The sequence below is a fragment of the Oncorhynchus gorbuscha genome, linkage group LG18 (genome assembly GCF_021184085.1).
Source record: "Oncorhynchus gorbuscha isolate QuinsamMale2020 ecotype Even-year linkage group LG18, OgorEven_v1.0, whole genome shotgun sequence".
In the NCBI taxonomy this organism is placed as follows: Eukaryota; Metazoa; Chordata; class Actinopteri; order Salmoniformes; family Salmonidae; genus Oncorhynchus; species Oncorhynchus gorbuscha.
The window spans coordinates 48199995-48260942 of NC_060190.1; the positions used below are offsets into that span (position 1 = coordinate 48199995).

A 60948-nucleotide genomic window follows, 5' to 3' on the forward strand; every position below is an offset into this window, starting at 1 on the left:
TGGGGCTGCAATGTCTGTGATTAACTGTAAAGCTATGATGAAACCTCCCATGTCTAGTGAAACAGTCAAAACATTCGGGGCTTTGGGTCTCCCTTTCAGGGAACACGTTACCATGCCCTTGCCAGTCTCATTTTCTAAGGAGCAGTGCCAGCATCAATTTCTCTACTCTGACCACTGTCCTGTCAATCTGATGGGCAGAGACCTCATATGCAAATTGGGTGTTAACATAACGTGTGGACCCACTCGGCTCACAGTTATACATGCGGATGAAGAAGGGGAGCAATTGATGCTGATGTCTGAGTTTTGTGACTGGTATTATGCATGTGATGTTAACGATGAGGTGCCCAATATTGCTCGTGTTTTCTCAATGGCAAAAAGCTTTTGAGGCCACGAGTGCAGTTTCATGTCTGAGACAGGCTTACATTGCACTTCCCATTTCTCACCATTGACAAGGGATTTATGCTATGAGAAAGAATGGTTTTCACAGAGTGTAGATGAAGAGCCAGTGCAGTGTGAGGGGTTGTACTGTAGCAGTGATTTTTGTTCTTTAGAGGTTAATTTAACCCCTGCACAGAAAAAGCTCTACCTTTTTGAAGGCAGTACTCCTTATGTGTCCCTTGCTAAATCAAACAGAGTTGAGTGGGCGGATACTGGGGTATAGATGAAGGATCTGATGGGATCTATAGAAATGCATCCAGATGTGTCAGCATCTTCACCCAGCACACTGACATTTTGTTACCCGTTCAACTGGGATACTCCAGTTGAGAGGGGTGTACATGGACTTGAGCAACCTCCATCCGCCACATACATCATGCTTTTGAGTGAGGACTCACCCTTGTTGAGAGGGGTCCTGACTGCTTATGGCAGTGGACAAGTGTGATTTTGGGAAGCGGGTGGAACCTCTTGTGGTAGCACCTAAAGGAACTCACCGGCACACCAAAGCACAGTATCCACTCAATCAAAGGTATTCAATCAAGGGCATTCAATCAAGGGTATTCAATCAAGGGTATTACCCCTGTCCATGCTTAATTGGTAGAGAAGAGAGCCTTAGTCCTGTGTCCAGAGTCACCTTGCAATACCCCTATCTTGTGTGTCTGAGAGATCTACGTGGATCCACGCCAGACACTGAAGGAATGTGCCACATGATCCAGCTGAGGATGTACCAGAGGAGGAGCCACCACCAGGTGCAGTCTAGATGGTCATGGGAGGACCAGGACCAGACTCTACGCATCATGTTTGTTGCTTCCGTTTTCATCCTCCTCATTACAGCTGGAGTATGGGCGCTTGGAAGAGGCAAACAACAGAGAGCAGAAAAGCTGAACTCAACCAACTTGACCAACTTGACCGCAGTCCCATGGAGGACTAAAATATCAGCCACTCTCGCCCTCCCTGGGGTGAAGCCACAGGAAATGCGCTTTCTGCACCATCGCCATGATTGGCAGGACACTGGGTTATTTCACCTGAATCACACTGCTCTAGCTGTTAACCTGACAGACTGGTATGTGTGTGGGCATGTCCCCTTAGCTACCCGAGTAGGAGTTCCATTTAGGGGAGTAGAAGTACATGAGCCAACATTCAAGAGTGTGGGGTCGACCAGCCTCATTATTGCAGAGCTCTCAACAAATCACTTACGGGTGGTTCGTCGACCAGCTTCATTATTGCAATAATTTATTGATATCAAATATAGATGGATTGTTTGAAGAATGTTTCAAGTTTCTCTCGCTTGTTTAGAACTTCCAGGACGCCAGGTCTTACCACAGAGGAGGGTCTCTCAATCTGCGGAAAGGCATAACCTGAACACACACCCGCACACACCCACACACACACACCCGCACAGACCCGCACACACACACACACCCCTGGGGTGGGTAGATGAGAGCTGAGTGGACCAGGTCAGATCAGATTGTGTCTATTCCCTCTTCCCCCCCACCCCTCAGCATGCCTCTTTTCCGCTGTTCCTCTTTGATGACACGAAAATCCCCACTGGTGCTCCATCTGACCCCCTCCCTCAGGGCTTCATCAGAGTGACTGACATCTGTCAATCAAAGTCAAGCCCACAGCATTACGAGGGATGTAACGGCCATTGTTGGTGGAAGAAGGTGAGGACCAATGTGCAGCGTGGTATGTGTCCATCTTTTTAATAAAGTAAATGAACACTGAACAAAAACAACAAAGTGAACCGAAACAGTTCTGTCTGGTGCAGATACAAACACTCAACAGAAAACAATCAACCACAACTCAAGGGAGAAAACAGGCTGCCTAAGTACGGTTCTCAATCAGGGACAACGATCGACAGCTGCCTCTGATTGAGAACCATACCAGGCCAAACACAGAAATACCAAACACAGAAAAAGAACATAGACCGCCCACCCAACTCACACCCTGACCATACTAAAACAAAGACATAACAAAAGAACTAAAGTCAGAACGTGACAGTACCCCTCCCCCCAAAGCCAAAGGTGCGGACTCCGGCCGCAAAACGGGCGACTCTGGCAGTTCAGGACAGACGGGCGACTCTGGCAGCTCAGGACAGACGGGCGACTCTGGCAGCTCAGGACAGACGGGCGACTCTGGCAGCTCAGGACAGACGGGCGACTCTGGCAGCTCAGGACAGACGGGCGACTCTGGCAGCTCAGGACAGACGGGCGACTCTGGCAGCTCAGGACAGACGGGCGACTCTGGCAGCTCAGGACAGACGGGCGACTCTGGCAGCTCAGGACAGACGGGCGACTCTGGCAGCGCTGGACAGGAGGGAGACTCCGGCAGTGCTGGACAGGAGGGAGACTCCGGCAGCCTTGGACAGGATGGAGACTCTGGCAGCGCTGGACAGGAGGGAGCACCTGGAAGAAGGAGACGGAGAGACAGCCTGGTGCGTGGGGCTGCCACCGGAGGCCTGGTGCGTGAAGGAGGCACCGGATAGACCGGACCGTGGAGGCACACTGGAGGTCTCGACCACCGAGCCTGCACAACCTTTCCTGGCTGGATACCTCCCGTAGCCCGGCCAGTGAGGTGAGGTGGAACAGACCGCACTGGGCTGTGCTGTGCTGGCGAACCGGGGACACGTGAGTAGGGCTGGTGCCATGTACCCCGGGCCGAGGACACTCACTGGAGACCAGATGCGCTGAGCCGGCTTCATGGCACCTGGCTCGATGCCCACTCTAGCCCGGCCGATACGAGATGCTGCGAAGTAACACACCAGGCTATGCCTGCGCACCAGGGACACCGTGCGCTTCATTGCATAACCCGGTGTCTGCCCGGTCCACCTCTCTCCACCATAAGCACGGAGGGTTGGCTCAGGTCTTCTACCTGACTTAGCCACACTCCCCGTGTGCCCCCACTCAATACATTTTTGGGGCTGCCTCTCGTGCCTGTTGCACTGCCGTGTTCGTGTCACCAACTCCATTCTCCTGTAACCCTCCTCGCACTGCTCCAGAGAATCCCAGATGTGCTCCGGCACTCTCCCTGGGTCGACCGACCACCATTCTATTTCATCCCAAGCTGTCACATAGTCCAGATCTCGCTGCTGGCTGATACCACACTGCTTGGTCCTTGGTTGGTGGGTGATTCTGTAACGGCCGTTGGTGGTGGAAGAAGGTGAGGACCAATGCGCAGCGTGGTATGTGTCCATCTTCTAAATAAAGTAAATGAACACTGAACAAAAACAACAAAGTGAACGAACGAAACCGAAACAGTTCTGTCTGGTGCAGATACAAACACTCAACAGAAAACAATCACCCACAACTCAAGGGTGAAAACAGGCTGCCTAAGTATTATTCTCAATCAGGGACAACGATCGACAGCTGCCTCTGATACCAAACATAGAAATACCAAACATAGAAAAAGACCATAGACAGCCCACCCAACTCACGCCCTAACCATACTAAAACAAAGACATAACAAAAGAACAAAGGTCACAAAGTGAAAAGGGAAGAGTTGATGGACACCCTGAACCCCCCTCCTGGTGTTTCCCTGTCAGAACTGTTGTCATTGTCTCATTGTTCTTCTCTTGTTTATTGTAGGTGAACACTCATTCTACTGTGTGGCTCTGGTACATTTAAAAACATTAGGGTAATAAGGCAATCTACAGCATAGATTAAGAGTATGTTGTTAAGTCTGATGGAAATTATTTAAAGGATGACACAGTCACTTATTTAGTAGACATCTGTTTGGTAACAACATTTCCAAGCAACAGTAAAACATAGTGAAATAGTAGCTAGACAATTATTATTATTCAACTTTTCCCTCCTGAATTCAGTACTATTGCTATTTTAATCAGAATTACCAGCTAGCAAGCATAGATATTGAATAAAAATTGAACATGACATCAATCGAAGCCTGATTGTGTTACATGTTAGTGATACTCTCATTCTTCTCATGGCTGCCAATGAAATGTTTACTGCTAATGAACATCTCCATAAGCTTTGTAGGAAGTGTGTAATTAATTAGGCCTTAATTGGACTTGACTGCCGTTATCGTGCTGAGCGTGTTAACTGCCTGGTCATTAACTATGGGAAACTGTGATTGAGCTATTGTGGTCCGTGCTGGTGTGCGTGGGTGTGTGCGTGCGTGCAAGTGTGTGTGTAACGTCAGAAATGACACCAGGACCAGCTATGATCCATAGACTGGTTCTGCTTTGATCAGGGGGGGGGATTTGGTCCAGACCTCCTGCGGGTCCTGATGAAGATGAATAGGCTAACAAGACATTTCAGAATTCCTTTATAGAAGGGGGGTAAGTGCATTGTGAAAGTGGGATGGGGGATTTATTGTTTATTTATCGTTCTGACCAGTGGATAGCCGCTGCCGCCTCATCTTCCCTCCCCAGTTCCTCCCAGGACCCTTGTTCTTTAATTACAGTTCCAACCAAGTTCTTATTAGCATCGACATACCAACCACCGTGCATCATTGTACTGGGGAGTTGGGGTGTGATAGGGGTGTCTAAAAGGGGGTAAGGGAGGTGGGGGGACTAAAATGTCACAGGCATGTTGATTTTGCATTCCATTACGCCTACACTGCCTGGGAGGGGGGTGACAGCCAGGGAGGCAAAGATGAATAAGGGTGCGATTAAGCAGTGTAGATGATGGGAGCGAAGGATCAGGGATGACAAATGGAGAAATGGAGAGAGCCACAAAAAGAGAAGAAGGGGTGGGGGGGGGGGGGCATTAAATGGTGTGGGAGACCTAGAGGTGGGGTGGGGACCAGTGTTTAAACATGAGAGGAGAGGAGGAGAGGAGAGGAGAGGAGAGGAGAGGAGAGGAGAGGAGAGGAGAGGAGAGGAGAGGAGAGGAGAGGAGAGGAGAGGAGAGGAGAGGAGAGTGCAGAAGGAAAGCAGAGGAGAGGAGTGTAGAAGGACAGCAGAAGGAGAAGAGAACAGAAGAGAGGAGAGGATTTGAGAGGAGAGGAGTTGAGTTGAGAGGAGAGGAGAGAGGAGTGGAGAGGAGCAGAGAAGAGAGGAGTGCAGATGGAGAGGAGTGCAGAAGGAGAGGAGAGGAGAAGTATAGAAGAGCAGAATGAGAGCAGAGGAGAGGAGAGGATACAAGATGAGCTGAGATGAGATGAGAGGAGAGGAGAGGAGAGGAGAGGAGAGGAGAGGAGAGGAGAGGAGAGGAGAGAGAGAGGAGAGGAGAGGAGAGGAGAGGAGAGGAGAGGAGAGGAGAGGAGAGGAGAGGAGAGGAGAGGAGAGGAGAGGAGAGGAGAGGAGTGCAGGAGAGAGGAGAAGTATAGAAGAGCAGAATGAGAGCAGAGGAGAGGAGAGGAGAGGAGACAAGATGAGATGAGAGGAGAGGAGAGGAGAGGAGAGGAGAGGAGAGGAGAGGAGAGGAGAGGAGAGGAGAGGAGAGGAGAGCAGTCCAGGAGTGGAGATGAGAGGATAAGTATTCCCTCTCACTCCCCCCCCTTTAAGATTTAGATGCACTATTGTAAAGTGACTGTTCCACTGGATGTCATAAGGTGAATGCACCAATTTGTAAGTCGCTCTGGATAAGAGCGTCTGCTAAATGACTTAAATGTAAATGTAAATGTATAGAAGAGCAGAATGAGAGCAGAGGAGAGGATACAAGATGAGATGAGATGAGATGAGATGAGATGAGATCAGAGGAGAGGAGAGGAGAGGAGAGGAGAGGAGAGGAGAGGAGAGGAGAGGAGAGGAGAGGAGAGGAGAGGAGAGGAGAGGAGAGGAGAGGAGAGGAGAAGAGAGGAGTCCAGGAGTGGAGATGAGAGGAGAAATATAGAAGAGCAGAATGAGAGCAGAGGAGAGGATACAAGATGAGATGAGATGAGAGGAGAGGAGAGGAGAAGAGAAGAGAAGGAGAGCAGAGGAGAGGAGAGCAGAGGAGACGAGAAGAGACGAGGGGAGACGAGAGGAGAAAAGAGGAGAGCAGAAGGAGTGTAGAGGAGAGGAGTGTAGAAGGACAGCAGAAGGAGTGGAGTGCAGAAAGTGTGGAGAGTAGAGGAGACGAGAGGAGAATAGAGGAGAGGAGAGCAGAGGAGAGGAGAAGAGAGGGGAGGAGAGGAGAGGAGAAGAGAAAAGAGGAGAAGGGGAGGAGTGCAGAGGATAGGATAGGATAGGAGAGGAGATGGAGGGGATTGTTGAGGTGAGCAGAAGGAGAGTGGAAGAGAGTGTGAGAGAGGGATGACTGACTTATTCAAAACATATATTTGCCTGTTAACATTAAATACACAATGAAACCCCAGTCCAGGTACACACATTAACTCTGAACTCCCCTGTCTTGCTCTGCTGTGAGAGAAATGAATACAGAGAGAGGAGGGGTGGCCATACATCTCCAACACAATTTATCATCGCGTTGCCGTTCCCACTCTGAAATATCGGCCTATTAAAACATTCATTGAGTTGATTAAACTGCAATAAAATCTAACATCATTTGTACCGACAGTTTCAGGGTCTGATTTATTAGTCTGGGACTTTGTATCCTCTCATATCCCACCCAGACCTGCCACTGTCAGAGACTTTCCACACACAGGATAGCAGTGGGGAAACAGCAGATCTTACTGCCACCCATTGGTGGCTTTAGAGTGCTGCAGCTGCAAGCCCTGGAACCCAATAGTCTGTCTATTGCAAGCACAGACAGATCACACTGAGTGGACAAAACATTAAGGACACCTGCTCTTTCCATGACATAGACTGACCAGAATAGTCCACCACCCAAAGGACATCCAGCCAACGTGGCACAACTGTGGGAAGCATTGGATTAAACATGGGCCAGCATCCCTGCGGAACACTTTAAAGCTCCTTGTAAACCATGTCCCAACGAATTGAGGTCGTTCTGAGGCCAAAAGGGGGTGCAACTCAATATTAGGAAAGTGTTTCTAATGTTTTGTACACTCAGTGTCAATTGTGAAAATACTAATCTCTCGTTGGACAGATGCATGTACAATAACTGGTATCGTGTAGGATGCGACTACTGACAAGAAACGTTTTCTTCTGGTGAGCAGATTTCTTGTCACTGATTATTTGAACAAATCCTGTTTTCGAAGATGTTTGCATCGGAAGAATATTTTCTAACACGTCTTCATCCAGAATTGAATCGAGCGTCTGACACAATTATGCCTGATTTTAGTTTCTGTGATTATGAATATACTAGCTACTAGGATCTGTGTTGAAGAAAACCTCCTAAGCATATTTATTGTAGTATAGCCAATTTCATGACTAGAAATATAGTAATTTAGCCGACGACGTAACAGCTGAACAGCTTGTCTTTTGCACTTGTTGTCTCAATGAATAAAATAGCAAAAAATATGTTTTAGAGTGCAACCTCTCTACCAACAACTAGAAATGTAATCATGTGCTATGGTATTTCATGCTATAGAGCTTGTCACATTTATGGCCAGCCTAAGCCTAAATACTCACCAAGTCCATTACATTCATCCCACTTAGCCTTGTCTAAAAGGGCTCTAATACAACAACATACTGTATGTACAGCGCATTCGGAAAGTATTCAATACTTTTTTTTATGTCACATTTACATAAGTATTCAGAATCTTTATTCAGTACCTTCTTGAAACAGCTTTGGCAGCGATTACAGATTTGAGTCTTCTTGGGTATGATGCTACAAGTTTGGCACACCTGTATTTGGGGAGTTTCTCCCATTCTTCTCTGCAGATCCTCTCAATGTATGTCAGTTTGGATGGGGAGCATTGCTGCACACAGCTATTTTCAGGTCTGTCCAGAGATGTTCGATCGGGTTCAAGTCCGGGCTCTGGCTGGGCCACTTAAGGACATTCAGAGACTTGTCCCAAAGCCACTCCTGCGTTGTCTTGGCTCTCTGCTTAGGGTCATTGTCCTGTTGGAAGGTGAACCTTCACACCAGTCTGAGATCCTGAGCGCTCTGGAGCAGCTTTTCATCATGTATCTTTCTGCTCAGTTTATCCTACAGATGGCAACCGAAGTCAGCCTGCATGCACCCGGCGCGCCACTAGAGTGCAATGGGACAAGTGACTTCCCCGGCCAGCCAAACATTCCCATAACCCGGACGACTCTGGGCAAATTGTGCACCAAACTGCGACACAGCCTGGGATCGAACCTAGGTCTGTAGGGACGGTTTAGCACTGCGATGCAGTACCTAAGACCTCTGCGTAAATCGGGAGGACTGACCTCTATTTCGAGTCTCATAGCAAAGGGTCTGATAACTTATGTAAATAAGGTATCTCTGTTTTTTATGTTTAATACACGTGCAAAAATATTTAAAAACCTGTTTTGGCTTTGTGATGAGGGGGGAAAGTATTTAATCCATTTTAGAATAAGGCTGTAACATCACAAAATGTGGAAGAGTCTAGAGGTCTGAATACTTTCCGAATGCACTGTATATATTCAGATATGTATTCATTAACATATTTTTGAAGGAAGCAGGTTAAATTGTTAGGTGCTGTATACAGTTGAAGTGGGAAGTTTACATACACTTAGGTTGGAGTCATTAAAACTTGTTTTCAACCACTCCACAAATTTCTTGTTAACAAACTATAGTTTTGGAAAGTCGTTTAGGACATCTCCTTTGTGCATGAGACAAGTAATTTTTCCAACAATTGTTTACAGACAGATAATTTCACTTATAATTCACTGTGTCACAATTCCAGTGGGTCAGAAGTTTACATGCGCTAAGTTGACTGCGCCTTTAAACAGCTTGGAAAATTCCAGACAATTATGTCATGGCTTTAGAGGCTTCTGATAGGCTAATTGACATCTTTTGAGTCGATTAGAGGTGTACCTGTGGATGTATTTCAAGGCCTACCTTCAAACTCAGTGCCTCTTTGATTGACACCATGGGAAAATCTAAAGAAATCAGCCAAGACCTCAGAAAACAAATTGTAGACCTCCACAAGTCTGGTTCATCCTTGGGAGCTATTTCCAAATGCCTGAAGGTACCACGTTCATCAGTACAAGCGATAGTACAGAAGTATAAACACCATGGGACCACGCAGCTGTCATAACGCTCAGGATGGAGACGCACTCTGTCTCTTAGTACTGTGGTGCGAAAAGTGCAAATCAAACCTAAAACAACAGCAAAGGACCTTGTGAAGATGCTGGAGGAAACAGGTACAAAAGTATCTATATCCACAGTAAAACTAATCTTATATCGATATAACCTGAAAGGCCGCTCAGCAAGGAAGAAGCCACTGCTCCAAAACCGCCATAAAAAAGCCAGACTACGGTTTGCAACTGCATAATGGGGATAAGGATCGTACTTTATGGAGAAATGTCCTTTGGTCTGATGAAACAGAAATAGAACTGTTTGGCCATAATGACCATCGTTATGTTTGGAGGAGAAGGGGGAGGCTTGCAAGCCCAAGAACACCATCCCAACCGTGGAGCACGGGGGTGTCAGCATCATGTTGTGGGGGTGCTTTGCTGCAGGAGGGACTGGTGCACTTCACAAAATATATGGCATCATGAGGAGGGAAAATTATGTGGATAGATTGAATCAACATCTCAAGACATCAGTCAGGAAGTTAAAGCTTGGTCTCAAATGGGTCTTCCAAATGGACAATGACCCCAAGCATACTTCTAAAGTTGTGGCAAAATGGCTTAAGGACAACAACATCAAGGTACTGGAGTGGCCATCACAAAGCCCTGAACTCAATCTTATAGAAAATTTGTGGGCAGAACTGAAAAAGTGTGTGCGAGCAAAGACGCCACCCAACCTGACACCTGACTCAGTTACACCAGCTCTGTCAGGATGAATGGACCAAAATTCACCCAACTTACTGTGGGAAGCTTGTGGATGGCTACACGAAATGTTTGACCCAAGTTAAACAATTTAAAGGCAATGCTACCAAAAACTAATTGAGTGTATGTAAACTTCTGACCCACTGGGAATGTGATGAAAGAAATAAAAAGCTGAAATAAATCATTCTCTCTACTATTATTCTGACATTTCACATTCTTAAAATAAAGTGGTAATCCTAACTGACCTAAGACATGGCATTTGTACAAGGGTCAAATGTCAGGAATTGTGAAAAACTGAGTTTAAATGTATTTGGCTAAGGTGTATGTAAACTTCCGACTTCAACTGTATGTCATAGTAATTGCCCTCAAACAATAATGGGCTCTCTCTCTCTCTCTCTCTCTCTCTGTGTGTGTGTGTGTGTGTGTGTGTGTGTGTGTGTGTGTGTGTGTGTGTGTGTGTGTGTGTGTGTGTGTGTGTGTGTGTGTGTGTGTGTGTGTGTGTGTGTGTGTGTGTGTGTGTGTGTGTGTGTGTGTGTGTGTGTGTGTGTGTGTGTGCACGGGCAAGTGGGTGTGCACGGGCAAGTGGGTGTGCAGCCAGGTCAAATGTTCTATGGAGAGGACCTGAATTGACCCCAAAGCAAATAGGACATAGAGAGAGAGAGATACAGAGAGAGGGGGCAGGGAAACAGAAAAGTGAAATGTGAAAGTTTTAGCACACAATCATATTAAAATGCAACCAAGTGAGTTGTTACGGAATAAGTTATTTTAATTACTGTATATTTTTCAGGATGGTCTGATGAAAACTGTATAATTCCATATTTCCCAGCATTAGTTCCCTGTGGTTAGGAGTGGAAGTGTTGTGTACAGAGCTGGGGGGTCTATTGATCCACATGCTTTCTTACCCTACACTGGGAGTGTTAACACTGTCCAGGAAGATGGGAGGGGAGGATCACCTGGAAATGGTGCTATCGATCCCGGCTCACTGCCATGGGAAAGGCTTCTATGACGGAACATCCTCCAGGGATGTGGGATCGGGAAGATCTACCAACAGAGAACAGCGCTGCACAGGGACACAACACATCTGGCCTGTGTTGGGTTTTTGGGGTCCGAAGGGACATCTAGCATTTAGTCTATTTTATGTGGGGTTTTTGGGGGGGAAGAGTTTTGTGGTGTCTCAGCTAGCGTCCCATATGGTACCTTATTCCCTAAATAGTGTACTACTGTTGATCAGGGTCCATAGGGAATGGGGTGCCATTAGGGACGTAGCCTCATTTGTCATGTCTGCATCGTTGACCTACTCACTGTCCAGACACCATGATGTGACCTATTGGCTTATTAGTTGTCATAACAAGTGCCTCGGTGCAATTTACCGTAAGTCAAATGAAATTGCCTGTTTCATCATGGCCTGTCTTAACATATTGTCATTCATTTTGTAAATTAGTGCCTTTATATTGCACATGGTGAAGAAATGCTTGACAGCATCCAAAACAACTGGAACAAAAGAGCGTGCCATATAACACATCAAGACAGAACTTCACATATGTGAAACATGATCTCGCAAAATGGATTCTGTACATTGTCCAACTGCTGCAAATTCTGCAGTGTAAATATAAAGACCAGGCTGCACCTAGAATATAAATAGTATGTAACCCCCTGGAATCAAATTAGTATAATCATTTAATCACCATTTTATTCATCAATGTATGTGACTTCAAATCAAGAGACTTCTGGGTTTTTGCACGGGCTGCATCTCATTCCACTACATCTGCCGGTGTCGGCCATTCGGCGCTGTGGTGGAAAACGGCAGACTTACCAAGGTGTTTGTGAGACCAGGAGACATCCCGGAAACAGGTCTTCTAACTGAAACGTCTGTAAAGGCAGAACGGTTTGAGCTAAAAAAAACTCTGAACAGCTGAGACACTTATGAACACGTCATCCGTTTTGCTCTATGACGCCCACCAGCTTCACAGTACTGGTCCAAAGGTCATCTGGTGACTGTACAGTAAAAATGACATCATAGGTGGAGGGGTCATTCCACTACATAAAATGTAATAAAACAATTCCTTCGCTATCTCTCAGATATAAGAAGCATATTTCAAAACATACTTCCTTTTGATGTATTTTTTGACTATCGTTTTTTTTCTTCCATGCATGGATGTGTTGTTCAATGTGTTTCTGTGGGCTAATAGCAATAAATTCAATGTTTCATCAAATCCTTTTTTGAGATATATTTTTTTTATACTTACAAGGGTCCTAAAATTGTAAATCAAATAACTAAATGGTCCATGGTATGAGCATCGTAAAATAATTCCACATCTCTGATTGGTGTGGAACTTGTAGCGAGTCAGTGACAAGTGGGAAGAGGACGATGCCAGGAGCAACACATGGTAGACACCAGGGTCATAATCAATCAAATGGACTGAAACATTACTTGGACTTGTCCAAAAGAAAGCACTCGTATTCACTTTCCATTGCACTTTCTTTTTTAAAAACATTTTCCATTGTGTGCCCTGATGAATACAACCCCGTTCCTCTGGGGTCATGTGTGGAGGGTGTAAACCCTGGCAGACTGACAGCCTGGCTGGCTGGCTGACTGTTATACTGCAGTCATCCCCATACCTCACTCGACTCCAGGCCTCTGCTATGTCAGGCTGCTCAAGCAATCCACTGTCAGAGCGAGTTTGCCCTCTGCTGGGGTGAGTGGAATCAACAATGTCAATACTGTCTCAGTCTATTCCACAGATAAACAACAACCCAAATAGACACTTAAACACTGCTGTATCATGGTGCAATTGCTGTCATCTTGGACAGCCCATCTCCAGTTCAAGCAAACCCCTTTGGCAGGCCAGGCTTCACCTGAAGCATCTGAAATCCCCAGGATAATGACTCTGTGATGAAGTCAACTCCTATCAGTTGGGGGGACTCTGGGTTCTCTCATTTGGATTGGTGGCCTTCGTGGGGCTCTGGGTTCTCTCCTTTGGACTGGTGGCCTTCATGGGGCTCTGGGTTCTCTCCTTTGGACTGGTGGCCTTCGTGGGGCTCTGGGTTCTCTCCTTTGGACTGCTGGCCTTCATGGGGCTCTGGGTTCTCTCCTTTGGACTGGTGGCCTTCGTGGTCCGCTGGGTTCTCTCCTTTGGACTGGTGGCTTTTGTGGTCCGCTGGGTTCTCTCCTTTGGACTGGTGGCCTTCGTGGTCCTCCGAGTTCTCTCCTTTGGACTGGTGGCCTTCGTGGTCCTCCGAGTTCTCTCCTTTGGACTGGTGGCCTTCGTGGTCCTCCGAGTTCTCTCCTTTGGACTGGTGGCCTTCGTGGTCTGCTAGGTTCTCTCTTTTGGACTGGTGGCCTTAATGGAGCTCTGGGTTCTCTCTTTTGGACTGGTGGCCTTCGTGGGGCTCTGGGTTCTCTGATTTGGACTGGTGGCCTTCGTGGGGCTCTGGGTTCTCTGATTTGGACTGGTGGCCTTCGTGGGGCTCTGGGTTCTCTCCTTTGGACTGGTGGCCTTTGTGGTCCGCTGGGTTCTCTCCTTTGGACTGGTGGCCTTTGTGGTCCGCTGGGTTCTCTCCTTTGGACTGGTGGCCTTCGTGGTCCTCCGAGTTCTCTCCTTTGGACTGGTGGCCTTCGTGGTCCGCTGGGTTCTCTCCTTTGGACTGGTGGCCTTCGTGGGGCTCTGGGTTCTCTCTTTTGGACTGGTGGCCTTCATGGTGCTCTGGGTTCTCTCTTTTGGACTGGTGGCCTTCATGGGGCTCTGGGTTCTCTCCTTTGGACTGGTGGCCTTCGTGGTCCTCTGGGTTCTCTCCTTTGGACTGGTGACCTTTGTGGTCCGCTGAGTTCTCTCCTTTGGACTGGTGGCCTTCGTGGTCCGCTGGGTTCTCTGCTTTGGACTGGTGGCCTTCGTGGGGCTCTGGGTTCTCTCTTTTGGACTGGAGGCCTTCGTGGGGCTCTGGGTTCTCTCTTTTGGACTGGAGGCCTTCGTGGAGCTCTGGGTTCTCTCTTTTGGACTGGTGGCCTTCGTGGGGCTCTGGGTTCTCTCATTTGGACTGGTGGCCTTCGTGGGGCTCTGGGTTCTCTGATTTGGACTGGTGGCCTTTGTGGTCCGCTGGGTTCTCTCCTTTAGACTGGGGGCCTTCGTGGTCCGCTGGGTTCTCACCTTTGGACTGGTGGCCTTTGTGGTCCGCTGGGTTCTCTCCTTTGGACTGGTGGCCTTAGTGGTCCTCCGAGTTCTCTCCTTTGGACTGGTGGCCTTCGTGGGGCTCTGGGTTCTCTCCTTTGGACTGGTGGCCTTCGTGGTCCGCTGGGTTCTCACCTTTGGACTGGTGGCCTTTGTGGTCCGCTGGGTTCTCTCCTTTGGACTGGTGGCCTTAGTGGTCCTCCGAGTTCTCTCCTTTGGACTGGTGGCCTTCGTGGGGCTCTGGGTTCTCTCTTTTGGACTGGTGGCCTTCGTGGGGCTCTGAGTTCTCTCATTTGGACTGGTGGCCTTCGTGGGGCTCTGGGTTCTCTCATTTGGACTGGTGGCCTTCGTGGGGCTCTGGGTTCTCTCCTTTGGACTGGTGGCTTTCGTGGTCCGCTGGGTTCTCTCCATTGGACTGGTGGCTTTCGTGGTCCGCTGGGTTCTCTCCTTTGGACTGGTGGCCTTCGTGGGGCTCTGGGTCCTGAAGGCGGTCCGTCTACGTCCAAAGGCCACCTCAGTTAAAAGTAGGTATCATGATGTTAGTATGTGGTGGTGAAGCTTAGAATCTGTCTGTCTGTCTGCCGGGTTCATGAACAATGTGTACTAGAATGTAAAGTATGTGTATTTTTGAATTGGTAGGTCTATGGCTACGTATATCTGTGCATGTGTGTGGTTAGTGTGTACAACAGGAGGCTGCTGAGGGGAGAACGGCTCATAATAATGGCTGGAAGGGCGCAAACTGAATGGCATGTATTTGATATCGTTCCACCCATCCACTCCAGCCATTACCACAAGCCCGTTCTCCCCAATTAAGGTGCCACCAACCTCCTGTGGTGTGTACGTGTGGTGCTTGTACAGTATATGTACAGTACGTATCTCTATACTATACCATTTGTGTTGGGTGTCTGTGTTCTCCTGTTGGCAGGCCTTGGGATGACTAGGCAGTTTTAGAGTAATGACAGCAAGTGGTGAGGGAGTAAGGGTAGGGGAACTGCACTTCGTAGATAGCAGGCTTGTAATCCCAGTCAAGCTCAGACATCCTGTGTCTATTTAAAGATGACTAATAAATAGTCTAGGACAGATTTGTGATATGGACATTCTGATTTTACATTCAAGTATATTATACAATATGTTTGTATCAGCATATCAAAATATATTGAAGTAAACAATCTACAAGTACTTGCAATTGTCTCAAATTAGTACCTTTGTTTTTTTAGTTGTATTTTTGTTACATGTCTCTATTAGGACTTCTATTGCTATTTAATTCTTAGCTGAAAACAAAGACTGTCTTGTAGTACATGAGTAAGTACAGTTTATGGACTCCTGCATACACTGCAGTCCAAAGACAGGGGTGGTCCTCCTGAGTTACTCCTCCCTCATTGCTAGTTAACACAATAGACACACATCTCAGATCAGATCTGTTTCCCACCAACTGACCCACTGAGACCCTAACAGCACATGAATAATCAAACAGTTCTGAAACATTCTGGAGCGTGCACACAGACTCACAAATACATACACACACACACAGTGGGGTAATGTGTCTACTTTCTATGGTAACGAATGAGGTGGAGGGTGAGAACCACTGAGACTGGCTTGACACTCACAGATAGGGTGTGTGACGATATTAAACACATACACTGTCTTCAAAAACAAAGCAATGGTTTTAGAAAACTACTTTGGAAGTGGGAACAGTCAAAAGAAATGCCAGATAGATTTGTTGGCGGTAGAGAAGGCATATCGGGTGTATCGTGACTCAGGAAAAGAACCAGATGCAGACATAGGAGGCAGATAGTTCGAATTGCAGGCAAAAGGCAGATTGAGGGCAGGCAGAGGTTTGCAATCCAGGAGAGTCAGGCAGGTACATGACGACAGGCAGACTCAGAACTGGAAGTTTAAAAACAAAAAGTTGAGAAACAGAAAACGCAGGCATAAATACACAGGGAATAATAGGGGAAAAGGGGAGACACCTGGTGGGGGGTGAAGACAACCACAAGACAGGTGAGACATATCAGGGTGTGAAAGGGTGAGATACATGGTTGATTCTTCCAGTACATAGCAACATCTGATGTAATGCATTTGTCATGGCATTAGCAATCTGGTTAGTTAGCAATTAGGAAAATTAGAAGACTAAATTACGTCTATTGTGGGAGTATTGTATTTATGCACGCATTTAGAATCAATGAAAGATTTTATTTCTACCTGCTGGAATGTTTTTACGAAAAGTTATCAAAAGACAAACAGTACATTTATGCTTCAATTGATAGGAGTTTGATTTGAGGGTACCCATGCATTCTCTCATACACTCCCGCACACTCTCATTACAGTAACCTCTCAAGTTAATTCTCAACGAAGATCTCTATTCTAACAAACTCTCATCCATGCTGTGTATTGATAGGCTCGGTGTAGCCTTGGACAGCGTATTCGGTGATTGCTGCCGACCAAGCTTATTTATTTGTATGAAGGCATAGGCTGTGACGGTGGTTAGTTTTATAATTAGTTTAGAGTGAAGAGAGGTGTGTGTGCGCGTTTGCACACAAGTGTATGTGCGAGTGATAGGAGGTGTGTGTGTTCTCATCACGCGCATGCATCAGATTCCTGCCAAGCAGGGTGGTGGATAAACTGTGTCCCACTGTCCCATCCAGTCACTTTCCCAGTCAGCCAAGCAGGGAGAGTGAGGGGAGAGGAGAGAGAGACATTCTACTGCACTACCATACACAGCAGGGCTACCAGGATCAAGGCTAATTATTATCTGCTGTCTTTTCCTTCCTTCCCTTTTCTGGTCACAGGCAGTTCCAGGACCATGGCACACCCTAAAGACCACAGCAAGATGGGCATCGGCCGCTCCATCGCCGTGCTGACCTCTGGAGGCGATGCCCAGGGTGAGTGGGGCTGGGCGGACCAGGGTAGGTGGGTGCCAAGGGACTGTTCAGGGGAAGTACCAGTTACAGGGGCAGACAGTCCAAAGGGAGGGCAGACAGCCCAGAGGATTGTTGGTAAGCAGCAGGTGGCTGAGCCGGGCCAGAGTTATATAGGTCTGTGGGAACAGTTCCCATGTGGGGGCAGCAAACAATGAGATATTACTTTATGTCAACAATTCCCATAATTCCCATTCATGCTCAGAGCTTGTCAATGAATTTGGAGTAGGGAAACAGAGGAGTGTAGTGAGGTAAAGTAAGAAGTGATTTATAAACATAATTTGTGTTGTCTGAAGTTACGGCTGGACTTTAAGGGTGTTGCATAGACTGACTGGACTACAGAAATGCATACATTTTGGTTGAAAGTCAGATGGGTCACAGCACATAGAACTAATAGAAAACATGCCTCTTATTTGTGTGGTTTGAAATTCAACTGTGTTGACATTTTGTTTTCAGTCACAGTTCCAGTCACACAGTTTGCCACAGCCACCACCACGGCCGAATAAACTGTAATGATTATGGAGTTCTGACATTGAAAGTTCATATCGTGTTGGTGGTTGTGATATCACATTATTGAACATAGCTTCACATAGAGACCCCTTCTCTCGGTTGTCGCTGAGATATCTTATCACGCTCAAAAAGGGCAACGTGAAGTCTTCCATCCGAGGAGGTTGCCAGGGTCACCAGAGCATTTGCAGTGGGTGCCTCCCAATAATATCTCCTTCCTTTTGAAGTGTGCACTCTTTCACTACTCCCCCCAAATGTAAAATGATTGGATTGGTGTAGGCATGGGTAGAGGGAGTTTCCGTATACCAATCATTTCGATTGAAATCGAGGAAGGGAAGTGAACATGCACACACTTTTGGAGAAAGGAAAGATTATTGGGATGCACCCAACAGTCTTCCCTCTGACCTTTAACTGGATGATAAATACCTCCCCTTTGACCTTTTGGGATGTCTGCCACTGACCCCACATGACCTTCTGATTGGAGCCTGTGTCAGGGAGCTGTCTGCCTGTCTGAACTTTACATCATTATGGAGCCGTCTGCCAACAACTAAGTAGCTCTAGTTGGCTAGCTGCTTTTCAGGGTTCTCTCTCTGTTCTCTCTTTTATTTCATGTTTTTTTCTTTCTTGTTTTCTTCACATATTCTGTACATACACCCTGGCTACTCTGTCCTTTAAATATTCACCCATGTCTTTATGTTTCCCTCTATTTACCCCTCTTTCCCTCCCGCTGTCTCTCTTTCCCTCTCGTTCCTTCTCATCTTTCTATTTTTTGAAGTGGTGCTAATTTTAGAGGCGTGACCTTTGTCATATGACATGGAGAGGAGGAGGAGGAGGAGATAAGTGGGCCGATCTATCCCTCCCTCATATCCCTCCTCAATCCTCTTTCTCCTCTTCCACCTAAACCTTTTTCTCCCTCCATCATGTTGAAAGGGGAGACACTCTTGGCACGTCAATACTATCCACATGTGTTGCCCTTTAGAGTGGAGCTGGTGTGTTGAGACAGTGAGCTAGTTACATTTCCTGTCTTCCCTGTCTGCCCTACCCACCTGGTCTGCCCTACCCACCCACCCTGTCTGCCCTACCATACCTGTCGTCTCTGTCCACCCTACCCACCCTGTCTGCCCTACCCACCCACCCTGTCTGCCCTACCCACCCACCCTGTCTGCCCTACCCACCCACCCTGTCTGCCCATTTAAGACATTACATTACATTTAAGTCATTTAGCAGACGCTCTTATCCAGAGCGACTTACAAATTGGTGCGTTCACCTTATGACATCCAGTGGAGCAGCCACTTTACAATAGTGCATCTAAATCTTTTAAAGGGGGGGTGAGAAGGATAACTTTATCCTATCCTAGGTATTCCTTAAAGAGGTGGGGTTTCAGGTGTCTGCCCTACCATACCTGTCGTCTCTGTCTGCCCTACCCACTCTGTCTGCCCTACCCACCCACCCTGTCTGCCCTACCCACCCACCCTGTCTTCCCTACCCACCCACCCTGTCTGCCCTACCATACCTGTCATCTCTGTCTGCCCTACCCACTCTGTCTGCCCTACCCACCCACCCTGTCTGCCCTACCCACCCACCCACCCTGTCTGCCCTACCATACCTGTCGTCTCTGTCTGCCCTACCCACTCTGTCTGCCCTACCCACCAACCCTGTCTGCCCTACCCACCTGGTCTGCCCTACCCACCCACCCTGTCTGCCCTACCATACCTGTCGTCTCTGTCTGCCCTACCCACTCTGTCTGCCCTACCCACCCACCCGGTCTGCCCTACCTACCCACCCACCCTGTCTGCCCTTTCAGATCCCTGCTAGTTCACTGAAACAGGAGTGCTCTTCATTATTCCACTATGCTATGCTATGCTATGTTTCCCCATCAGCCATACATCCTGACCATGTGAACTCACAAGAAAGATATCTGGACCCTATTACATAATGATTATGATAAACTGGTTTATGTACACATTACAATTTTTTTGTTCTGGAAAATCACTAAAATGAGACAATGAATCTGTTGAAGGTCCAATGCAGCTGTTTTTTTTAAATCTCAATATCAAATCATTTCTGGGTAACAATTAAGTACCTTACTGTGAAAACAGACATTTCCCCAGCAAGAATTTTGCTAGTACTGTCTGGAAGTGGTCTGAGTGGGGAGAGGAAAACAGAAAATTAACTGTTATTGGGTGTGTTCATAAATCCACTCTGGCTATCTACTCCGATTTCCGAGCACACTTGTCTGAGTGTGCCAGAACGCAGAATAATAGATGAATTTACGAACGTGCAACACCCGTTGAATATGACTTGTGTCAGTAAACGTCGGTATAAAAATGAATGAAATTGTTGCCAGCTGCACAGTTACAGTCACTAACACTCTAGATAAAATTAAAACCGCCTAAACAGCTCTTTTAGGGTGATTTAAAATAGTCAGAGTTTTCTCTCATTTGTGTCTGGAAGTAGCTAGCAAGCTAACCAACTTTAGCCAGTTAGCTTGGGTGCTTGACTGCCGCTGTGAGATCAGAACATTTGGATCAACCCAACTCCTCCGGCCAGAGCGTCCAGTGTGCGCTCTGAACGCCCGAGAGCGAAATGCTCAGAATTTATGAACAGGCAATCTGACAACGCTCTGAATTTCTGAACGACCCAAATCACACTCTGACACACTGGAGGCAATTTACAAACGCACCCATTGGCTGAGATGTTTGGAATTCTCTTTCATATTGGTATATTAACTAATTCACTGCATGGTGATGTCACCATAGAAGGCCAAACTACATCCCACCAAAACATGCTGAAATTTCAGGTCTATTCAAACAGCTCTTACACTAAAAGGGCATTATCTTAATTTTCACAATTTCACAGTATTATTGCCAAATCATAAATATCTATAAAACACAGGAAAATCAAGTTTTTTAATGCACTGGGCCTGTAAGAATGAAGTGATACAGTGGAGAGATATACTATATTTACAAAAGTATGTGGATACCCCTTCAAATTAGTGGATTTGGCTATTTCAGCCACACCCGTTGCTGACAGGTGTATAAAATTGAACACACAGCAATGCAATCTCCATATACAAACATTGGCAGTAGAATGGCCTTACTGAAGAGCTCAGTGACTTTCAATATGGCACCGTCATAGGATGCCATCTTTCAGTTTGTCAAATGTCTGGCCTGCTAGAGCTGCCCCGTATGTGCTGTTATTGTGAAGTGGAAATGCCTAGGAGCAACAACGACATAGCCGCGAAGTGGTAGGGCACACAAGGTCACCCAGTGGGACCGCCGTGTGCTGAAGAATGTAGCTCGTAACATGTGTCTGTCCTCGGTTGCAACACTCACAACCCAGTTCTGCCTCTGGGGCAATGTCAGCACAAGAACTGTCAGTCGGGAGCTTCATGAAATGAGTTTCCATGGCCGAGCAGCCGCATACAAGCCTAAGATCGCAATGCCCAGTGTCGGCTGGAGTGGTGTAAAGCTCGCTGACATTGGACTTTGGAGCAGTGGAAACACGTTCTCCGGAGTGATGAATCACACTTCACCCTCTGCAGTCCAACGGACTAATCTGGGCTTGGCAGATGCCAAGAGAACGCTACTTTCCAACTGTAAAGTTTGGTGGAGAAGGATTAATTAGCTGGTGCTGTTTTTCATTGTTCAGGTTAGGTCCCTTAGTTCCAGTGAAAGGAAATCTTAATGCTACTGCATTCAATGACATTCTAGATGATTATGTGCTTCCAACTTTGTGTCAACAGTTTGGGGAAGGCACTTTCCTGTTTCAGCATGACACTTCCCCTGTGCATAAAACGAGTTCAACACACAAATGGTTTGTCAAGATCAGTGTGGAAGAACTTGATTGGCCTGCACAAAGCCCTGACCTCAACCTCATTGAACACCTTTGGGATGAATTGGAACACAGACTGAGTGCCAGGCCTAATTGCCCAACATCAGTGTCCTGCCTCACTAATGCTCTTGTGGCTGAATGGAAGCAAGTCCCTGCAGCAATGTTCCAACATCTAGTGGAAAGCCTTCCCAGAAGAGTGGAGGCTGTTATAGCAGCAAAGGGGAACCAACTTCATTATAATGCCCATGATTTTGGAATGAGATGTTCGCTGAGCACTTGTCCACATACTTTTGGTCATATATTGTAGTTTCTAACGGGCATACAAGCCATTGTGATGGTTTACCTTAACCTTCGTCTGGGGTTCTAACCTGTTATGATGAAGTGTAAGTACACTGAACAAATGTCTTTCAAATGTTGTGCACAAATGTGTTTACATCCCTGATAGGAAGCATTTCTCCTTTGCCAGATAATCCATCCACCTGACAGGTGTGGCACATCAAGAAGCTGATTAAACAGCATAATCATTACACTTATGAACCTTGTGCTTGAGACCATAAAAAAGCCACTTTAGGATGTGCAGTTGTGTCACACAACAATGCCACAGTTCCTCAAGTTGAGGGAGCGTGCAATTGGCATGCTGACTACACGAATGTCCACTACCATAAGCCACCTCCAATGTCATTTTAGAGAATTTGGCAGTATGTCCAACCAGCCTCACAACAGCAGACCACATGTAACCATGCCAGCCCAGGACCTCCACATCCGGCTTCTTCACCAGCGAGATTGTCTGAGATCAGCCACCTGAACACCTGATGAAACTGTGGGTTTACACAATCGAAGAATTTCTGCACAAACTGTCAGAAACAGTCAAAGGGAAGCTTATCTGCGTGCTCGTCGTCCTAACCAGGTCTTGACCTGAGGGTGAGCGGTTTGCTGATGTCAACATTGTGAACAGAGTGCCCCATGGTGGCGATGGGGTTATGATATGGGCAGGCATAAACTACGGACAACGAACACAATTGCAATTGCACAAACGAAGGCAATTTGAATGCAGAGAGATAACGTGAGGAGATCCTGAGGCCCATTGTCATGCTATTAAGCTGCTGCTATCACCTCATGTTTCAGCATGATAATGCATGGCCATGTCGCAAGGATCTATACACAATTACTTTGAGCTGAAAATGTCCCAGTTCTTCCATGGCCTGCATACTCACCAGACATGTCACCCATTGAGCACGTGTGGGATGCTCTGGATCGATGTGTACGACAGCGTGTTCCAGTTCCCGCCAATATCCAGCAACTTCACACGGCCATTGAAGAGGAGTGTGACAACATTCCACAGGTCACAATCAACAGCCTGATCAACGCCATGCGAAGGAGATGTTTCACACTGCTGGAGGCAAATTGTGGTCACAAGAGATACTGACTGGTTTTCTGATCCACACCCCTACCTTTTTTAAGGTATCTGTGACCAACAGATGCATATCTGTATTCCCAGTCATGTGAAATAAATCTTGAAATTGTTGTATGTAGCCCGTTTAGCTTCCATCTAAACCAGTCACTCAGGGAGGGACTAATGTGGAGTTAAAGATAAAGATTCAAATATAAATAGTGACACAATAAATAAATACACAGTGAACAAGTAAAAAATAAAATGGCTATATACAGGGAGTACCAGTACAGAGTCGATGTGCAGGGGTACGAGGTAATAAAATGGCTATATACAGGGAGTACCAGTACAGAGTCGATGTGCAGGGGTACGAGGTAATAAAATGGCTATATACAGGGAGTACCAGTACAGAGTGGATGTGCACGGAAAGGAGGTAATAAAATGGCTATATACAGGGAGTACCAGTACAGAGTCGATGTGCAGGGGTACGAGGTAATAAAATGGCTATATACAGGGAGTACCAGTACAGAGTCGATGTGCAGGGGTACGAGGTAATAAAATGGCTATATACAGGGAGTACCAGTACAGAGTCGATGTGCAGGGGTACGAGGTAATAAAATGGCTATATACAGGGAGTACCAGTACAGAGTCGATGTGCAGGGGTACGAGGTAATAAAATGGCTATATACAGGCAGTAACAGTACAGAGTCGATGTGCAGGGGTACGAGGTAATAAAATGGCTATATACAGGGAGTACCAGTACAGAGTCGATGTGCAGGGGTACGAGGTAATAAAATGGCTATATACAGGGAGTACCAGTACAGAGTCGATGTGCAGGGGTACGAGGTAATAAAATGGCTATATACAGGGAGTACCAGTACAGAGTCGATGTGCAGGGGTACGAGGTAATAAAATGGCTATATACAGGGAGTACCAGTACAGAGTCGATGTGCAGGGGTACGAGGTAATAAAATGGCTATATACAGGAGTACCAGTACAGAGTCGATGTGCAGGGGTACGAGGTAATAAAATGGCTATATACAGGGAGTACCAGTACAGAGTCGATGTGCAGGGGTACGAGGTAATAAAATGGCTATATACAGGCAGTAACAGTACAGAGTCGATGTGCAGGGGTACGAGGTAATAAAATGGCTATATACAGGGAGTACCAGTACAGAGTCGATGTGCAGGGGTACGAGGTAATAAAATGGCTATATACAGGAGTACCAGTACAGAGTCGATGTGCAGGGGTACGAGGTAATAAAATGGCTATATACAGGGAGTACCAGTACAGAGTCGATGTGCATGGGGGTACGAGGTAATAAAATGGCTATATACAGGCAGTACCAGTACAGAGTCGATGTGCAGGGGTACGAGGTAATAAAATGGCTATATACAGGAGTACCAGTACAGAGTCGATGTGCAGGGGTACGAGGTAATAAAATGGCTATATACAGGGAGTACCAGTACAGAGTCGATGTGCAGGGGTACGAGGTAATAAAATGGCTATATACAGGGAGTACCAGTACAGAGTCGATGTGCAGGGGTACGAGGTAATAAAATGGCTATATACAGGGAGTACCAGTACAGAGTCGATGTGCAGGGGTACGAGGTAATAAAATGGCTATATACAGGCAGTACCAGTACAGAGTCGATGTGCAGGGGTACGAGGTAATAAAATGGCTATATACAGGGAGTACCAGTACAGAGTCGATGTGCAGGGGTACGAGGTAATAAAATGGCTATATACAGGCAGTAACAGTACAGAGTCGATGTGCAGGGGTACGAGGTAATAAAATGGCTATATACAGGGAGTACCAGTACAGAGTCGATGTGCAGGGGTACGAGGTAATAAAATGGCTATATACAGGGAGTACCAGTACAGAGTCGATGTGCAGGGGTACGAGGTAACTGAGCTGTTGCAGCAGCGTGTGTGAAAGTGTGTGTGAGTGTGTGGCGTCTCTATGCATGTGTGTGCATGTTATTAGTGTGTGTGTGTCTGTTGGGCAGTCTGTTTGTAAGTATGTGTGAGTGTGTGGTTAGAGTCCAGTGTGTATGCATAGAGTCAGTGCAAGACAGTTAGTTAATACAAAAAGGGTCAATGCAGGTAGTCTAGGTAGCCATTTGATTCATTATTTAGCAGTCTTGTTCAGCAGTGTTCTAGCTTGGGGGAAGAAGCTGTTCAGAGACCTGTTGGTTCCAGACTTGGGACACTGGTGCCACTTGTCGTGCAGTAGCAGAAAGAGTCTAGGGTCTTCCTCTGACACCGCTTGGTATAGAGGTCCTGGATGGCAGGGAACTCAGCCCCACCCTCTGTAGCGGCTTGCGGTCGAGTGCCCTGCAGTCGTGGAACCAAGTGATTCAAGTGATTCAGCCAGTCAAGTTGTCTGCATCCCCTATATAATCATTCATATGTCAAGTTTGTAGCACACAGCATGCCAACTTAATCATAGCAGCTACACTGTGTTGTGTGTCATAGTTCAAAACCACCTGTGCAGGTGGGACTGTGTCAGTGATGTTCTAACAGCCACTCTGTGCTGCAGGTATGAATGCTGCTGTGAGGGCCACAGTCAGAGTGGGCATCTACACTGGGGCCAAAGTCTACTTCGTTCATGAGGTTAGTACCTGACTTGTATCCCCCCCCATCTCATCAACCATGTTATGTTTCCCATTAGCCCAGAACTGTTACTGTTCCCTTTTTCTGATTATTATAGTCTACAGCAATCAAGGCATTCTTAGTCGATCACCAATCATTTCTGTAGAAAAGCCAACAATATAAAGGGATTTATTTTTTTATTTTTTTATTTTTTTGAGCTCTTGGCGGTAGGTGCACTTGATTCAGAAGCCCTGCGCACCGGGTAGGCTTACCCGGCAGACAGAGAGATCTGTGGCTTAATCAGTGTGGCTACTGTGCTGGCCAATCTTATAGCTCAAATTACAGTGTCTACAGCTTCCACGACCCAGTCCATCACAAAGTTTGATACTAGCCTACTTGAAATTTTCTTAACTTTTAAAACCATGACCAGAGAGAAACTGTCAAAGACTACAGCAAAGAGCTGCTGTTTTTATGAGTGAATTCATGTCAAAGTTTTTATTCAGCACTGTCAATACTGTTTTTATTCAACATTACTACAAAATGTAAAATTTGTAGAAAACTGTCTAGACTTCTGGCTTCAAATAAGTATGATATGTTATGTTTGGTATGGTTACATTAGACAGATGGTTACTCAAGTCAAAAGTGAAAGTAGGGTAGCTGGAAAGGTGTATAATGCGAACGTCTAGCAACCCGAAGGTTGTGAGTTTGAATCTCATCACGGTAATTTTAGCATTTTAGCTAATTAGCAACTTTTCAACTACTTACTACTTTTTAGCTACTTTGTAACTACTTAGCTAAGCCTTCCCTAACCTTAACCCTTTTAGCTAACCCTTCACTTATCCACATCTTTAACCCTTTAAGCTAACTCCTAAACTTAACCCTAACCCTAGCCTAGCTAACATTAGCCACCTAGCTAGAATTTGTAACATATCATACGTTTTGCAAATGTGTAGCATATAGTACGTTTTTCAAATTTGTAACATATTGTATGATGTGTAAATTCGGAATATATGGTATGAATTATAATTCATAACATATCATCAGAAATAGGTGATGGACATCCACAAATGAATACACATCATACGAAATGTAACGTATCTTACTAAATGGAGTGTCTTGGATGTACGTATAGAATAAATCCAAATCCATGATTAGAGGGGACAGGATGTAAACCAACAGAGCTACGGACAGCAAGGCCTGGATTTGAGAAAGGTGATCTGGAATGAGCCTCTTACAACCTCATATTCCTTTTTCCTTGCCTGTTACCTTACCGTAATGGTCTGTCAGCTAAGCCACATCAGTTACCTTGGGTTCTCCCGTAACTGTGAGTGACAGGTTTGTGTGTTCGTCTCCAGGGTTACCAGGGTTTGGTGGATGGAGGTGACAATATCAAACCTGCCACCTGGGAGAGCGTGTCTATGATGCTGCAGCTGGTGAGCACACATACAGTATACACACACACACACTTTATCCAATTACCTCCCCCCTCACTCTCCTTTAGTTTCTAACCAAATGTAACCTTTCAGTGAAAAGGGTGGGATCCATCCTGTGAAACATGAACTGGTCCTAGATCAGTGACCCTCTAGTCAGTAGGAGCTAGTCAAATGCCAGGGTTCACTGGATTTCATGGGCTTCAGAATGATAGGCTGGGGTTTCACCTCCCTCCTTTCCTCCTCTTCCCTTCCTCCTTCCCTCCCCCTTGGTCTCTCTCCTTCTTGCTCTCTCTCGCTCTCACACACACTATTCCTGAACCACAATCTCTTTCATCCCTCTCTGCCTATAGCCCACATCCTGTCCTTCTCTACTTCCTCCTCCTTCTCTCCCTCTTATTTAGCCCAACTGAATGTGTTCTGTTGGCATGTTGTCTCGTCTCAGGGTGGCACTGTGATTGGCAGTGCCCGCTGCATGGACTTCAAAGAGAAGTGGGGGCGTCTGAAGGCCGCCTGCAACTTGGTCAAACTGGGCATCACCAACCTGTGTGTGATCGGTGGTGACGGTAGCTTGACTGGTGCTAACCAGTTCCGTACAGAGTGGAGCGAGCTGCTGGCTGACCTGATCAAACAGGGTGAGATACCTAGGCCACCAACAAGACTACATTACCCCGTACCCTTCACTCCAAAGCACCCAACTACCATAAAACATAATGTAACCCACTACACTTATGTAAACCTCCCAGTCACTTTTTAGATGATCCTAAGAGGGGGATTAGGTCATTATTCATTATGATCTTAAAGCCAAAAATGATCCTAGATCAGCACTACTACTCCAAGACAATTTCTGAATACAGGCCCAAGCATCTGTATGGTCTTTGAAATATCTGGCTCCTTACACTGTACTTTAATGCCTCCTTGTGGACCCAAGTCATATAAGCAAATTCATTTATCCAAAGCAACTTAGAATAGTGCTTGCATACAATTTGATATGTGTGGCCTCAGTGGGAATTGAACCCACAACCCCAGCATTGCAAGGGCCATGCTCTAGCAACTGAGCCACATAGGACTACAAGTATTGCATTAAATGTGAGAGCTGACTGCTAGTTTGTGTGTCCACCACCAGGTAAGATCACGGCGGAGGAGGCAAAGCGTTCTTCTCACCTCAACATCGTGGGCATGGTGGGCTCTATAGACAACGACTTCTGTGGCACTGACATGACCATTGGCACTGACTCCGCCCTGCACCGCATCATAGAGGTGGTGGACGCCATAACAACTACTGCACAGAGGTACACACACACACACACACACCAATATTAAGTCATTTGTAAACATCAGTAAATCATGATTTTGGGGGGGATTCTTGTGTTTTTCACATATTTCTGTTGACAGTCACCAGAGGACCTTTATCCTGGAGGTGATGGGCAGACACTGCGGGTGAGTGCCTGACTATGTGTGTATGCGTGTGTGTGTGTGTGCGTGCATCTGTGTGCACATGTGTCTGTGCGTGCTTGTGTATGTATTGACATTGCTGTCTGTCCTCACAGCTACCTGGCCCTGGTGACTGCTCTGGCCTGCGGTGCTGACTGGGTGTTCATCCCAGAGATGCCCCCAGAGGACAACTGGGAGGAGCATCTGTGCAAAAGACTGATTGCGGTACCACACCTCCTCTCCTGCTCCCTCTATCCCCCCATCCTTCTATCCCTTCTCCACCTCTTCTGATTGACCCTCTCTATCTCTTTGTCCCTCTCCCTGGTTTTCTCTCTCTTCCTCATATAATAACACACAAAACAACGTTCTCTCTCCGTCTCCCTCTCAGCAAAGGGAGCGTGGTTCTCGTCTGAACGTCATCATCATGGCAGAGGGAGCCCAGGACCGTAAGCAAAAACCCATCACCTGTGACCAAGTCAAAAATGTGAGCGATGGCATTACACAGTCAATATAATTTGTCCCTAACCACTGAAACAGTCTCCCAAACAGCACCCTATTCTGCCAGTCCGATATGTTTCATCCCCCCTAATGGTAAAGGTTATAAGGGGCTAGGTTAATATCACCTTTGATCAATCATCTAGCTCTGATCTGACAAAGGACTGATGCTGTAATCTCTCTGTGTCACTCTGTACAGCTGGTATCCAAGAAACTTGGCTTCGACACCCGTTCTACCATCCTGGGACACGTACAGAGAGGTGGCACCCCCTCTGCTTTCGACAGGATCCTGGTAATCCATCTGTCTGTCACCACTTTGTGTCTGTCAATCCGTCTGTCTGTGCCGGTATCGTTTTTACTCTGTTGTCCACTCTTTCTTGACCTTCAGGGTCATTTACATAGCACCTATAATATAATGCTATGATAATCGATCCTTTGTTCATTCATTCATTCATTCATTCATTCATTCATTCATTCATTCATTCATTCATTCATTCATTCATTCTCTCCCTCCGTCCCCCAGGGTAGCAGGATGGGTGTTGAGGCTGTGATGGCTCTGTTGGAGGCCACCCCAGAAACTCCAGCCTGTGTTGTCAGTCTTTCTGGGAACATGGCCATCAGGCTGCCGCTCATGGAGTGTGTCCAAGTTGTGAGCTATATACCTATGCCAAATCAAACTGCATTATTTCCTCTCTCATTGCTGAGAAAGCATATTATCGACATGGTCTTTTAAAATGTCTTCCTCTCTCTATTGTCGCCCCCTCTCTCACTCACTCTCTCAGACTAAAGATGTGACCGTAGCCATGGCTGAGGGGAGATTTGAAGATGCCGTGAATCTCAGGGGAAAGTGAGCCTTTATTTTGCCTATTTTCTTTCCTTCCATGGCTGGCTTGTCATTTGGACTAAGTACTGAGATGAAAACCATTGGTCATTTTCTTGTTTGTAGGAGCTTTCAGAATAACTGGAACACATACAAAATGCTGGCTCACGTGAACCCCCCAGAAGTGAAGGTGAGTAACTGTATCATTTTCATCAGGTTCTTTTTCTTGCTATCTTAGTCTGATATTTGGGCAACCTGTTTGCACATTTGAAGGCATTATAAGGTTGCACCCAAAATACATCCTCTCTCTGTCTTGTTCTCCCCCTCTCAGAGCAACATCAATATTGCCATTGTAAATGTGGGCGCCCCCTGTGCTGGGATGAATGCAGCAGTGCGTTCAGCTGTCAGGGCTGGTCTCATCCAGGGACACCAGATGCTGGCTATACACGATGGCTTTGATGGCCTGGCTAACGGACAGGTGGGACATTCCACCAGGAAATATGCCCCTGAGAATTTCTTGTAGTGGACAACTTGTATGTTATTTTACATCTGATCAGATGAATGGCACCATCAGGAACATCAGTTCATTGCCAAGTTGAGCTCCACCTGCACAGATCAACACAAATAACACACACACATACACCATACTAATCTCTCTTTCCTCTTCCTCAGATTGAGCCTATCAATTGGGCTCAAGTGGGTGGATGGACTGGGAAGGGAGGGTCCAATCTCGGTACCAAGAGGTGAGACATCTCCACAGAGCACACGCACCAATGCTTAGGGCCAGGGAAAGCTCACAGTTGTTTGTTTAGGAGAAACCCAGGGTCTCACTTAGAACAACAGAAACCTCTATTGACAATTAACTTTCAATGTTTCTCCTCTCTGGTGTGTAGAAACCTGCCAGGTAAAAACATTGAGCAAATCAGCCTGAACATTGCCAAGTTCAACATCCATTCTCTGATCATCATTGGAGGCTTTGAGGTGAGGATCGAGGGGTTGGATCAGAGAGTATTCGGATGGTTCACTTGTCCACTGTCCAATCATTATTGATTGAACATATTCATTGAACATAAGCACAACAGTTGTAAAACGAGTATCATGAATATTGTCTTGTCTGTTGATGCCTAGTCCAGATATACATGGTTTTGTGTGTCTCCTTGTCAGGCGTTTCTGGGTGGTCTGGAGCTGGTAACAGCCAGGGAGAAGTACGAGGAGCTGTGTATCCCCATGGTGGTCATTCCCGCCACCGTCTCCAACAATGTTCCCGGATCAGACTTCAGCATTGGCGCTGACACCGCCCTCAACACCATCACCACGGTAAGACAAACACACATGCTGTACCCCAGACACACACACACACATTTTAAATACTCTATTTGAATCCACAAATTACATTAAAGTCGAGAAGGATTCAAACATTTCAAAGGACAAAGATATCTGCATGGATATAAAAAGCACCTTCTCCATACAGCAAGGCTGCCCATGACCGCTGACACAGAGCATTACCTTGTTAGCTACTTTGCCTTTGTCCTATGCAAGCCTGCATTCTGAAGGCCACGTACAGTCAGCCTATGTACTGTACATGGGCGAGACTCCCAGATATCAGCACCACAAGTTTGCACTGATAACTAAGGCTGTTCTGGCGTGACACATGGAGATGGTATTTCAGCAACTTAGCAACAAAAGGTCTGCTCCATGTAGGAGTCAAAAGAGCAACCCACATCCAAAATATGCACCTCCCTCCAACCTTCCCCACAACAACAATATCTGGCATATTTGGGATACAAGAAAACACCTCATTATCAAAACTTGCCTCCTCTGACAGGAGAAAGTTTGTGGGGGACACACACTTTAGTCATTTAGCTGACACTCTTATCCAGAGCAATTAGGGTTAAGTGCCTTTCTCAAGGACACATCAACAGATATTTAACAAGTCGCTCTGGGATTCAAACCAGTGACCTTTTTGTTACTAGCCCAACACTCTTAACTGCTATGCTAGCTGCTAGGCTACCTGCCTAACATATGACAATACCCAGACACACATCCCTCCTCATACTAGCCTTTCTTTCTTTCTGTCAGACTTGCGACAGGATCAAGCAGTCTGCTGCTGGCACCAAGAGGAGAGTGTTCATCATTGAGACCATGGGAGGATACTGCGGCTACCTGGCAACCATGGCTGGCTTGTCATCTGGGGCTGACGCTGCCTACATTTATGAAGAGCCTTTCCATATCCATGACCTGGAGGTCAGGGGACACACTGACAGAATAACAAATATGGATGGATTCTGTGTTATATTTCAAGCACAAAACATGGGGACATTGGGATGTTGAATCATCTGTTGTATTGTTTTGTTGCAGCTGAACGTGGTGCATCTGATAGAAAAGATGAAGACCTCCGTGAAGAGAGGTCTCATTCTCAGGTAGATGTGCTCTCCTCAAAAACACATCCTGTCTGATATCCCTCAGGCATTATCGTTCTCTTGTTTCTCTTGTTACTGCAAATCCTCCTCCTGCCCACAGGAACTCTAATGCCAACGACAACTACACCACACAGTTCCTCTACAACCTGTACTCAGAGGAGGGCAAGGGCACGTTCGACTGCAGGATGAACATCCTGGGACACATGCAACAGGTCTGATGGACACTTCTTCTAACTGTTTAATGGGCTCAACTCTAAACCTGTGGTAATATAAGGAACCGATTCATCTACATATTCATATGGAAATACATCTCTCTAACCATCTCTCTCTCTCTTTGCTCACGACCAGGGTGGAACCCCCACTCCCTTCGACAGGAATTTTGGCACCAAGATGGGAGCCAAGTCTGTCCTGTGGCTGACTGACAAGCTGAAGGAGTGCTACAGACACGGTGAGGATCATTTGGTATTTTATTAGGATCCCCACTGCAAAAGCAGCAGCTACTCTTCCTTGGGTCCACACAAAACATGAAACATGACATAATACAGAACACTAATAGACAAGAACAGCTCAAGGACAGAACTACATCAATTAAAAAAGAAAGGCACATGTGGCCTACATATCAATACCAAAACATACACAAACTATCTAGGTCAAATAGAGGAGAGGCGTTGTGTCGTGAGGTGTTGCTTTATCTGTTTTTTGAAACCAGGTTTGCTGTTTATTTGAGCAATATGAGATGAAACGGATTTCCATGCAATAATGGTTACATATAATACTGTACGCTTTCTTTAATTTGTTTTGGATTTGGGGGACTGTGAAAAGACCCCTTGTGGCATGTCTGGTGGGGTGAGTGTGTGTGTCAGCTGTGTGTATGCTGACTATGCAAACAATTTGGGATTTTCAACACATTCATGTTTCTTATAAAAAGAAAAAGTGATGCAGTCAGTCTCTCCTCAACTCATAGCCAAGAAATACTGGCATGCATAGTATTTATATCAGCCCTCTGATTACAATGAAGAGCAAGACGTGCCACTCTGTTCTGGGCCAGCTGCAGCTTAACTAGGTCTTTCCTTGCAGCACTCGACCACACAACTGGACAATAATCAATATAAGACTAAACTAGAGCCTGCATCTCCCCATCTTTACAACCATTGAATCTGTATGTTTTGACCATGACCATTTACAATCTAAGGTAACGCCAAGTAATTTAGTCTACTCAACTTGTTCAACAGACACACCATTTGTAACCCAATTCAGCTGAGGTCTAGAATTTAGGGAATGCTTTGTACAAAATACAATGCTGTTAATTTTAGAGATGTTCAGGACCAGTTTATAACTGGCCACCCATTTCAAAACATACTGCGACTCTTTGTTAAGGTTTCAGTGACTTCATTAGCTGTGGTTGCTGATGCGTATATGGTTGAATCAGCATCATACATGGACACACATGCTTTGTTTAATGCCAGTGGTAGGTCATTGGTAAAAAAAAATGAAAAAGGTAGAGGGCCGAGAGAGCTGCCCTGCAGTACACCACCCTTTACGTGTTTGACATTAGAGAAGCTTCCATTAAAGAAAACCCTTTGAGTTCTATTAGATATATAGCTCTGAATCCACAATAAGGCAGAGATTGAAAAGCCATAACACACACATTTTTTCAACAACAGGTTATGATCAATAATATCAAAGGCTCCACTGAAATCTAACAGTTCAGCTCCCACAATCCTCTCATTATCAATTTCTTTCAATCAATCATCAGTCATTTGTGTCAGTGCAGTACTTGTTGAGGGCCTTCTTTATAAGCATGCTGAAAGTCTGTTGGTAATTTGTTTACAGATTGTCATGTTTGTCATTTATTATCATGTCTTGTCCCTGTGCTCCCCATGCTATTCGTTTCCCTCTGCTGGTCTTATTTGGTTCTTTCCCTCCTATCCCTCTCTCTCCCCCTCCCTCTCTCACTCTCTCGCTCTCTCTTCTCTCTGTCGTTCCGTTCCTGCTCCCAGCTGTTCCTATTCCCCCTAATCATCATTTAGTCTTCCCACACCTGTTCCCGATCCTTTCCCCTGATTAGATTCCCTATTTATTCCTTTGTAATCCGTTCCTGTTCCGTCGGTTCCTTGTTTTGTATTCCATGCTGTAATTGCGTTTCGCCCTGTCCTGTCGTGTTTTTTTGCCGTGATTGTGTATCACCCTGTCCTGTCGTGTTTTGTGCCTTCTTCAGACGCTGCGTGTGAGCAGGTGTCTCAGTTGACTACGGCCTGCGCCTACCCGAAGCGACCTGCAGTCTGTGGCCGCTTCTCCAGTTGTTTTCCCCTCTACTATCTAGAGGATTTCAGTTATTCGGTTTTGAGCATTAATAAACTCTGTTTCTGTTAAGTCGCGTTTGGGTCCTCCTTCACCTGCATAACAGAAGGAACCGACCAAAGAATGGACCCAGCGACTTCAGACGCTGTTTACACTGCCGTCAAGATCCAAGGAGCCATGCTCGGCAGACACGAGCAGGAATTGTCTGCTGCTCGCCATGCCGTGGAGAACCTGGCCGCTCAGGTTTCCGACCTCTCTGGACAGTTCCAGAGTCTACGTCTCGTGCCACCTGTTACTCCCTGGCCTGCCGAGCCTCCAGAACCCAGGGTTAATAACCCACCTTGCTACTCCGGGCAGCCCACTGAGTGCCGCTCCTTTCTCACGCAGTGTGAGATTGTGTTCTCTCTCCAACCCCACACATACTCTAGAGAGAGAGCTCGGGTTGCTTACGTCATTTCACTCCTTACTGGCCGGGCTCGAGAATGGGGCACAGCTATCTGGGAGGCAAGGGCTGATTGCTCTAACAGATTCCAGAACTTTAAAGAGGAGATGATTCGGGTTTTTGACCGTTCAGTTTTTGGTGAGGAGGCTTCTAGGGCCCTGGCTTCCTTATGCCAAGGTGAACGGTCCATAACGGATTATTCCATTGAGTTTCGCACTCTTGCTGCCTCTAGTGAGTGGAACGAGCCGGCGCTGCTCGCTCGTTTTCTGGAGGGACTCCACGCAGCGGTTAAGGATGAGATTCTTTCCCGGGAGGTTCCTTCAGATGTGGACTCTTTGATTGCTCTCGCCATCCGCATAGAACGACGGGTAGATCTTCGTCACCGGGCTCGTGGAAGAGAGCTCGCATCAACGGTGTTTCCCTGCTCCGCATCGCAACCATCTCCCTCCTCTGGCTTTGAGACTGAGCCCATGCAGCTGGGAGGGATTCGCATCTCGAATAAGGAGAGGGAACAGAGGATCACCAACCGCCTGTGCCTCTATTGCGGAGTTGCTGGACATTTTGTTATTTCATGTCCAGTAAGAGGCCAGAGCCCATCAGTAAGCGGAGGGCTACTGGTGAGCGCTACTACTCAGGTCCCTTCATCTAGATCTTGTACTACTATGTCGGTCCATCTACGCTGGACCGGTTCGGGTGCTACATGCAGTGCCTTGATTGACTCTGGGGCTGAGGGTTGTTTCATGGACGAAGCATGGGTTCGGAAACATAACATTCCTTTCAGACCATTAGACAAGCCTACGCCCATGTTTGCTTTAGATGGTAGTCATCTTCCCAGTATCAAATTTGAGACACTACCTTTAACTCTCACAGTATCTGGTAACCACAGTGAGACTATTTCTTTTTTGATTTTCCGTTCACCGTTTACACCTGTTGTTTTGGGTCATCCCTGGCTAGTATGTCATAATCCTTCTATTAATTGGTCTAGTAATTCTATCCTATCCTGGAACGTTTCTTGTCATGTGAAGTGTTTAATGTCTGCCATCCCTCCCGTTTCTTCTCTCCCTACTTCTCAGGAGGAACCTGGCGATTTGACAGGAGTGCCGGAGGAATATCATGATCTGCGCACGGTCTTCAGTCGGTCCCGAGCCAACTCCCTTCCTCCTCACCGGTCGTATGATTGTAGTATTGATCTCCTTCCAGGGACCACGCCTCCTCGAGGTAGACTATACTCTCTGTCGGCTCCCGAACGTAAGGCTCTCGAGGATTATTTGTCTGTGTCTCTTGACGCCGGTACCATAGTGCCTTCTTCTTCTCCGGCCGGGGCGGGGTTCTTTTTGTTAAGAAGAAGGACGGTACTCTGCGCCCCTGCGTGGATTATCGAGGGCTGAATGACATAACGGTTAAGAATCGTTATCCGCTTCCCCTTATGTCATCAGCCTTCGAGATTCTGCAGGGAGCCAGGTGCTTTACTAAGTTGGACCTTCGTAACGCTTACCATCTCGTGCGCATCAGAGAGGGGGACGAGTGGAAAACGGCGTTTAACACTCCGTTAGGGCATTTTGAGTACCGGGTTCTGCCGTTCGGTCTCGCCAATGCGCCAGCTGTTTTTCAGGCATTAGTTAATGATGTTCTGAGAGACATGCTGAACATTTTTGTTTTTGTCTATCTTGACGATATCCTGATTTTTTCTCCGTCACTCGAGATTCATGTTCAGCACGTTCGACGTGTTCTACAGCGCCTTTTAGAGAATTGTCTCTACGTAAAGGCTGAGAAGTGCTCTTTTCATGTCTCCTCCGTTACTTTTCTCGGTTCCGTTATTTCCGCTGAAGGCATTCAGATGGATTCCGCTAAGGTCCAAGCTGTCAGTGATTGGCCCGTTCCAAGGTCACGTGTCGAGTTGCAGCGCTTTTTAGGTTTCGCTAATTTCTATCGGCGTTTCATTCGTAATTTCGGTCAAGTTGCTGCCCCTCTCACAGCTCTTACTTCTGTCAAGACGTGTTTTAAGTGGTCCGGTTCCGCCCAGGGAGCTTTTGATCTTCTAAAAGAACGTTTTACGTCCGCTCCTATCCTCGTTACTCCTGACGTCACTAGACAATTCATTGTCGAGGTTGACGCTTCAGAGGTAGGCGTGGGAGCCATTCTATCCCAGCGCTTCCAGTCTGACGATAAGGTTCATCCTTGCGCTTATTTTTCTCATCGCCTGTCGCCATCTGAGCGCAACTATGATGTGGGTAACCGTGAACTGCTCGCCATCCGCTTAGCCCTAGGCGAATGGCGACAGTGGTTGGAGGGGGCGACCGTTCCTTTTGTCGTTTGGACAGACCATAAGAACCTTGAGTACATCCGTTCTGCCAAACGACTTAATGCCCGTCAAGCTCGTTGGGCGTTGTTTTTCGCTCGTTTCGAGTTTGTGATTTCTTACCGTCCGGGTAGCAAGAACACCAAGCCTGATGCCTTATCCCGTCTGTTTAGTTCTTCTGTGGCTTCTACTGATCTCGAGGGGATTCTTCCTTATGGGCGTGTTGTCGGGTTGACAGTCTGGGGAATTGAAAGACAGGTTAAGCAAGCACTCACGCACACTGCGTCGCCGCGCGCTTGTCCTAGTAACCTCCTTTTCGTTCCTGTTTCCACTCGTCTGGCTGTTCTTCAGTGGGCTCACTCTGCCAAGTTAGCTGGTCATCCCGGTGTTCGAGGCACTCTTGCGTCTATTCGCCAGCGCTTTTGGTGGCCGACTCAGGAGCGTGACACGCGCCGTTTCGTGGCTGCGTGTTCAGACTGCGCGCAGAAGAAGTCTGGTAATTTTTTTCTGCTTCTGCTCCTGGTCTTGCTGGGTCTCAGTCTGTTCCCTGCCATCGCATCTCTCCTGTTCTTGTCCCTGCCCTTGCTGTGTCTCAGTCTGTCCCTAGTTCTCATTTTTTTTTTAGAGTAGTACCCTAGTTTCCCTTTTTATCGTTTTTCGTTACGGTCCTGAGGAGAGGAGTTGGGTTCTTTCTCGGGACGTGCTGGACCGTTTGATCTATGATTTCCTCCGTTGCTGCCAGTGTTCCTCCTCGAGAGCGCCAGGAGGCGCTCGGTGAGTGGGGGGGGTACTGTCATGTTTGTCATTTATTATCATGTCTTGTCCCTGTGCTCCCCATGCTATTCGTTTCCCTCTGCTGGTCTTATTTGGTTCTTTCCCTCCTATCCCTCTCTCTCCCCCTCCCTCTCTCACTCTCTCGCTCTCTCTTCTCTCTGTCGTTCCGTTCCTGCTCCCAGCTGTTCCTATTCCCCTAATCATCATTTAGTCTTCCCACACCTGTTCCCGATCCTTTCCCCTGATTAGATTCCCTATTTATTCCTTTGTAATCCGTTCCTGTTCCGTCGGTTCCTTGTTTTGTATTCCATGCTGTAATTGCGTTTCGCCCTGTCCTGTCGTGTTTTTTTGCCGTGATTGTGTATCACCCTGTCCTGTCGTGTTTTGTGCCTTCTTCAGACGCTGCGTGTGAGCAGGTGTCTCAGTTGACTACGGCCTGCGCCTACCCGAAGCGACCTGCAGTCTGTGGCCGCTTCTCCAGTTGTTTTCCCCTCTACTATCTAGAGGATTTCAGTTATTCGGTTTTGAGCATTAATAAACTCTGTTTCTGTTAAGTCGCGTTTGGGTCCTCCTTCACCTGCATAACACAGATAGCATTGTATTTGTTCAAACACAATTATTTCCAACAGTTTGCTAAGAGCTGGCAGCAAGCTTATAGGTATGCTGTTAGAACCAGTAAAGGCCACTTTACCACTCTTGGGTAGAGGAATTAATTTGGAGGACAAATACTTTCCTCTAGGCTCAGATTAAAGATATGACAGATAGGAGTGGCTATAGAGTCAGCTACCATCCTCAGAAGCTATCCATCTTTTTTAAATTTTTAAATTTTTTATTTAACCTTTATTTAACCAGGAAGGGCTCGTTGAGATTTAAAATCTCTTTTTCAAGAGCGTCCTGGCCAAAAAGAGACGCAAAGGGACACAAAGAGGGCAAATCCTCCTCCTGCCCACAGGAACTCTAATGCCAACGACAACTACACCACACAGTTCCTCTACAACCTGTACTACCCTTGGCCTGGTCCTAGATAGGTGTTTTATCCAACTCCTCTGACTATTGTTGTCCTGCTGTAAGAGATGAGCTGGATAAAGCCCATACGGACAGGTCTAGGACCAGCCAGGCTACTGCCCTCCTATGTTGATGCCAGCTCTCTTTGTGTCCCCAGGTCGTATCTTTGCTAACACACCAGATTCTGCCTGTGTGCTGGGCATGAAAAGGCGATCCCTGATCTTCCAACCCCTGACTTCCCTCAAGGAAGACACTGACTTTGAGTAAGTCCTAATCCTCCCTGTTTCCACATCTCCTTCTCTTTCTCTCCTCCTTCTATTTCTCTCGTTCTCTCCTCTCTCTTGTTTGTGACTCTTCATTGTGTGTTCCACATTGAGTTCAGCTGTGTTTTAATGCTGAGCAGTGGTAGGTAAGTGCTGTTGTTTGTAAGTATGTGTCAGTCCAATCAGAACCATTGAACCAGCCCAGCTCTTCCTCTGTTTCCTGTTTTCTTTCTCTGATCCCACTCTTATTCTCCTCCTCCTTCACACTCCCCCCTTCTACCACCCTTTCCCCTCACTCCAACCTTCTCTCCTCCCTCCACAGGCACCGTATCCCAAAGACTGAGTGGTGGCTGAAGCTGAGACCCATTCTGAAGATCCTGGCCAGGTATGAAGCTGTGAAAATAGACACCTCTGAGGTGGCTGCCATGGAGCACATCATCAAGAAGACAGGAGAAATCAAGGGGGGGAAAATTTAAACAAACCAAATAAACACACACAACCTCACATAAACACATACATACACACCCTTAGTCTTGCACTTAGACCCACCCGCACCTATGAGAAGAAAGGAACCTGAGGATCTGTCTTGTTCAACCATCTATTTCCTGTGTTTGAGGGGTGCAAAATCCACTTGTCACTTAAATCTGGCTGGATTGATTGCTTTCATTTTAATCCTGTGACTCTTTCATATTCTTGCTTGTGTTTGTCGTTCTTACCCGTTAACGTTACGACCGTGGAAATGTTTGTAATGACATGTCAAACACATCCCGGTAATGGCTGAAAGGGGCTCAATGGAAAACATTGTATTTCCGTTGTATCTATAAGAACGCTAAACTTTGTCTGAGATTAAACGCATAGTCTCGACACTTGCATCACAAGAAAGAGAAGAAAGATAACGTTATTTATAATGTTATTTGAATTGAATCGTTTTGAAATGTTTACAAAAGAGATGCTCTAAAATGAAAGCAATTTCCGAAAAGGAACACTCGGATTATAGTAATACTATGTCTGATCTCGCAAACGATGTAAAGTATGTATAGATAGGTGTCATCTATTCTAAGACATATTGAAATTTGACAATAAATGTAATACCTAAATTCCCACCAAAATCCCTGAACTCCATTATTTGTCCTTGCCAGTCAAATGTTTTATGTGCTATAATTCAGTCAATATATAATGGATACATTTTCTTCAAAAAGTTTGACGTTTCTTCATCCATTGTCCAACTGTTGCATTTATTGGAATCATTTTTAAAACCTTTTAACAATTTTGTTAGTAACTAGTAGTTAGTTTCTCAACCATTCAGTCAACTGATGGGTGTATCATATCAGTACAGTACTAGTGGTTATGAGGAAAATACTGTACATACAGATTGTTGTGTGGAGCTTCGAACTATTCTACATCACAGAAGTCATTCTACATCATTCTGCAGCTGGCAACCCTTCAACAATACTGTGCACGTCTCTCTGCAAAGTCAGAGTCTAACACTTATCTGAAAACCACAGACACCCACAGTGTTCTGTTTCCTGTGTCTGGTGTATTGCTTTCTCCCCTGTTTGTATGGCAGAACAGTTTAACACTGAATACGTCTTTCTTCCATTGAAACTGAACTAGAACATGTAATAAAACATTCTGTTTAGTTTTCTGGACTATTTAACATTTTACGTCATGAAAGATCATTTCGAAATTGACTAGGTTTATTGAAAATAAAAAATATTGAATGTTTAGTGATATGAGGGTATCAATGTATTGCAAAGAAAATGTAACTCATTTTGTGGTGCTTTTTACAACAATAACTTCATTATCTTTGATTAAATTATGCCTAATAGGCTGACTAAGTACAGCCTACCCCAATGATAAAGTTGTTATGCATTTAGTCATTTAACAAATACAAAATGTAAGGTGTGGCTAAAAAAAATGACTCAAGGCTTGACGGTACTACACTGATTGGAAACAGAGATGATGATGACTGACAGAAGAAATTAAGATTGTAAGACGCTCTGGATAACAGCCTCTGCTAAATGACTAAATTGTAAAATGTCCAAATGTAGACCATGGCACCTACTGCAAGTTCCCCCGGTTTCTGTTGTATAAATCATGACAGCTCAACCATGACCATGACCATTTCCCTATTTACTCTTTCTCCCTTAGTTACAAATGTTACTGAGCGTACCAAAGGAGTGTGTGTACACAATAGTATGCCCTCTTTGGGGGGAATTCAGACCAGAGTTACACGCACCTCAATGGAAATGAATTCCTTTTTATACCTTTTCTTTCTCGGGGAGAGTGGGGTCTGTTGAGCCATTTGTTACATTCAGCATCACTCTGTCAAGGGAAATATGGTATTCTTTTTAAACAAAGATATCTACATATATTTGAGGATGTTGTGTATCCCTGGAAATAATCAGAATTCATGTAAACATTACAGTTTTGAAAACATAGCTTGTCCAAAACAAGTGGTCTCTTGGCACAACTTACCCTGGGTAAATGGATCCTCAGGGCAGGGTGAGTTACGCCACCTACACATTTCTGTGCTGAATGAAATATTACCACTACCTTTTTAAAACTATCTTTATTTCCCAAACACTCTTCAGCACAATCACAATCGCCATCTTTTAATCATTTTAAGCACATTTTAACACAGCACCAATGACATTATCTCTCCGCCCGAAACTCAAATCAAAATGGTGCATATAGCTATATCTGCAGTAACACCTAAAAAACACTGTACCTTTTTAAAGACTTTATCATGGGCCACGCCATGTTGTTACATCATATCCCAGAAATAATGCTTTGCATTAAGCCTGGGAAGAAAACACTTACATTTGCTTAACTTACCCCAAGGTAAACATTTTGACTATATTAGCCCACAGAACTACAAGGATGCACCTTCATGCTAGGTTTAGGACATTGAAGCATATAGAGACCCAAACTGTTAAAATGATCTACTTTGGTTTAGATACAAGCATCATGAAACCTCTAACACAATAGATACATTTTTCTCGGGCCTAACTTCCTTACCACTCTTCAGACTCCATGAAATTATGACCTCTTCCTAAATATTTGGTCAAATTATACATTTTGTGTATGGTTTGCTAGAAAAAAGGGTGGCTTAACATACCCCTTTGGCTCAATTTACCCCAGTCTCCCATATGCATATTCTGACCTTGAATTTAAAGGGGGACTGAACTTCCTGATTTAGCCTCAGTTTCAATTCCCCTCATTAGGAAATGCAACTGAGAACGATTTGGGTTTTGGAGGTATGCTTTGGTGTAGGTGTCTCTTGTGTGTGTGTTTGAATGTGGGAAGTGTTTGTACTTTCACTCTGCCAAAACAGTACACAGTTACAGTCTAATCAGGTCTTGTGTCTGGAAGTAGCCTAGACTAGCTAGCAAGCTAGCCAACTTCTTTTGCCAATTAGCTTCAGCTGGTTGGTGTGAGACTGTGGCAAAATTGGTTTGACTTTGGATAGCCTATCTGTGGGGCTAGTCAATAAATTACACAATGTAAATGGGACAATATTTTCATGTTGCACACCTTTTAGTTGTCTCATTAAATGCTTTCAATATGTGTCATGCATTTCTAAAATGTATGTTTGGTTTGAGGTTTTTAAGTAATTGAAATGTGGAGCTATTGAATTTTTTAAAATTATATTGTGTAATACTGTTGGTCCCTAACTAGCACCATAGGGAAATCGAATGTCAAACCAAATTGACCGTGGGCATTATGATCTGGTTGCATGCAGCTGCGCTCCAGATTGATGATTACTTGGGTGCTGCCAGCTGTGGTCAGGATTGAAAACCCAACTCAAAGAGAAAACTGTTACAATAGGCTTCATTCCATGACATACACATTTTTCCTAATTATCACCAAATCTCCGTTTTGGACCAGACTGACTTTATGACCAAAATAATACTATTTACACACTAATAATACACATTAAAAACTATTTACACATCATATCGATGCCACATAGACCGTTTTCAAAACAAGAAGTTGCTTATTACGTTCAGTTGCTCTTAAAGCATGGGACAATGCCAATGCCAGCCAAATACATGTTTGGGATGGAGACTTAGCCACAGGAAGTAGGGGTGCTGAGGGTGCTGCACCCCCTTAAAAATAAGAATAAATGTATGTATATATATAATTTTATTTGAGTAAAAAAATATATTTACAAAAGTAGTGCACTGAGCCTTCACTAGTCCTGTATTAGCGGACTGATATAGCCTTTTGTATGTAGCGTGAGCAAAGAAAATTACAGATTTCTTTCAGTAATTATCAGTTGGAGGGTCAGGCGCACATTTCCTAAGGTTACAAAGGGGCCGTAAAGTCTGAATCGGCCCCTTTGTAACCAAAGGCTGTCACCCAGCCAGTCAGACAAGCTGCAATATTTCATCTGCGGTCTGTAGTTTGTGTTAATCAACGCCTGACCCATTTCAGACACCAGCCAACTTCCTTCCCAGAACATCTGCAGTGTGTTTATGTGTGTGTGAGAGAGAGAGAGAGAGAGAGAGAGAGAGAGAGAGAGAGAGAGAGAGAGAGAGAGAGAGAGAGAGAGAGAGAGAGAGAGAGAGAGAGAGAGAGAGAAGAGAGAATATCTTTATTGAAGCCCATAGATTTGAGGCTATGATGCCCTAAAGACAAGTTCTAAGCAGGCCTTGAAATGTATGTGTAATGTATGTACAGTAGGTGGATGAACATTGGGTGTACAGTAGGTGGATGAACGTTGGGTGTACAGTAGCTGTGGATGAGAAAGCAAGTGTTTGTAAGCGAAGAGTGATATTCAAATCACTACAATTATTTATTGAGATCATAACAGTATTGGAAGCTCTAGAGAACGTTTCTGAATTAGAAATAAGGTTTGGTTTAGCTTTGAGTTTTATTTCTCACATTAAGGAGACGGGAGAAAGCCTCTGGTTTCAATCTAGTGGCTCAAAATTAGTTAGTGATAATTTTCTCGTTTCCAAGAGGGTCGACTAAGAAAACATGAGAAAATGAACATTGTGGGGTGTGTGGTTGACAACTTGTGAGAACTCAAGGGGAAGTGGCCTGTCTGCTGTGTTCTGTGCCCGCCTCCTGCTCCCTGCCTTCTCACGACGCTCTCTTGACTTTCTCTTTCTAGAAGAAGACCCTCATCCACTTGGTCTATCGCTCACTCCATTTATATCCTCAGGCAATGGTTGGGATCTTTATATTAGGGACCTTTCTCTTGTACTGTGTGGGACAGAACCAAATTCAAGGTAAGTGCACTGCCATCTACAACTACTAGTCAGGGTAGGGGGTATCCCATTTTAATAGAGGAATTGACTTGAAATTCTTATTCAATAATTAGAAAGTGTAATTTATTTCCAATGTTGATTTTGAAATCGTTGAGTAAGAATTCACTTCTGGAATTGACAAGCATTGACCCCAACCCTGGTACTGGTACCTGGCACAAGGCAGACATGGGAAATGGCAGGTCCATTATGAGAGCAGTATTTCCCCTATATTAATTTAGCAAACCAAAGGCAAAATTGCCACGGGGAACAGGCCCTTGCTTTAACGGTCGACTTTGGGCACGAAAACAGTCCAAATTTCAAACAGAAATAGGGTGTGCCTTTGGTGATTCATCAATGTGTCTTTCTGGTCATGCAGGCCACAACACACGTAGCTAGTTCGTTAGCTAAGATAGCCACTTGTAGCTAGCCAGTAACTCCTCCAGTATGTGTTGACGCCATTTCACAGGATTGGATTTTGGATGGAAGCTGTAGAGATCGTTAAGAAACACAGGAGGTTGGTGGCACATTAATTGGGGAGAACGGGCTCATGGTAATGACTGGAGCGGAATTAGTGGAATGGCAACAAATATATCAAATACATGGTTTCCAAGGTTTCCAGGTGTTTGATGCCAATTAATTCGCTCCGTTCCGGCCATTATCATGAGCCGTCCTCCCCTCAGCAGCCTGTGGTAAGAAATGACAGATACGTTATATATTATTCAACTATTTACTTTAAGCGTTAAATGACCTGGTATGACGGTGCATTGATCAGTTTAAATACTTTTTATTTAGTTTTTGCCCAACCTAAAAAAGTCAACCTAAAAAAAGGTAACTGTCCAGTGTTTCCTGATTTCTATGAAATATGACTTATCATTAATTAGAATATGAGTGAAATAGTTTTCTTTTCAAAAAATGGTAATTAATTATGTTCAAAAGACACTTTTCTGTGTTAGAATGGTGTGGTAGTACCCCAATCACAGACTGATGTGGGCGTTTACCTGTCTGTTTGAGATATATGTTTGTTTTCCCTCCAATTTATACTTTGGCTACAAATACGAGTATAGGGTCAACAACATTATTTAGGTAGGACTTTAAAACTGCAACATTTTTCTCTCTGCCCCATGGCAAAATGTGTTGAAATGCAGGAAGTTTGCTGTTTGTCCACCTACCCAGAAAATGAGTTTGGGGGCCTCCCGGGTGGCACAGTGGTCTAAGCCACTGCATCACAGTGCTTGCTTCCGGGTGGCACAGTGGTCTAAGCCACTGCATCACAGTGCTAGCTGTGCCGCCAGAGATTCTGGGTTCAAGCCCAGCTGCCGCAGCTGGCCGTGACCGGGAGGCTCATGGGGCGATACACAATTGGCCCAGTGTTGTCCAGGGTTAGGGAGGGTTTGGACGGCAGGGATATCCTTGTCTCATTGTGCACTAGCGACTCCTGTGGCACAGTGCACGCTGACCAGGTCGCTGGGTGTATGGTGTTTCCTCCGACACATTGGTACGGCTGGCTTCCGGGTTGGATGTGTGTTGTGGCTTGGTTGGGTTGTGAATTTGTGCCTGAGAGAGTCAGGGATCATTAATGATGTCACTGTTGTATTTCTGTTTCAGGGGTTCCCCAAGGATGTGTGTCCCAGCCCTCATGTTCAGCTTGCCTGAGGAGCCCTGGATGTGCCTGGTGCAAACACAAGGTCAGCTTTATCATACATCATCTGGCTTGCTGCTGCTTCCTCATTTCTTTGTTTCAAACTGTTGCATGTTTTATCCTTGAGTGTTGCTATACTTTGGACTTGATTGCTTTGTGAGTTGGACAACATTTGGGACGACGGCATTAGGCCATTCACACTGTAGGAGTTACTTACAATAGGATCAAGTACAATTATTTGTCACATGCGTCGTAAACAACAGTGAAATGCTTACTTACGGGTCCTTCCCAATAATACAGAGAGGGAAAAAAAGATAAATAGTAGGGAAAAAGAAGAAGAAAAACAAGGGGTAGTGGGTCTTCACTGCAGGCTGAATGTTGAAAATCTTTTGCAACTTGGGTGAGATCATAGACAATGATGTCCCATCAAGCTCATGTAAGATTTTGTGGATGTTATATTTTCAACATTTTCAATAGCTTCTACAGTTCAGCAGACATTTTACTTACAGTTATGGGTTTAATTATACAGGACCTTAAATTGAATGGTGGAAGAGATCACGTGACATGTCAAACACTTTACCTCCTTACCTCCTGGTGATAAGAGGTGTGAAAGGTTAGATTGATGGAAAGCCCGTTAGGTCAGGTGAACGTTTACATTTGTCCTTCACATTGTCATACATTTAGAGGAAAAGTTATTTTCCAATCGTTTCATTCTGAACATAACATATTATTTGTTCTGTTCCACTGTTCGGACCAGCAAAATAAAGTTCTGAACCAGTTCAAACCAAAAACAAGTAAAAATGACATTTATTTCAACATTAAATTACTTTACCAATGGATAGAGCAGTTTCTGTGGAGTGGGCAAGCTATGTATATGCATTGGTCAGAAAGGTGTAGTGTAGAGTGTAACATTCCAATAGAATTTTGCGTGTGAGGAGAGTGCTGGGCATGAAGCGCTGGGCATCTTGTTGTTATGACATGCATTATCTGAATTAGGCCCACAGTATTATACCTACGGAGGAGCGGCTTCTATGAAGGAACTTTGAATGTCTTTGAACTTCAGAGAGTTGGCTTAACTAACATTGGACCAGAGCTAGCTGTTGATCATGACTCTCAGTTCCATTACATTACACATAATGCCACCTAGAATTTTCGAGAGCTAACAAGCTAGCTAGCTAACTAACAAGCTTGTGTGTGCAGAGCGGCACCATAATTCAAATAAAAACAGCTTTTTGTAGTTAATAAATCCAATGTGAAACGTGAAAACTATAGTATCCTTAACTAGCATTGAAAAGATAATCCATCGTTCTCTAATTCAAAATCTCTCTCCCTAATTTCTGAATCACACCTGTAATGTCAGTAGTTACAGTAGACTATGCATGGTTCGGAGGGAGGGGAGGGGCAGGTAGCCTACACACACACACACACACACACACACACACACACACACACACACACACACACACACACACACACACACACACACACACACACACACACACACACACACACACACACACACACACACACAAAGACAAAGATTTACAGCTGGCAGGCAGACACTGGAATAAGTTTATGAGTGACAGTGAGGTCTTTGTGTGGGCAATTTGTTGCATGTTTTGTGGGACTATTAAAAAAATGACTTGAACGTAAAATTACTTTTCTGATCCGGAACAGTATATATCACTTTTGTTTTCATTTCTGATTCTATTCCTAGAAAAATGTCATAATTTTCAGGTTTTCTTTCTGTTCCCTGAACCGGATCCAACCCCTGGCTATAACTGTTAGAATATCTTCTCTTTCTAGATCCTCAACCATTTATACTAGTGTCAAATTACAGACATATGGCACTGCATAGGTTCTTCCCCATAGCACTACTCATTAAACAAAGTGTAGTGGCTAGGTTCTAAGATTCCAAAAGGACACTTCTATAGACCAGACCTGGGTTCAAATACTATTTCAAATATCTCAATTACTTTCACATACCTTTTGAAGTAAATACTCAGATATCTTTTATTTGAAAAAACAAGTAGTTGAATAGTATAATGTATTTGGAAATAGACTTGGAAAGTTTTTGAAAATACTCAAATACACTGACTCAAATACACTCCCATGCATTTAACCCAGGTTTTTGAAAATACTCAAATACACTGACTCAAATACACTCCCATGCATTTATCCCAGGTTTTTGAAAATACTCAAATACACTGACTCAAATACACTCCCATGCATTTAACCCAGGTTTTTGAAAATACTCAAATACACTGACTCAAATACACTCCCATGCATTTAACCCAGGTTTTTTTTGAAAATACTCAAATACACTGACTCAAATACACTCCCATGCATTTAACCCAGGTTTTTGAAAATACTCAAATACACTGACTCAAATACACTCCCATGCATTTAACCCAGGTTTTTGAAAATACTCAAATACACTGACTCAAATACACTCCCATGCATTTATCCCAGGTTTTTGAAAATACTCAAATACACTGACTCAAATACACTCCCATGCATTTAACCCAGGTTTTTGAAAATACTCAAATACACTGACTCAAATACACTCCCATGCATTTAACCCAGGTTTTTTTTTAAAATACTCAAATACACTGACTCAAATACACTCCCATGCATTTAACCCAGGTTTTTGAAAATACTCTCAATTTAGTAGACTATTTATTTTATTTTTTTTAACAAATAATCATTCCAAATACTCAAATAAAAGTAATTGTTGTGGGTTGTGTATTTGAAAATTCTCAATGTTTTTATTTACATACAGCGGCAAGAATAAGTATGTGAACCCTTTGGAATTACCTGGATTTCTGCAGAAATTGGTCATCAAATTTGATCTGATCTTCATCGAAGTCACAACAATAGACAAACATAGTGTGCTTTAACTAATAACACACAAATTATTGTACTTTTATTGTCTATATTGAATACATCATTTAAACATTCACAGTGTAGGTTGGAAAAAGTATGTGAACACCTAGGCTAATGACTTCTCCAAAAGCTAATTGGAGTCAGGAGTCAGCTAACCTGGAGTCCAATCAATGAGACGAGATTGGAGATGTTGGTTAGAGCTGCCTTTCTCTATAAAAAACACACACAAAATCTGACTTTGCTATTCACAAGAAGCATTGCCTGATGTCAACCATGCCTCGAAACAAAAAAGATCTCAGAAGACCTAAGATTAAGAATTGTTGACTTGCATAAAGCTGGAAAGGGTTACAAAAGTATTTCTAAAAGCCTTGATGTTCATCAGTCCACGGCAAGACAAATTGTCTATAAATGGAGAAAATTCAGCACTGTTGCTACTCTCCCTAGGAGTGGCCATCCTGCAAATATGACTGCAAGAGCACAGCGCAGAATGCTCAATGAGGTAGAGAACAATCCTAGAGTGTCAGCTGAAGACTTACAGAAATCTCTGGAACATGCTAACATCTCTGTTGACGAGTCTACTATATGTAAAACACTAAACAAGAAGGGTGTTCATGGGAGGACACAAAAAAAACATTCCTGAACATCTGAAGTTTGCAAAAGTGCACCTGGCTGTTCCACAGTGCTACTGGCAAAATATTCTGTGGACAGATGAAACTATCGTTGAGTTGTTTTGGAAGGAACACACAACACTATGTGTGGAGAAAAAAAGCACAGCACATGAACATCAAAACCTCATCCCAACTGTAAAGTATGGTGGAGGGAGCATCATGGTTTGGGGCTGCTTTGCTGCCTCAGGGCATAGACAGCTTGCTATCATCAACGGAATTTTTTTTATTTCCAAGTTTATCAAGACATTTTGCAGAAGAATGCTAACTATATCTGTTCGCCAATTGAAGCTCAACAGAAGTTGGGTGATGCAACAGGATAACGACCCAAAACACAGATGCAAATCAATTACAGAATGGCTTCAACAGAAGAAAATGTGTCTGCTGGAGTGGCCCAGTCAGAGTCCTGAACTCAACCCGATTAAGGTGCTGTGTCATGACCTCAAGAGAGCAGTTCACACCAGACATCCCAAGAATATTGCTAAACTGACACTGTTTTGTAAAGAGGAATGGTGCAAAATTCCTCCTGACCGTTGTTGAAGGAAGAGTACCAAGATGGCTGCACGGTGGCTTCAATGGATAATTGATTTGAACCCAGGTCTGCTACAGCCACTTTTACAAAGACTGGTTCCAACACATTTTCCCCATTTAAAGACTTAAGAGAGTTATTGTTCTAGTTGCAATTCAAATGTAATTTATTACTCACAAATAGGTCCAGGTTTGTCACAGATTCCAGTTGATGAATGGTACAACAAAGCAATAGATTCTGGGTGTTCTAAACAGATTCCAGATAATATTGATGAAGTCACAAATGTATAATGCACAAAGGTAAAAAGGATGAAAAAAATATATACATTAATGATTAAGTAAATGGTTCCAATGGTTGAAAACGGTATGTCTTTCGCATCTTCTATACAGATTTGTAACAACTTTTCCAATTAAAAAATACTAATCTCAAAACCAGACATTTTGCAGATATAGTCTGCAAGGCTTTATAGTCTCAAGGCCTTGATTATACATATCATAGGTTCTGGTCCTCTTTTTAAATTATTTTGATTTTTTTTCACCACAATTTCAGACAAATTGCCAATACAAACTTTTTTTATGGTAAAAATAAATAAATACAGGTGCCTTAAAGTGTTGGTCCTGTGTTTCATGAGCTGAAATAAAAGATCCCAGAAATGTTCCATACTCACAAAAATATTATTTCTCTCAAAATTGATGCACAAATGTGTTAACATCCCTATTAGTGAGCATTTCTCCTTTGCCAATATAGTACATCCACCTGACAGGTGTGGCATATCAAGAAGCTAATTAAATAGCATGATCATTACACAGGTGCACCTTGTGCAGGGGCTAATAAAAGCCTACACTCAAATGTGCAGTTTTGTCACACAACACAATGCCACAGATGTGTCAAATTTTGATGGATTGTGTAATTGGCATGCTGACTGCAGGAATATCCACCACAGCTCTTGCCAGATAATGTTATGTTCATTTCTCTACCATAAGCCACCTTCAATGTTATTTTTGAGAATTTATCAGTACGTCCAACCGGCCTCATAACCGTAGACCACGTGTATAGCGTTGTGTGGGTTTGCTGATGTCAACATTGTGAACAGAGTGCCCCATGGTGGCGGTGGGGTTATGGTGTGGTTAGGCATAGGCTACGGAAAACCAACACAATTGCATTTTATCGATGGCAATTTGAATGCACAGAGATACCGTGATGAGATCTTGAGGCCCATTGTCGCTCCATTCATCTGCCGCCACCACCTCAGGTTTCAGCATGATAATGCACAGCTCCATATCACAATACTTGGAAGCTGAAAAAGTCCCAGTTCTTCCATGGCCTCCATACTTACCAGACATGTCCCCCATTGAGCATGTTTGGGATGCTCTGGATCGACATGTACGACAGCATGTTCCAGTTCCTGCCAATATCCAGCAACTTCGCACAGCCATTGAAACCGAACATTCCACAGACCACAATCAACAGCCTGATCAACTCAGAAAGTAGGACAGCATCAGAAAGTAGGACAGATTTCATCACACGCTTATGTTGCTTAGATTTTTGAAGATTATCAGTGAGGCTCTTGCTCACAATTAAAAACGGTTTTATTGTTTCAAGTTAATACTTCAAGTCAGCTGACAAATCCCACTGGGCACAGGTGTCAGTTCAAGGTCAATTTCACATTGTTTAACGTAATTTCATTGAAATGAATGGAAACAACATTGAATCAACCCGTGTGTGCCCAGTGGATTGTCTTATTCAGAATCAGTAAACACACTGTCTTGCTTGGGTGCTCATGTCTTACACAACATGTGTATGTTCCCTATCCTGCTCTCAGTTTGGGGTTGATAATTGAATGGTGTATTGTGCTGCTGCAGCGCTCTGTGGTTTCCTAAACTAGTCGTGCAACTCATGGCAGACTCACTTCCGTCTTTCTATTCTATTTCCACATGCATTTCCTGTTAATTTATGTGGTATATATTTTGGTGAAGATATTGGTGATACATTCAAATGCTTGTTGGCTTTGACTTTTTAACTGTCATTTCTCCCTGCAACCAAAACCCTCTTCCCCAAAGCAACAGTCTAATTTATAGGTCCTATCTATAATAATGACATGTCCTATGTATCTTTAAAGATAATAATTATACAGAGATGTACCCCCATCTGTTGGATTGACAGCAGGTAGGCCCACATGATAATCTGGCAACCTACGTGTATGAGTCAGTGTGTAATTTTCTCTATCCTTAGTCCGACACACTGAACTAAGACCATAATACACATCTTCCTGACAGGACTTTTTGAAGTCTGGAGAGTCCAGTGAGCGGAGGTGTGACACTGCTGAGTCTCTGAGGACCAGGCGTTGTGAGCAGATGGACATCATCAACCCCCGATTAGATCCAGTCTTTCTGAAGAATAATGATCTCAGCAGCAACTCAGACAATGTGGTCCAGCTTAAGCCACAAAACCTCCTCTTCAAACTCAGAGTCGGTGAGAGTTATATGACTCTTCCTAAAAGGAAGTATTTCTCAGAATACAAACAGGGACAGGTCTGAAATCGGAAATACAAACAGGGACAGGTCTGAAATCGGAAATTCAAACAGGGACAGGTCTGAAATCTGAAATACAAACAGGGACAGGTCTGAAATCGGAAATACAAACAGGGACAGGTCTGAAATCGGAAATTCAAACAGGGACAGGTCTGAAATCTGAAATACAAACAGGGACAGGTCTGAAATCGGAAATACAAACAGGGACAGGTCTGAAATCTGAAATACAAACAGGGACAGGTCTGAAATCTGAAATTCAAACAGGGACAGGTCTGAAATCTGAAATTTGTAGTGGTGCTTTATAGATTATTTTTGAAGCCGTGCAAAGTAATAGAAATAACGACATCATGTGAAGTATTGTAGTGATGCATGTATTTGCAGTTAATAACTGTTCTAGCTGACCCGTTTGTTTCAGGAGTCCCTCAGACCTTCAATGTCTCATTCAAGAGAGCCGAGGGCTACCCCATAGACCTGTACTACCTGATGGACCTGTCCTTCTCCATGAAGGACGACCTGGACACCATCAAGAACCTAGGCCAGGACATCCTCTCTGCACTGAAAAAAGTCACCCAGAAGGTCCGCATTGGTGAGTGCTGAGGAGACAGAGTTTTGCAGAAGATGGGATTTGATGTCAGGATTTCAATCAACTGTGTGTAGTCATCCGAATATGCCACCTCTCCTCATCCTGTCCATCTTTATCCCTCTCCTCTCTCCGCTGTCAGGCTTCGGCTCATTTGTAGACAAGGTGGCTCTGCCATACGTCAGCCAGGTGAAGGCCAAGAAGAATAACCCCTGTCCCAACCGCCTGAACATCTGTCAACCTGCCTTCAGCTTCCAAAATATTCTGAGACTCACAGAAGACGTGGACGAGTTCAAGACCAGGGTCAGCGACCAGATCATCTCTGGAAACCTGGACTCCCCCGAGGCAGGCTTTGACGCAATCATGCAGGCAGCTGTCTGCCAGGTAGTGTCATACATAACCAAACACAGTCACCTCCACTTTATAGATTGGAGGCAAGGATGTCTAGAACATCCATATTTCTTTTTCTATGGGTTTTTCCTTCTTTCTTTCTCTCTCTTACTTGCCTCATACCATCTTTGTCACTCTGTGTCTCTCTCTTTCCTTCCAGAGTGTGATTGGTTGGAACAATGTCACCCGGATCCTGGTCTACACATCAGATGACACCTTCCATATTGCCGGGGATGGCAGGCTGGCTGGTATATTCGAGCCTCATGATGGCATGTGCCATCTCAATGGCACTGGCTTCTACGATGGCACTAAATATGTGAGTTATCAAGAGAGCTTGTTTCAGTGATAGGGGCTAACATTTATTGCAGGGGAACTGGGGTACTACAACATCTTTCTGTGGTTATTTAATCCACTTCCTGTATGTGTCTCAGGACTACCCATCGGTTGGCCAGCTTGCCAGGGTCCTGGCAGCCAATAACATCCAGCTCATCTTTGCTGTCACCGAGGACAGTGTTGCTGCCTACAAGGTCAGAACTGACAGGAGAGGTTGTTTGTAAGAGCAGATTACAAAATGTCACAAAATGTTTATCAAATAGCCCTTCTTACATCAGCTGATATATCAAATTGCTGTACAGAAACCCAGCCTAAAACCCCAAACAGCAAGCAATGCAGGTGTAGAAGCACGGAGGCTAGGAAAAACTCCCTAGAAAGGCCAAATCCTAGGAAGTAACCTAGAGAGGAACCAGACTATGAGGTGTGGCCAGTCCTCTTCTGGCTGTGCCAGGTGGATATTATAACAGAACATGGCCAAGATGTTTAAATGTTCATATATGACCAACATGCTCAAATAATAATAATCACAGTAGTTGTCGAGGGTGCAGCAAGTCAGCACCTCAGGAGTAAATGTCAGTTAGCTTTTCATAGCCAATCATTGAGAGTATCTCTACTGCTCCTGCTGTCTCTAGATAGTTGAAAACAGCAGGTCTGGGACAGGTAGCACGTCCGGTGAACAGGTCAGGGTTCCATAGCCGCAGGCAGAACAGTTGAAACTGGAGCAGCAGCACGGCCAGGTGGACTGGGGACAGCAAGGGGTCATCATGCCAGGTAGTCCTGAGGCATGGTCCTAGGGCTCAGGTCCTCCGAGAGAGAGAGAGAGAGAGAGAGAGAAAGAAAGAAAGTAAGAAAGAAAGAAAGAACGAAAGAAAGAAAGAAAGAAAGAATTAGAGAGAGCGTACTTAAATTCACACAGGACACCGGATAAGACAGGAGAAATTCTCCAGAAAAATGGCCCAATAGGAAAAAAGGCCCAATGCATTTTACAAACAATCACAGTAAGGTACTTAATTGTTACCCAGAAATGCTTTGATGTTGAGATAAAAACAGCTGCCTTGGACCTTTAACCTCAGTATTTATACCTCCTCCCATCTCTCTCTATTGTGCCCATACCTAAACACACACACACACACACACACACACACACACACACACACACACACACACACACACACACACACACACACACACACACACACACACACACACACACACACACACACACACACACACACACACACACACACACACACACACACACACACACACACACACACACACACTTCTCTAGGCATTGAGTAAACTAATCCCTCAGTCAGTGGTGGGGGTCCTGAAGAACGACTCCAGCAACGTGGTCCTGCTCATCTCAGAGGCCTACAGTGTGAGTATCTCAAGCTTAGAATACAGTTAACAAGCTACTGCAAAATGGCGAATGGCTGCAATGACCAGAAAATAGGAATGCTTTATTTGAAACAGAGATGCTGAAGCTGGAAATAAAAGCATGTCTGTGGTTATGCTCATGAGTCACACTGCAGACTAAAAGGGTAGAACCTACTCATACGTATTTTCATTGGAAACCACGGCATCATGGTACCCTACTGATCTACAGTATATAGTGTGCGCTGTCCTCTCACAGGTCTAAAAATAGGCTATGGCAAATTATGTCTAAATCTTCCTAGTGTGGACTTCAAAGGTTTCATACATGATAGACCTACATTTCTCTAGATAGTAGTATGTTAAAATAGAGAAATATATACTACTTTTGCAAATGCATTACTTACAAACAAAAGTGGCTTTGCAATGAAATGCCATTTATGGGACACATAGACATAGATGTAACATCATCAGCAGTTCTATCTGGTAATGCATATCTATTCACAGAACCTGTCCTCCACCATCTTACTGGAGCACCATGAAGCTCCCTCAGATCTGGATGTGACCTACAGATCCCACTGCACCCCTGAAAAAGGGGACAACACCCATTGGCAGAGGAGGGGCGAGTGCATGAACGTCAAGCTCAACCAGCAGGTCTGGCACAAAGCAGGGGCGGGGGAAGAGATCCTAATGTGAATAAGAACAGCAAAGCTCATGTCTTCAAAGGATTTAGTCATGTAATTGGACTGAAAGAACATTTTGTTGTGTATTATCCCCTCTCTTGCTCCCAGGTCAACTTCACGGTAAGCCTGAACATTTCAACATGTCTAAAGGAGAAGCAGACGTTTTCCCTAAAACTGCAGGGCATCAGCGAGACCCTGAAGGTCTCTGTGGAAACCCTGTGTGACTGTGACTGCCAAGACAGAGAAGAGCAGTCCTCACACTGCAATGAAATTGGAACGCTCACCTGCGGCATCTGCAGGCAAGTCCTAAAATTAGGACTAGAACTCACAGCACCTCCTGTTTGGTGAGATAGAGAACTGTGCTTACAAACTGCACAGAGTGAGGGAAACAGCTGCAGTCTGCAGTCTGACTGTTACCATAGAGCAGTAAACTAGTTTTGTAGTCAAAGAAATGTATCAAAGATATACTGTATGTTATCAAAACTTCAGGTGATTCAAGCCAATTGTTCTCCAGAGAAAGTGAATACAGAGAAAGTGATTAAAGTGTTGTTTAGATACTAATGAGTAGGAATAGGAGTCTTCTCTGATCACGTAACCTGACCAGAAACAACTCCTGGCCCAAAATAGGCTATAAGTATCAGAATTTCCCCTGTTATTTTGTTGTTTTCCCCTGGCTTTTCATAGTTTTTGTAAAAAATACTATGCCCTTTAGCTGTGATGAGGGTCACCTGGGTCAGAGGTGTGAGTGTGAGCGGCCTAAGAACATGACCTCTGCCGAATCTATGGCCGCAACATGTCGCCAAGACAACTCCTCGCAGCTGTGCAGCGGGCATGGGAGCTGTGAGTGTGGCATGTGTATGTGTCAGGGCACCCACCACGGCAATTTTTGCCAATGTGATGACAACAGCTGTGCCCGCCACAACAACATGCTCTGCGGTGGTGAGTAAACTCAAACAGTTAGTTCCTGCCATGTAATTTGATTGGCTGAAGAATGTGTTCCTTAGTTGTATTTTATTGCAGCCCATTTTTCAGCCATGTAATGTCTTCTGCAGGTAATGGGCTGTGTGAATGTGGAACATGTAAGTGTAATGCCAATTACACAGGCTCTGCATGTGACTGTTCCACCCTCACCGACCAGTGCAGGACTGCTGGGAAGCTGTGCAATGGCCAGGGAACATGCCAGTGTAACCAGTGCCAGTGCAACAAAGACTTCTTTGGCATAAACTGCTCAAAGATTGCTAACGCATGCCCAAAATTCCTGTGAGTACAAGACAATAACTTAAAGTGAGTTTGGATTGAGCTTCCAGGTTGACAAAGCTTAGGTCTTGAATAGTGACCGTACAGCAACAGTTTACTTTTACTACAATAAAATCCCCAAAAGTCCCCACAAGGATAGTAAAACAAGGAAAATTCTCCCTCGTGGGGATATTTCCCCCGTCCACGTGAGGACAAATTCTATTATAAGATCAGGGGTTAGAGTTAGGGTTAGAACTGGGTTTGGGTTAGAATTAGGGTTAGGGTAAGGGTTAGGAGTTAGGTTTAGGATTTAGGTTAGGGTTACGGGTTAAGGTTAGGTTTAGGGTTTAAGGTCAAGGTTATGGTTATGGTAAGGGTAAGGGTAAGATTTAGGTTTAAGGTTAGGGGTTAAGGAAAATAGAATTTTGAATATAAATTAAGGTCCCCACGAGGATAGAACATCACAATGTGTGTGTGTGTGTGTACCTTCAGTATGTCTGTTAACCTGTCTTTATGTCCAGGGACTGTGTGACATGTGAATTGGACAATAACAAAATTAGCGGCCTAAAGAGTAACTGCAGCCAACTCTGTGGCTCAGTCAAGCTCACTTGGATGAAGGGACCCCAGGAGTTCCCCTGCAGTAAAGACACCATCTCCTACAAAGTGGAGCTGTTGCCTGATGGCAACATCCTGATCTTCTACGCAGATCTGCCTCGTGAGACCTTACATTTATCTCTAATCATCATCCTTTAGTTTCATTTTATGTTCTAATGTTTTCACTTCTTCGGATCTCACTGCTCATTGTAGCAATTTATAATATTACTAGTGTTTAGGCTCACCTAAAAAAGACTATTCCTATTATGTATTTTTTCTGCCCTATACTGCTATAGTTGTTTGATTGGGGTTTTCCTTACCATGTGACCTGACCAGGGAAACTGGGGCCCAGTCAAGACACATGTTCTACTACAACCGCTTCCTCTCCACATTCCTGGCAGGCTCTATTGACAAGACTTACGTGATCATCGGCAGCTCTGTGTCCAGCATCATCTTCATCGGCATCGCAGTGATCCTCATTAGCAGGCTTATGCTAGAGCTCCACTACCGGAGAGAGTATGACAGCTTCCTCAAAGCAAAGGAGGCCGAAGTCTGGCAAGATGTGAGAGAAAGAACAGCACACACATGACAATGAATCATCATGACGTGAGATAGGCTAAATGTCCCTGCAATAACTGGTTGCTTGTCATAAGCAAATAACTTTCTATTATTCTGTTTCATAGTTTTTTATATGAATAGCGGATTTCATCATTGTTTGTGTGAATATGTTTGGTCTTTTTGTGGTTGTTTAGTATTGATCTTAAAGAAAATAATCAACTTAATGAGTCTTTAATGCAAGATTTGTAAGGTTAGGTGTTGAAATTGATTGATGATAACATGATGCTCCCTCTGTACTAAACTGCTCTCTTGTTTGGTCCTTTTGTGTTTCAGATGAAAAATCCCTTGTTCCAGGATGCCACGACCGTGGTCATGAACCCCATGCACGTTCAAGAGGACTGATCCAAACCATTAGACTCTAAAGCCAACAAACACTTTCATTCCAGAAAACCCGTGATCTACTGTAATAAGTGAAAGCCAGACCATACTGTATGCCGACCATAACTTCAGGGAACCGCAAGAACCGTCTGTTGCTAAGAGGATCAAAGACTTTGTCATGAGAACATTACATTCTATTTCCCTGTATTTCAAGGCCAATACGTATTTCAGATATGATTTGCAGCACGTTTATTCCCATACTCACTTATTGGTTCTCTTCAATTTGATTGCTTCCTCTTGTTGTACAGGAGTAGTAGTGAGACCACTCCACTCTCTCTCTCTCAACTTTCAGTCTTTTTCTCATGATGAAGTCCCCCATCTCCTTATGTCCTCCTTCTCCTCTGCATTTGTCTGTTTATTTAAACATTTGATAGTTCAAATGTTCTGAAGTTGGTATGAATGATTAAGTCTTGTGAAGGGTCATTCGTTTTTAGTCTGTGCATTTAGTTTGTGTTGCATTATATTCCGTTTTTCTTAATGAATTATTTTCGAATAATTATTATCAGCTGAATCATATTTCAAATGATTCTCTGTACAGTGTATTAATTAAGTAGGCCTATGTGAGCACTGTGTGATTGAAATGATATAGTACCGTTTTTAATTATATCAATTGTAATAAAGTAATTTGTAGTGTAATGAGCAGGCAATAAAGGAAGGAAAAACATGAACCAGACGGATGTCAAAATTATTATTAAACTAAGATTAGTCTCTTGTCAGACTCCACACCGTCTATGAGAAAAAAAGTGGTAACTCACTGTGCTGGACAATAAGGCTGGTGTTTTTATAAGGCTAGACATTTTCCAATCCTCACTCAACCAGCAACACGTGCCAGTATTGTGGAAAAAGTCAATAATTATACCCAATTCCTCTGTGCTGAATGACTACCGCCCTGTCGCCTTGACATCCTTAGTAATGAAATGCCTTGAGAAAATTGTTAGTCATATTCTCAGTCACCCAGAAGCTTCTCGACCCGTTTCACTTTGCCTATCAGCCTAGCAGAAGAGTTGATTATGCCATTCTTACCCTCCTTAACATGGTCTATATTTTATTTATCTTTTATTTTACCAGGTAAGTTGAATGAGAACACATTCTCATTTGCAGCAACGACCTGGGGAATAGTTACAGGGGAGAGGAGGGGGATGAATGAGCCAATTGTAAACTGGGGATTATTAGGTGACCGTGATGGCCCGATTGGGAATTTAGCCAGGACACCAGGGTTAACACCCCTACTCTTACGATAAGTGCCATGGGATCTTTAATGACTGCAGAGAGTCAGGACACCCGTTTCACATCCCATCCGAAAGACTGCACCCTACACTGGGCAGTGTCCCCAATCACTGGCCTGGGGCATTGGGATATTTTTTAGAGTGCCTCCTACTGGCCCTCCAACACCACTTCCAGCAGCACTTCCAGCAGCATCTGTTCTCCAATCCAGGGACTGACCAGGACCAACCCTGCTTAGCTTCAGAAGCAAGCCAGCAGATGTCCCATGTCAGGGTTCTGTTTGTTGACTTTTCTTGTCATGTTTTGTCTTAGATTGTCTTGTCATTTTGCTTTTCCCTCTGTTCATTTTCCCCCTGCTGGTCTTTTTAGGTTCGTTCCCCTTTTTCTCTCTCCCTTCCTCTCTCTCTTCTCTCTATCGTTCCGTTCCTGCTCCCAGCTGTTCCTATTCCCCTAATCAATCATTTAGTCTTCCCACACCTGTTCCCGATCCTTTTCCCTGATTAGAGTCCCTATTTCTCTCCTTGTTTTCCGTTCCTGCCCTGTCGGATCCTTGTCTATTGTTCACCGTGCTGTGTCTATGTATCGCCCTGTCGTGTCGTGTTTCCCTCAGATGCTGCGTGGTGAGCAGGTGTCTGAGTCTGCTACGTTCAAGTGCCTTCCCGAGGCAACCTGCAGTTCTTGATCAAGTCTCCAGTCTGTTCTCGTCATTACGAGTAGAATTATGCCTTTTGATTGTAAAGTTACTTTACTGGATTAAAG

General features: G+C 44.7%; 3 protein-coding genes across 5 annotated transcripts; 2 read left to right on the forward strand and 1 right to left on the reverse strand.

Annotated features, from left to right (window-relative positions):
* Positions 1-13519: 13519 nt before the first annotated feature.
* Positions 13520-14754, reverse strand: LOC124004170 (uncharacterized protein DDB_G0290685-like). The gene is made up of 2 exons (XM_046312944.1): positions 14323-14754; positions 13520-14200 (listed from the first exon to the last, which is right to left on the reverse strand). Exons 1-2 carry the CDS (start codon positions 14752-14754, stop codon positions 13520-13522), a joined length of 1113 nt encoding a protein of 370 aa, XP_046168900.1.
* Positions 14755-16978: 2224 nt separating this feature from the next.
* pfkmb (phosphofructokinase, muscle b) lies at positions 16979-41110 on the forward strand. Its single transcript, XM_046311460.1, has 22 exons — positions 16979-17225; positions 25536-25609; positions 26944-27021; positions 27464-27653; positions 28145-28310; positions 28414-28458; positions 28569-28677; positions 28841-28936; positions 29147-29239; positions 29471-29596; positions 29730-29794; positions 29894-29957; positions 30099-30245; positions 30440-30510; positions 30661-30748; positions 30932-31084; positions 31847-32011; positions 32126-32187; positions 32288-32399; positions 32536-32635; positions 39166-39271; positions 39594-41110. The coding sequence occupies exons 1-22, from the start codon at positions 17147-17149 to the stop codon at positions 39745-39747; spliced, it is 2343 nt and encodes a 780-aa protein (XP_046167416.1). The 5' UTR covers positions 16979-17146; the 3' UTR covers positions 39748-41110.
* Positions 41111-44364: 3254 nt separating this feature from the next.
* Positions 44365-59677, forward strand: itgb7 (integrin, beta 7). Of its 3 annotated transcripts, XM_046312606.1 has the most exons (15): positions 44365-44511; positions 46135-46214; positions 52525-52720; positions 53195-53365; positions 53502-53743; positions 53910-54065; positions 54181-54276; positions 55374-55463; positions 55964-56110; positions 56248-56438; positions 56852-57078; positions 57192-57399; positions 57897-58090; positions 58371-58531; positions 58861-59677. In XM_046312606.1, the coding sequence occupies exons 1-15, from the start codon at positions 44448-44450 to the stop codon at positions 58927-58929; spliced, it is 2292 nt and encodes a 763-aa protein (XP_046168562.1). In that variant the 5' UTR covers positions 44365-44447; the 3' UTR covers positions 58930-59677. The 3 variants fall into 3 exon arrangements, with proteins under 3 accessions (XP_046168562.1, XP_046168563.1, XP_046168564.1); XM_046312607.1 differs by lacking the exon at positions 58861-59677 and having other exon boundaries at positions 44377-44511; positions 58306-58525; XM_046312608.1 differs by lacking the exon at positions 58861-59677 and having other exon boundaries at positions 44377-44511; positions 58266-58401.
* The last annotated feature ends 1271 nt before the right edge of the window (positions 59678-60948 follow it).

What these genes read in the sequence shown, in the direction of transcription:
- LOC124004170 (XM_046312944.1), bottom strand. Translation starts at nt 14,754, where the DNA reads ATGGAGAGAACCCAGCGGACCACGAAAGCCACCAGTCCAAAGGAGAGA. An exon ending in CAAAGGCCACCAGTCCAAAG is followed by an intron (nt 14,201 to 14,322) that starts GTGAGAACCCAG and finishes TCCAAATGAGAG; the next exon opens with AACCCAGAGCCCCACGAAGG.
- pfkmb (XM_046311460.1), top strand. Translation starts at nt 17,147, where the DNA reads ATGGCACACCCTAAAGACCACAGCAAGATGGGCATCGGCCGCTCCATC. An exon ending in CTGCTTTCGACAGGATCCTG is followed by an intron (nt 29,240 to 29,470) that starts GTAATCCATCTG and finishes TCCGTCCCCCAG; the next exon opens with GGTAGCAGGATGGGTGTTGA. An exon ending in TCATCATTGGAGGCTTTGAG is followed by an intron (nt 30,749 to 30,931) that starts GTGAGGATCGAG and finishes TCTCCTTGTCAG; the next exon opens with GCGTTTCTGGGTGGTCTGGA.
- itgb7 (XM_046312606.1), top strand. Translation starts at nt 44,448, where the DNA reads ATGGTTGGGATCTTTATATTAGGGACCTTTCTCTTGTACTGTGTGGGA. An exon ending in CCTCTTCAAACTCAGAGTCG is followed by an intron (nt 52,721 to 53,194) that starts GTGAGAGTTATA and finishes CGTTTGTTTCAG; the next exon opens with GAGTCCCTCAGACCTTCAAT. An exon ending in CTTCTACGCAGATCTGCCTC is followed by an intron (nt 58,091 to 58,370) that starts GTGAGACCTTAC and finishes CATTCCTGGCAG; the next exon opens with GCTCTATTGACAAGACTTAC.